This window comes from Ictidomys tridecemlineatus, unplaced genomic scaffold (genome assembly GCF_052094955.1).
Source record: "Ictidomys tridecemlineatus isolate mIctTri1 unplaced genomic scaffold, mIctTri1.hap1 Scaffold_42, whole genome shotgun sequence".
Taxonomy (NCBI): Eukaryota; Metazoa; Chordata; class Mammalia; order Rodentia; family Sciuridae; genus Ictidomys; species Ictidomys tridecemlineatus.
Window position 1 is genome coordinate 2,793,973 of NW_027522720.1, and position 72,089 is coordinate 2,866,061.

At 36.5% G+C, this 72,089-nt stretch overlaps 1 protein-coding gene, 1 long non-coding RNA gene and 1 pseudogene across 4 annotated transcripts; 2 read left to right on the forward strand and 1 right to left on the reverse strand.

Moving 5' to 3' along the window:
* Positions 1-12,423: 12,423 nt before the first annotated feature.
* LOC144373512 (uncharacterized) lies at positions 12,424-16,241 on the forward strand. The gene is made up of 3 exons (XR_013433167.1): positions 12,424-12,543; positions 13,677-13,743; positions 16,082-16,241. It is a non-coding gene; the product is annotated as an uncharacterized LOC144373512 (long non-coding RNA).
* A 5,465-nt stretch (positions 16,242-21,706) lies between these two features.
* On the forward strand, positions 21,707-23,527 carry LOC144373529 (olfactory receptor 2AE1-like; annotated as a pseudogene).
* On the reverse strand, positions 23,499-49,208 carry LOC144373528 (cytochrome P450 3A9-like). Of its 3 annotated transcripts, XM_078036578.1 has the most exons (13): positions 49,054-49,207; positions 46,373-46,466; positions 43,071-43,123; positions 41,389-41,488; positions 37,405-37,518; positions 36,869-36,957; positions 35,358-35,506; positions 30,402-30,529; positions 29,206-29,272; positions 26,706-26,866; positions 26,255-26,481; positions 24,027-24,189; positions 23,499-23,696 (listed from the first exon to the last, which is right to left on the reverse strand). In XM_078036578.1, exons 1-13 carry the CDS (start codon positions 49,122-49,124, stop codon positions 23,607-23,609), a joined length of 1,506 nt encoding a protein of 501 aa, XP_077892704.1. In that variant the 5' UTR covers positions 49,125-49,207; the 3' UTR covers positions 23,499-23,606. The 3 variants fall into 3 exon arrangements, with proteins under 3 accessions (XP_077892704.1, XP_077892705.1, XP_077892706.1); XM_078036579.1 differs by lacking the exon at positions 24,027-24,189 and having other exon boundaries at positions 49,054-49,208; XM_078036580.1 differs by lacking the exons at positions 41,389-41,488; positions 43,071-43,123; positions 46,373-46,466; positions 49,054-49,207 and adding an exon at positions 38,151-38,239.
* Between the last annotated feature and the right edge of the window lie 22,881 nt (positions 49,209-72,089).

Here is a 72,089-nt window from a genome sequence, read left to right on the forward strand (position 1 = left end):
GCTAAAGGCATGCAGTGGAGGAAGAAGAGCATCTTAACAAATGGTGCTTGGAAAACTGGAAATCCATATGCAACAAAATGAAACTGAATCCCCTTCTCTCATGATGCACAAAAGTTAACTCAAAATGTATCAGGAAGTTTGATATCAAATCAGAGACTCTGTGTCTGATAAAAGAAAAAGTTGGCTCCGATCTACATATTGTGGGGTCAGGCTCCAAATTCCTTAATAGGACACCCATAGCAGAAGAGTTAATAAAAGAATCAACAAATGGGACTTACTTAAACTAAAAAGTTTTTTCTCAGCAAAAGAAACAATAAGAGAGGTAAATAGGAAACCTACATCCTGGGAACAAATTTTTACTCCTCACACTTCAGATAGAGCCCTAATATCCAGAGTATACAAAGAACTCAAAAATTAAACAATAATAAAAAAAATTGAACAATAAGATAACAAATAACCCAATCAACAAATGGGCCAAGGACCTGAACAGACACGTCTCAGAAGAGGCCATACAATCTATCAACAAGTACATGAAAACATGCTCACCATCTCTAGCGTCAGAGAAATGCAAATCAAAACCACCCTAAGATACCATCTCACTCCAGTAAGATTGGCAGCCATTATGAAGTCAAACAACAACAAGTGCTGGTGAGGATGTGGGAAAAAGAGTACATTGTACATTGCTGGTGGGACTACAAATTTGTGCGGCCAATTTGGAAAGCAGTATGGAGATTCCTTGGAAAGCTGAGAATGGAACCACCATTTGACCCAGCTATTCCCTTTCTTGGACTGTTCCCTAAAGACCTTAAAAGAGCATACTATAGGGACACTGCTACTACAATGTTCATAGCAGCACAATTCACAATAGCTAGACTGTGGAACCAACCTAGATGCCCTTCAATAGATTAATGGATAAAAATATGTGGCATTTATACACAACGGAGTATTAATCTGCACTAAAAAATGACAAAATCATAAAATTTGCAGGGAAATGGATGGTACTAGAGCAGATTATGCTAAGAGAAGCTAGCCAATCCCTTAAAAATAAATGCCAAATGTCTTTTTTGATATAAGAAGAGCAACCAAGAGCAGAATAGAGAGGAAGAGCATGAGAAGAAGATCACCACTAAACAGACATGAGTGTCGGGAGGGAAAGAGAGAGAGAAGGGAAATTGCATGGTAAAGGAAGGAGACCCTCATTGTTATACAAAATTAGATATCAGAGGAAGTGAGGGGGGAAAGTGGAAAAAACAAGAGAGAGAAATGAATTACAGTAGATGGGGTAGGGAGAGAAGAAGGAAAGGGAGGGGAGGGGAGGGGAGGGAAGGAGAGGGGAGGAGAAATGGTAGAGGATAGTAAAGTCAGCAGAATACAACATACACTAGTATGGCAGTAGGTAAAAAAGTGGATGTGTAACTGATGTGAATCTGCAATATGTATCTAGGGTAAAAATGGGAGTTCATAATCTGCTTGAATGAAATGTATGAAATATGATATGTCAAGAACTTTGTAATGTTTTGAACAACTAATAAAAAAATGAAAAAAAAACAAAGAAAAGAAAAAAATATCACACATACCCTTTTTAGACTGAAAATACTACATTAAGGAAAGGGTCAACATACCAAAGAGACATGCAAATGAAATGCTCTGGCAGAATGCCAGGCTGGACCTTGCAGGAGCACTCAAGTCTGGGAATGTGTATCGAGTATGAACCCAAGAATTGGGGCATGAAGTCTCAACTTATCTTAGCTCATCATTGTGCCTTTGGTGTGACTGGGGTCTCTCTAAATGAAGTTGGGAAGGAGCGAATGTGCTGTTGGAATTTTTGTTGTTATATATCACCTACATGTTACCTCCCTCATTGTTTGGTCCAGTTTCTGAGTCATAGACTTGTCAGGCCCTTATTTATAGAATGACAATCATGGTGTCCTGGCTTTCTCTCTCATTTTATAGATATAGAACCTATCCACATGTGCTATGTGAGAAGCTGGGAATTCCTGTGCCAACACCTCTGCATTTTGTTGGAATGCTTTTGTAAGGTGAGTATGGTTGAGTTTCTTCCTATTCTTTGGCAAAGAAAATGCCAGTTTAATGTCATTGATAAAAATGCACTTCTTTGGTAGAAAGTTCCCGACTCTCATCCTTTTTGAAACAGTATGCAAGCTCCACCCTGAGCATGGCCAGGTTTTCGTTGGGGCTCTGTTGTCAACTCTTCAAGAGCCTCAGTGGAAATACTCAGATCCCTAATTCACCTGCATTTGATGCTCATGATGTTGTTCAGACTTGTACATATCATAAAGAGATGTTTAATTTGCCTTTGCACATTTGAGCAAAAATCTGTGAAAGAGAAGATGTCAAGCACATTCAAACATTCCTATTCATAACTCGATCTCATGAGTAGCTTTATTTAAAAAAGTGATCATGGATACATTTTAAACTACAATTTCTTGAACAATGCAAGTATTCATAGTTTGATAATTTGCACATAGATAATTTCTTAATGTATAAATCTATGGTCATTTCCATGGCACTGCCCAAGTTTTACTACTAAAGGTACATATAGAGGATTTGAGAGACAAAACAAAAGCATTCTGCATTTTTAAATTATCCTTCAAAGATAACACCCTGTCTGTAAGTCTTAGAAGGGAGAAAATACAAAAGAGATAAGACAGCTCTTATCTATGGACTTCACATAATTAACCACAAGGTGAGTATTGTTTTTCCACAAGGTCAAATTTAGTGATGTAAAATAAACAGTAATTGGATGATTTAAAAAATTATTAAAATTTAAGTCAATTGAATGGAGTGTTCCAAAAGAAATGTGAATTTGTGGCTTGCATTTGTGATTAACCTGGTTAGGTATTTACCTCAGGGACTGAATACTAAATAGAAATCCATGAGCTCTAATCCAGATGGTAAGAGGATATGCTGCTTTCTGCTTAGATTATCTTTCCCAAAGTCTGAGGCTTCTTTTTTTTAAAGAGAGAGAGAAAGAAAGAGAGAGAGAGAGAGAGAGAGAGAGAGAGAGAGAGAGAGAGAGAGAGAGAGAATTTTTTAATATTTATTTTTTTATTTTTTATTTTTTGGTGGACACAACATCTTTTTATTTTATTTTTATGTGGTGCTGAGGATCAAACCCAGTGCCCCATGCATGCCAGGTGAGCACATTACTGCTAGAGCCACATACCCAGCCCCTGAGGCTACTTAATTAGATTCTATTTCTACAATTCTGAGACCTAATGACTACCTGAGAATTCCATATAGATGTTAAAGATTGGCATTCTGCCAGAGCATTTGTTCCTCAATTAGAAGCAGGGATCAATATTTTCAAAATAACAATATAAATTTTCTTGTTTCTCCTCCCAGGGTTTTTGGCAAAATGACCCCCAATGTAATGAAAATATGGGAAAATGTGGGGGTGATTATTTTTGAAACTTCCCTTTGGTCGACTTGTTGGATGAGGCACTCCAGGGCAAGAGGACACTGCCAGCCCAGAGCTATTACTGGGAATTAATTATCATGAAGCTTTTAGAGGCTCCTCCTCCTGCCAAGAGTCCCATATTTCACAAGGTGTCAAGGTTCATGGCCAAGAATGTCATACTTCTGACTTTTCTCAGTCTCCGATGACACAAACACTCTTGGACTCACCTTCTCTCCAGTGCCCAGCCTCTACCCCCTTTTCAATTTTTTTTCTTTATTAGGAGCCTTTAACACTGCATAGGAGGCATTAAGTCAGACATTCCTAAAATGTGCACAATGCATGGCTTAATCTCGTTTCAAGATTGTCACTTTAGTAAAAGTGACCTTTATATACATTTGGGGGTTATTATGTACATTTGAAAGAAAAGAAGAGACAGAGATGAACAGATTGGGAAATGATTTGACCTCTGCTTTCTTTTATTTTAACTTTCTCTGCAAGTGTAAAGTCTTGGGGATTTCATTTGTTTTTTCCTGTCAATTAGGAGTTTTCAATAGTAGTGTACACAGGGATTTCTCTGCCTACCTGATTCTACTGACTTTGAAAAATGGACTTCCAGTATATTTTAAACCACTGTGTTCCCATGACCTTGTGTACTTCATAATCTTCTAGGGTGAAGTCAGCTAATTTCAGCAGCCATTTTCTTAATAATGGTTGGTGAAAGCAGCTCCAGAGGTATTATTGTAGTTCTTGTGTGCTATAAACAAGTGAGAGAAGGCTTTGCCTCTTCCTCCCTCTTCATCTTCTCTCATTAAGTCCTCAAAACTGCAGAGCTGACCAAATTATTCTGCCTAACTGGTGTGGCCCATAAAGGCCATGTTGTTGATTGGAAAGAGCACACAGGGCTGAGTCCCCACTGATACTGTCTCTTGCATCTTAAGCACTCGTAAGAACTTAATAATTTAATTTAATAGACAACAATAATTTAATTGTTGTCTATTTTTCTCTAATCTAATATTATTTCACATCAGAAGAAACAATTGAGAGCATGAAGAGAGAACTTTCAGAAGTGGATAAAATCTTTGCCCCCTGGGCTTCATTTATGGTGTTAATATTCACAATATACAAAGAACTCAATGGGCTTAACACCAAAAAAATCAAATAACCAAATCAATAAATGGGCAAAAGAACTGAGCAGACCCTTCTCAAAAAAAGAAATACAAATGATCAATGAATATATGAAAAAATGTTCAACATGTAAAGTAACTAGAGAAGTGCAAAATTATTTTCCATGATTTTATAATTATGTCAAAATAAAACTTATTGTTATAGATAAATAAAAAGAACTAATAAAAAATTTCAAATGACATTTGTCTTTATATCTTAGAAGAGATATTATTTGATTCATTATAAATATTTATTACTATATAATCCCGGGAAAACCAGAGCCTCGGGGACCCGATTCTCCTCTAACTGTGGGTGGAGTTGCGTTTGTGCTTAGATGATCGCCATCATTAACCAATATGAAGACGCATTGGTGAAGTACCTGAGCCAGGAAGTGAAGAAAGGTGACCCTGTCACTGTGAAAGAGTAAGTAGCAAACAGCTCTGGGGTTCTGAGCTGTTTTAAGACCTTCCAGCAGCCTGCCAGGGAACTGAAATTACCACTGTTGAGCTACTCCCTGACCAGACAAAAGCAAGTGTGTGGTGTCACAACCACAATGCGCCAACCAAGAAAGAGAGGCTCCCAGGAGAAGGCAGGATAGCTGGGACATCTGTGTATAGAAAACAGAATTAGTTTATCTGCTTCATCATCAATGTGGATATTCTGTAAGTCAAAACACATGTCTTACAATAAAGAATGTGATCACTCAGAAGTTGAGGGTAGAGCCTAGGGAATGTTGGTTGGGGGGAAGTTTCTGATACCTATTGAGGAGGAATAGAAAGATACAATGCAGGTTATGCAACAACAAATCTCTTCATGGTTGCACTGATATTATCAGCAAAATGCAAAATATGAAATATTCCTACAACTTCTTCTTCCAATCTCAACAGAGATAAGGTCCCGAAAGGATACGGATTACAACTACCATGTCATTTGTTGTATAAAATGGGTAATTTTGACCCATGCACAACCTCTGATACTGTCTTGAGAAATCTGAAAGAATATGTTCACCAAGTTGTAAGCTCATCCAAGTACATTTTGAGGAGATTTTCAATGTTTTAAGTAAGGATATTCTTACTCATTCCCTTTTGCGAGATTCTGCCATTGGGGCCACCTTGGGTCCTGGAGTGCAGGACCTCTCAGGAGCTGTAGAGAAGGGGGGACAATGTTTCTGCCTCTAAGAACAGTGTGTTGCTTTTATGTGATGTGCTAGAGAGGAATCAGCTCTGGGCACAGACTGTGCTTAGGCAGGACCTAGGTCAAGGTCACCTATCTTGGATCCCCTAGCAGGAGTCAATTATAACACCCTGGTCCTGCTGAAGCTCCATACTTAATCATTTTTTATCATCTACACTCCACTCACTGATGTAATTTGTCTGATTATGGGTGTCTGTCTCTCTGTTACTGAACCCTTTGAGCTCACTGAGTGCACCCTAGTGTCCCTAACTCCTTTGGCACAGGGGCAGATGCCTCATGGCATTTGATAGGAGCATGAACTAGTCATTGAATCAACAGTTATATTTGACAGTGTGTGAATGTGCTCATATCACTTCTTCCAGCATGTGTAGAAGGAGAGTAAAGCAATACAGATTAAAAGTTTACATTTCTTTCTCTACTCAGAATATTCGGGAGCTACAGCATGGATGTGATCATTAGCACATCCTTTTGAGTTAATGTCAATTCTCTCAACAATCCATTTGTAAAAAAAAGCCAAGAGCATCTTTGGTTCAGATGTCTTCCATCCATTTTTTCTTATAATTAGTATGTGGACTACCATTTCTTTTTACTTTTAAAATAACAACTTCATTAAGATATTTTTTACATACTATATGATTCCTTAAAATTTAAAATTTCATATTTTTAGCATGTTAAATGATACATGCAGCCCTCACCATTGTCAAAACTCAGAAAACTCATTATCTTTTAACTGTCAGCTTCCAAAATTACTTACCTGAAACAAAATCACTCTATTTTCTGTTTCTGTAGCTTTGCATATAATGTATACATTATAAAAAATGGAGACATGTAATATGTGGTATTTTGTGATTCAAAATGTATCACTTAGTATTTTGTTTTCAAGTGAAATATATATCAATACTTCATGTTTATGGCCAAATAATATTACATTGTATAGACATAGCACAATTTAGTTATCCTTTCATCAGTTGATGGACATATGTATTATTTACACCTTTTGGCGATTGTGAATGATGATGTTATGAACATTAGTATGAAACTTGTTTGTGAACTCTAATTTTCAATTTCATCTGAGTGTATACTCAGGAGTGAAATTGCTGCCTTACAAAGTACTTCTGTCAGTGTTTTTTATAATAGCTGTACCATTTAATAATGTTACCAAAAATGTATGAGTGTTTCAATTACTTCACTTATTTTCTAAAACTTCCTGTTTCCATCTCTTATTTTAGACATTATAGTGGATTTGAGATGGCATCTTTTGTGGTTTTGATATGCATTTTCCTTTTGTTTTCTGATAACAAGCAATGTTAATCACTTTTTTATTTGTTCTTATTAGATATGAATGACGTATTTATAAAAGCATAAAGTATACCTTATTCTAATTAGGATGCCAGGCTTGTGGAGGTATATGATGTGGAGATTTACTATGATGTATTCATCTATACATATAAAAGATAAGTCAGATTCACTATTTTAAAGAATGTCTATCAATATCTTTTGCCCACAATTACCTGAAGCATTTGTTTTTTGTTTTGAGGCTTAAGAATTTTACTGGTGTGAGTCAGTACCATGTACCAGAGGAAAAAAAAATCGTGTGCTTCATTTGTGTACAATGTGTCAAAATGCATTCTACTGTCATGTATGAATAATTGTAACAAATTAAAAATAAAATAAAAAATAATTTTTAAATAATTCAATTGAAAAAAATACTTCTTCATATATTCTTTACACAGTCTCTTACCAGATTATGATTTGTAACATGTTTGTCCTGTTCTATAGATATCTTTTTACTTTTTTTATAGTGTCCTTTGAAGCACAAAGTTTTTAGTTTTTTTGCAGTTTATTCCTGTCATGAATGAATGAGCAGAATTTTTAAATCTTAAATGTATTAATCTCAAAGCTGTAGTGATCTCAAAAGAGAGCAATTTACAGTAGATGCATGAAATTTGATGCCATTTATATAAACGTTAAAAACTCAACAGGTTTTGGAAACTTACATTCAAATGATGTGTGATTTATGTCATTTCCTTTTATTATTTGTCTAAGTATCAAATCTAAGAATCGATTGAGACCATATGGACTTAGACACTTTTTATGGTCTACTACTAAAAATTGTAGTTTAGCTCTGATATTAAGGTTGCCCAACCATTTTAATTTAAGTTTACATTCAGGGACAGGTGAGGACAACATGTTATTCTTTTGCATATGTCTATGTAGTTGTCCCAGCACCATTTTTTGAAGAGTGTCTGCCACATTCAATGGCCATGGCATCTTTCTCAAACTTCCATGAGCCATAGACATGTGGGTTAATTTCTGGACTCTAAATCCTATTCCATTTATATATATGTTTACCCATCTTCCAGGACCACATTTTATTTTTGCTTTGGAGTAGGTTTTGAAATCAAGAAATGTGAGTCCTACAACTTTAATCTCATCTTTCAACATCATTTTAGCTATTCTGTGTCCCTTTGAATTCTATGTGAATTTTAAATAAACTTGCCAATTCCTCAAAGAAGCCAGCTAAGATTCTGTTTCAAATTCATTAGGATCTGCAAATCAATTTCAATACTATTGCCATTTGGACAATATTAAGTTTTCTGATCCAAAAACCTGAGATGTTTTTTTCTAGTCATGTAGATCCTCTTTCTTGTATTTCAAGAGTATTTTGTAGTTATTAGTGTGCTTGTTTTGCACTTTTGTTAAATTGATTCCTAAGTATTTTATTCTTTTTAATGACATTATAAAAATTATTTTTTCAATTCTTAGTTTTTCTTTTGGGTTGTTTGTTACAGTGTATAGAAATACAGTTTATTTTAGTTTACTGATTGTACATCATGAAATGCTGGTGAACTTGTTATTACTTACAGTACTCCCAGAGAAGTGATGAGAGAGGGATTCTTGTCACGTTCTTGATTTGGGGTGAAAATATTAAATTATTAAGCTATAAGTTTTCATAAATATCTTTTATCAGGTTTACAAAATTTTATCTTAGTCCAATGTGCTGAGTGTTTTATCACGAAAGAATGGTTTTGAGGATTATTTTTCCAGGGGAAGGGTTGGATTTGGTTTTTATCAAATGTTTTTTTTCTGCATCAATTGAAATAATCCTCTTATGTTGACTTTTTATTTTATGGATTTGGTGTATTACACAACCTCTTCCTGTGTTGTCTTTGCTTGGTTTTAGTATTAGGGTAATACTGGCCTTTTAGAATATATTTTATTCTAAAATATATTTATTTCATTTTAGAAATGCTCTTTTAATTTTGGAAGTGTTTGTGAATAATTGATATTAGTTCTTTATTTCATAGAATCTACTATGAATAATTTCTACTACTAACACAATCATGTTACATTTTTCAAGTTTATTCAGGTTGTATATTTAATTCTCAATCAATTTCTATAGCTTATGTCTTTAAGGATTTTGTGCATTAAAATATGTGAACAATCAAATTGTAAGAATTCTCTCATAATCCTTCTCCACTGTTAGTAATAATTTCTCCTTTTATTTCTCATGCTATTAATTTTATTCATTTCTTTCTTAATATTTATTTTATTTTTTAATTAACATGTATGTGTTATGGAAATAAATGGGGTTTCATATGATGTCTCAACACATATACACAGCATACACAAATGAAATACAGACTTTCTTTATATACCTTCTGCCATAAACCTTCCCAACCTATAATAATCACTATTATATATTCAGGTCAAATTTTTCACCTTTCACATATGAGAAAGAACATGTGGTACTTGTATTGATGTATCTAGTTTAGTTCATAAGCTGAATGTTCTCTAATTCTATCTACTTTTTGCAACAAAATACAAGATTTTATTCTTCTTTATGAATGAATGATCTATTGGGCACATATGTATATGTGTGTATATATATTTTATTATATTATAAATACATAAATTTATATTATAATATATAATAAATATATATGTATATATATATATTTATATACATATTATATATCACTTTCTTTATCCATTCATTAATGGAGTCCTAGATTTAATTCACATCTCAGATTTTCAGAATAATATAGGAATAAATATGGATGTACAGATGTTCCAATCATATAGATAAAAATAGATTAATATAAAATAGGTTTTATATATCTATTGAGTATTTCATTTATAAATAATACATAATATAACTAATTTTTAAAAACCTAACAATCAAAATCTCCAAGTAATTCAGTTTAAAAATAGGCAAACACTCTAAATAGTTATTTCTCAAAAGAAAAAACACAAATGACATAAAAATACATGAAAAACTATTCAAAATAATTTGGTGTCATAGAAATGCAAATCAAAACTACAATAAGACATCATCTCACCCTGGTTAGAATGACCATTATCAAAAAAAGAAAGAATGAATGAAAAAATAACAAATGCTGGCCAGATTAGGAGAAACAGTTCTCTTATATATTGTAGGTGGAAATGTACACTATTCTGGAAAAAAATGTGAAGATAACCAAAATAAACAAAAATACATATATGCGGGGGACCAGCCCCGGCGGGGTCCAGGGAGTCCTGAAGGAGGAGTGGTGTCGGCGAAATGATGAGACAGGAGTCGTTCCGTTTGAGCAATCTTCAGAGAGAGAGAGAGAGAGAGAGCTAAAGCTGCTTTTTTTGGGTCCCCTTTTTATTACAATTTTTCTCATCATTATAGATTCACAATACGTCATTGATTATATAATTTAAAACTTTTCCAAGACATGACATTTTCTTAACCATGATTGAGAGCACACTGATCTACATTCTTCCAGGATATGACCCCCAGCCATACAATCATCAAAGTACAGAATCATAAATAAAACATGTCACCAATTTACTTCCTTCAGATTTTCCCAAGATTTACTATTTTTACCAAGATATTTTATTTTTTTATTAACTAATGCCAAACTACCTAACCAGACTCTAATTCTCCTAACTAATCATTACCCTAAAGTACACTTGTACTTTATTTTTAATCTAAAATTCCCATCTAAAAAAGTCCCTTTAAATCTTATATTTAAAATATCTTAAAGTTTATGAGTCATCCTTAAAGCATATCAGAAACCTATACAACTAAAGACTTAAGAATTTCTAAACTTAAAAATCTAAATAAAATAATATTTATAACATTATTCTAAAACTGTGTCTTATAAAGCTATTTTAATTGATTCCTAAATTTATTCTCATAAAACTGGTTGAGCTGCTTTCTCAAAGAGTTTCTTTGTTTCTCAGTCAAGGTACACTAGTTCTCAAAGAATTTGTAACTCAGTCAAGGTACACTAGTTCTCAAAGTGTTTGTTTTTCAGTCAATGTGCACTAGTTCTCAAAGAGTTTGTTTTTCAGAGGATGATTGTTGTCTGATATTAGGTTTGTCTACAATGTACTAAGATAGAAGAATAGCCTTCTACTTTGTCCTTGATATGCTGAGGGGTGGGTAGCAGAACAGCTTCCAAGGCATGAACTACCTGTTCTGTTCTAGCCATCTGAAATTTAATTTGTTTGGCATTTAACATACTCATACCTCCTGTGAGAAACATAAGCATGATAATGCAAAGTCCCAATTACATAAAAAAAGGTCTCATGGCTTTGGTTACCCACCAACGAGCATGGCTTTGCCAGCATTCATCCTCACTGTGACCCTGTCAAGGAAGTGGGAGAGCGGCTTTGCCAAAACTTTTTCTCACTGTGACCCTGTCAAGACAGTGAGTGGGGGATCACCTTCACCAGATATACATTCTGATCCAGATGCCCACTTCTAGTACATACTGAGAGGAAATATCATCATATGAAACTGTTATCTCTTTGTATTTCTTGGTCAATCTGGCTAATGGTTTGGCGATTTTTATGATATTTTCAAAGCAGTAAGGTGACTTATAGACACGTTTTGTTTTCATCAATTTTATTTCTTTTCTATTTCATTTGTTTCAACTTGGGTTTTTATGATTTTCTTCCTTATGCTTGCTTTTTGTTTAATTTCCCCCTTTCACCATTTTATGATTTAATTTTATTTTTTAATAAAATTTATACATCTGTAGCTATATGTTTATGAGCACTGCTTTTGCAACTTCTCCTAAGTGTGATATAACATGTCTTCACCTTAATTAACCAAAAAACAACTTCTAGTTGCCTCAAGATACCATCATTGATGCTTGACAGCTGTATCTGGAAGTTTTATGGTTAATTTCCACTTTGGTATGAGTTTCCTGATTTTCCATCTGTTATTGATTTCTGGTTTCATTTCTTGACAGCTGAGGAACATAGGCCACATTGTACCTATCATGCCAACTTTTCCTAGAATGCATAATTAAATATAGCACAGACTATGAACTGGTTTACCCAGAGACCCTATTCCAATAGGGTAAGGGGCCAGGGAATGTAATCCTCTTCCTTTGCTCAGTCCTGTGGCATTTAAGGGGCCACTGATCCCCTGCTATGGTGGCTGCAACCCCATGTATGAAGTGCCCTTGCTCAGCCATGAACCAGACACCAGGTACTGGCCACAGAGGAAATAGCTTCTGGTGGAGAAAACTGATGATTTTTCTCTTCTGTATTTTTTAGAAAATGATCAATGCTCCTGGGATGTTGCCTTTTTATCAAGGTTTCTCTTTATTTTTTCTTTCACTTTTTTTCTAGTGATATTTCCATTCTTTAGACCAGTGTTTCAAGCATAAAGTGTCTACAGGTTTTCAAAAAGTGTTCTGGATTTTTAAAAAAATGCTGTAATAAGGATGAAACAAAAACGCCTAGAAAATAAAGAAAAGGTAAAACCTGGTGGTGGTGACATGACAATGTTCGCTTTCTGATCATTTATTTGCTGTGTACATCTGAATTGTGCATATACAAATGTACATGTAATTTTGTAAGTGGTGCTGGGGATTGAATTCAAGGCCCCATATATGCTAGGCAAATACTGAATCACTGAGCTTCATTCCTTAGTCCCTCTCTGTGCATTTTTTAAAGTTGATGGAATACTTTAAGATTTGCACTGGAGAATTTTTACATTTTGGTTAGAATGAAGAGCAAATTTTAAAAAGGCAAACTGATAATGAGTAAGATTGACAATGTTTGATACAATAATAGACATGATGTTATATCTTGAAAAAATATCATTCAAATAAAAACCTTATCATTTCCCTCCCATTCAGTAAACTGTCAAAATAAAAATCCTATTTCAAAATGATTTTACTGTTAAAAAGTATTCCCCAAATCTTAAACTGGTGAACAATCGTTACAATTCCAAGCCCTTTACATCTTAGTTGGCACATTCTACAAAGGAAGGTCCTATTGGGTACCTGGTGAAGTATGTGTATGTTAAATCTGACTCTTTTCCTGTCCACAATCAGGCTGTGCTCTTCATGACCATCAACGTGATATGCTAACCAGCTTTGCTTTCTGCTTTGCCTGGAGGTCAGCACAAGAATGTCTCCAGGTCAGGGAGGCAGGACAGCCATACCCAAGTGTGACTGAAGATTGAATCATGTACCTAATGGGTGGAGAATTAGATGATACACAAACAAAAGCTACTAATCATCTTTGAAACTACCAAGTGTATTCAGTGTGGCCATTGAATAAGAATGAAGGCAAACTAAAAGAATTTAAGTCCAGGACCACTTTCTGGGCAAGCAGGTGTAACAGGAAAAGGAGACAAACCAAGCATTAGGGAGAGCAAAGACCACAGATATTGGACACCATAGCTGGATTTCTCTCAGAAAAATATCTTGTTTTCCATGGTTTATACATGCATGTTTTGTTCACTGGTGGTTTGTGCAACCCTAGCCAGACTTCTGGACTTAAAGGACCCACATTCTAAGAAGGGAGGTGAAATGCTACATTCCAGATGTACTTCTGACTTTATGACTGATTTTGTCATTTCCATTTTCATTTCTGCTTCCAGAACTGCATTGATTTTCTCCAGTTAATGATTAATTCCCAGAATTCCCAAGACAAGGAGCCCTACCAAGGTAACCAAGAATGTTTCATGGTCCATTGACAGGGAAATTCAAATAAGCAAGTTATCCTGAAAATATACATGTTTTCTAGAGAAAATAAATTTCCACCAAATTGCAGGAAGATACACATTTGGATTTTGCAAATGGTACCCACATGTACTGTCTAGAATCATACAGGTGTAACAAGGCTCAAAAATTGAAGGGAAACTAGGAGAAAGCATTTCAGTCATGAAGTTAGTCTGTTGTCTTTTTACCATTGACATCAGAACAAATGCTGATTCGAAGCTTCATTTAGATGCCCTGAATCAGAACCTCTGCCTGGATATTTGCATTTGTACATACAATCAGGAGGTTCACTGTCCCAGTAGTGGTGAGGGTCAATGGCAGTACTGGGTGAAAATGTGTTCACTAGCTTCACCTGATATTAAGATTAACTTTTTCCCATGTAATTCATAAGAATGTTGTGGGGGAGACCTCTTATACTGTGTAAACTTCCTATTCCTCAGCATACTTTCACCAACTAGTTTTATCATACATGAATGATTTTTGATATAAAGCATTTGAATTATGTTTACAAACTGCTATCTTTATCATTCTATCATCTACCTACATTTATGAGTTGGTATTAGATTGTAAGAGAGTTCCATTTTTATTTATGTCAGTATAATGTTATATACTATGGATTTATTCTCTTGCTATCAATTTTTATTTTTATGGTCAAATTCTCTTGGGCTTAAGTCTTTTAACAACTTCTCCCTTCTCCTTCTGTTCCTTCTCCCTCCCCTCTTCCTCATCTTATATTTTGATTGTTAAAATTGACTATATTTTATAGCAGTTTTAGTTTCATAACAAAACTGAGAAGAAGGTGTAGAGATTGCCCTTATCCATTTTTTTTTCTAAATTCATATGTTTTCCTAATTACAAATATCCTTCACCAAAATGATATATTTTCCATAATCAATGAACCATCACAGATAAGTCACCTTACCCCTAAGTTCATAGGTTAACATAAGGGTTTTGGACACATTAACATAAGGGTTCTTGCACTGGACACATGGCTATGGAGCTTTTGGCATGTAGGTAATGTTACTGAAGAAGTGTACTTTCTATTGTTATTTAGATTTAATTCATTAAAATTTAAATTTAGATAGACACATATGGTTAGTGGCTACCAGATTGTACTGAACAGTTGTAACTTAAGTTTATAATCCAATTTCATTTCACTATCATTGGGTTTATACCAGTAGTGGGGAAAACTCGATTTGAGATTTCCCACAATAGCATCATAGAAAGCTTCTGTAAGCTAGAATTCCATGTAGATGTTTCTCACACTTATTTTGCATTATTTTTTGTTATGAATTACATGGTTGGAATGTATACCATGTTTATTTCAGGTATTCGAGTATCAACAAATTCTAATCATTTCTCTAATCAATGAGATGAATACTTGAATATGACTTTTCAGGAGAAAAGTCAAGAGAAACAACACCTTCTATCACAAAGGCCGTTTGATGATTATGAAGTTCAGCAAATAGAGGGGATGTGTACTAGGAAAGATGACATTCAGCTCAAGATTGATAAGCAATGTTAATTCCACTCACTTAACCTCATCGTCCTATGGCTTCTGCCTAATACCCTGTATCAACATATTCTTTCTTGTGTGATTTTAATACCACTCATTAGACTCTGGTTAATCACTACTCTTCTGAGTTTATTTTCTCTGTATAGTTTCTACACACCCTGAGGTCATCAAATTTTAAGACTGGTGCCCCAGGTCTTCTATTACCTGATGATTCTTAGGCTAATTTGTGCACAGGGTTGACCACATCTCATGAAAGTTCAGATTTAAATTTGGTAGCTCTAGAGCGAAGCTTGAGACTCTGTGTTTCTAATAAGCTCCTTGAAGATGTCCATGCTGCTGGTCCATGGACCACAGTTTGTGCAGAAAAATTTCTCTGTGGCTTAGTATAGTTCTGTCAATCATGGCCTTTATTTTTCCTGCAAAGATGCCAGTATTGCAAATGCTTTCAAAGTTCTTCAACCTACATTCTAGATAGAGTAAGTTTATTTTTTTTCCCCAGGGGAATAGTGCTACCCACTATTTATAGCTAAACAACTTTCATGATATGCAAGGCACAGTTGAAAAACACTGTTTGTTTGACATCCATACTGTCCCTTGAAATCACCCAGTTGTGTTCGTGGTGGGGTGGTGGCAGAATGAGGAACATTATGAATTGCTCTTTCAGTTTTTCCTCATGGGATTTTGGATCATCATTCTGATTTATCTTCATGTAAACTGTAAAGTGTGCATGAACCTGCTTAGACCAAATTGTCTTTCCTCTCCTTTTAGGTCTATCAGATCTGGAGATTGCAGCCCAGTCTATTATCTTTATCTTGGCTGGCTATGAAACCACTAGCACCACTCTTTCATTTATTATGTATCTACTGGCCACCCACCCTGATGTCCAGAAGAAGCTTCAGCAGGAGATTGATGAGACTTTTCCCAATAAGGTGAGTGAATGGCACCTGGAGGGGAGAAGAGAGTTAAAATCTCTGGGCATATCAGTTTGCCATTGGGCAGTTCTAAAATCATGATGGTTATTAAATGCTTTGTAAATGCTATGGTATTTTACCAATATGAGTTATTTGAGGAGCTCTGAAAACATCAGTGTACTGTGTCAACAGAGTTTTAAGTCATTTCCAAATCTTAATTTACAAAAATTTCTTTCTTCCAGGCACTTGTTACATACGATGTACTATTTGAGATGAAGTATCTGGACATGGTGGTGAATGAAACTCTCAGATTATATCCAATTATTGAGATAATTTTGAGAGTCTGTAAAAAAGATGTTGAACTCAATGGGGTGCACATTCCCAAAGGAACTAACGTGGCTATACCAATATATAGTCTTCATCAAAACTCCACGTACTGGCCAGAACCTGAAAAGTTCTACCCTGAAAGGTACAGGGCTCCTGAGAAAGGAAATCAACCCATAATACGCTGTTTCACACATATTCTGAGGTCTTTTAGTGCAGATGGCATACATGTGATTTTAAAGTTTTCTTGTTGTAAGAAAATTTTAAAAAGTTTTTTACAAAGTGGTAATTGTTTTAGAAAACAAACATTAAAAAAAATAAATGACTATAGCCATTTAAGGCCCTAGAACATCAAGATAAGCCCTATCTATCATTAATGTGATAAATGTCAGTAAAAACATTTTTATTTAAATGTGTAGTTTTTAAAGACTGAAATGCTATCACATTTCATTTGATTTTGAACTGTTTTTTATTTTATTTATCAGTAATCTATAAACCTTTCTGCCACTTGACCACTCTCTTATTTTAAGTGCTTATCTTTTTTAATCGTTTTAGGGTTTTTTCCTGTTTACGTTAGCTCCTTGAATTTTCTACCAGCTTTAGGAAGCACTGCTATCTTCCACTTGATTAAACATTGCTTCCTGGTTCCTCCAGCACAATTGTTAAATACAAGTTAAGGCCTGAGAACCCTCCCCCATCCAGATGGTTTAAGCAGCCTCACTGAGCATGGAGAGAGCTCAGATCCTCTGAGTCTTGTCTCTGGAGTGTTCTGGGCCAGCTTCTCATACTCTCCACAGTTGATGACTCTTTCAAAGCCAAGTAACCTGCCCCCAAGACACCTGAGATATTCATCCTTAAATATGTCTTGACCTTGGTCTTCTGAAAATTTGGATCCAAACTCACAGTTTGCACTCTGGAAAGAGTTACTGTTTTCCTGTTGTTGTACTGAGGAGCAAAATAGAGAAAGTTTTCAGGGTAGTGTCTGGGTCGTCAGGTGGCATGGGATCAAGACTTCTCTTGGCCCCTAACTTTACACTTTTTGATTAGAGTGACCTTGTCTTGTTGGTTATGAGTTCCTCAATGCCAGTTTCCTCCAATTTCAGCACTTCCAACTTTTGAACTTTACAGATACAAAATCAGAGATTACACATCTCTTTGATTCACTGAGGCATGATAAGATACTACGTGCTTAAGGTGCATCAGGGACTAGACCAGGATGAGGAAAATTACAAAGATGTGTGGTATGGAGGACTCTTGGCATACACACAAGCATAATCTACAGACAGCAGTTTGGAAAACACATTCAATGCTTCCGCATCTGCTCATCATCTGCTCAAACAATTATCAACCAACCTCATCAGACCCTCCACACACCACACACCCTCCAAGAGATTCCATGTTACTTTGAATCACAATCACCTCTAAATTTGCCAAAATGTTCTCAAATATATAAAAATACACTTAAAAACAATCACAATGTCATTATCACTTTCTCCAAATCAACATTTCTCCTTAAAGTAATAAAATAACCAGGGCTCAATTTAAATAAAACCTGGGTTCAACATTCCAGGAATTATTTGTAACCTGATGAGACAGACTCAGAAGACAATGATAATATTCTATGGGGAGAGAGGAAGAGACAGAAGGAGAAGGAGAAAAAAGACGAATGAGGAGGAGGTAGAGGGAGAGAGGAATTGGGAAAAAGAAGGGAGAGAGGAAGGAAGGGAGACAAGAAGATCCAGAAAAAAAGGAGTATAGAGAAGAGAGGTAATTATAGTAGGAGCATTTTCTCCTCCTTCATCAATAAAAATATGAAATGCAGGAGTGGGGGTTAAGGCAGGAACACACTTTTCTTCATTTATATGCTCATTTTCTAATTTTTTTCAGAGTGTGTGTGGATCACAATCCTGAATATAATTTCATTACTTAAAGACATATTTTCTTTTAAATAGCATTCATCACATCTTAACAAGAGAGAGAGCTCCTCTAGTGTAAGTAGAATGAAAAAGTTCTGTAGGTTTCAATTCTTATAAGCAAAGTCACAGCAGGATTTCAGTGATCATTCCACAAAAGAATCCTGTGTTTTGCTGCTTCTACCTACTCTGATATGACTATTCTATGTATAACCTAAGAGATCATCATCTTTTCTCAAGTAGATTATATGAAATAAGCAACCCTTTCCTCATTAAGGGAGAAAAATCCTTTTTTTGGCATTTTGTGTGAAATATATTGTTTCTACTGATTCATACTTTTTCATTTATATCCAGTTATTTAAATACTGAGATATGATTATAGGTATTATCCACACCTCATGTTTGATAGGAGAATGACAATGAAATAAACACTTAATTTGTGTAATATAAATATACAGATTCTTATCAGCATTAAGAAGAAATGCAAAAGAATGGCAGTGTGTGTTCCTGAGAGTTGTCAACATGGTCATTATTGGTCTTTATCCTTTTTCACTCCACAGTCCATACTGCCTTGGTTCAGAGCTTATCATTGTTCCTGGTCAGGTGGGTGACCCAAACCTTCTTCTCTGAAGTATCTGAGCCCTTATCAGTGTGACCTGACTTGGGCTTTAGTTTCCTATTGTCCTCCATCACAGGACCTGGGAGTTTAAATAGTTACTGAGAAAATGTCCTATGTCACACTTGCTCTTTCTCTCTGTGTTGTGTTGTAGCAACTCAGTTTCCCTTCCTAGTCAGAATTAATCACTCCATGCCACAGAGTGACCTTCTTCTTCACCTGTTGATTCAGCTATAATGAGAATCCTAAAGTAGCTACCTCAACTCTCAGAGATAAACTTTACCCTTGATGCCATGTCCTGTTTGTTCACGGATCTATTGGGCAGATGCCAGGACTGAGTGAGGAAACAGGGGCTGATATCCAAAGTTTAGGTTAACCCTTTTTTGCATAAGAATCTCTATCCAGTGGGTGGTAGTAATGAGTATTTCTTTCTTGTTTCCATAAGAAAATAAAATCACTTTGTGTCTGGGTGGAAGAATCTCTCCCTTTGTGGCTAAGAGTTTTCTAAAGCAGCACAACAGAAATGTTAGTGTTTCATGGACATCAATCTTATAGGGAGAGAACACACTCTCATTTCTATCCACTGAATTCTTGGGGGTCTGATCCTATGAATTCTTGCTTTGGTAGAAGAAGTACCATAAATTAGATGCAGACGTCGAGCATGTATCACATCCTGGAGGACATTGCTCCAGCAATGAGAGGTGTTGTCATCTAGGTGTTACTTGAGGCAGAGTCTTTCAAGGGTATTTTACCATTCTATCAGGTTCTGTGTTTCAGGAAGATGGAGGACCTATGTTAATTATAACAAATCCCATGAACACAGGCCACATTACACACTTGTTTGCTGTGAATGGAGCTCCTTGTTCAGAAGCAATGCTGCATGGATTACCCTTATGGTGAATAAAGCATTCTGTGAGTCCAGAGATGGTAGTTCTGGCAGCAGCATTTCAGGAGAGGAAGCAAAATCCATACCAAGAGTGAGTGTCCAGTCCAGAAAAAAAAAGGAGGAGTGTCCCTTTCATGCTGAATGTGGTCCAATGTCATCAATGTGCTATGCAGTGGCTGGCTGATCACCCCAGGGAATGGTGCGATGTTGGGAACTCACGATTGTCTTTGCTGTTAGCCATGGGTATTCAGCAGTGGCTTCAGACAGATTTGCCTTGGTGAGTGTAAGTTTATCATGATCAATCCAGGGATAAACTTTACCCCAGATGCCATGTCCAGTTTGTTCATGGATATATTGGGCAGATGCCAGGACTGAGTGAGGAAACAGGGGCTGATATCCAAACTACTGGTTAACCCTTTTTGGAATAAGAATCTCTATCCCATGGGTGGTTTTCATAAGAATATTTTTTTCATATATATTATCCAGAGAATCGTGAACTTCCAGGATATTAAAGGGAACACATGTATCAGAGGAATGAATGTCTCCCGTAGGCAACGTAAAGAACTTTGGGTTTTCTTCTGGAGAAAGGGTTAAGGTGTTTGCCTTCATGCTGCATGTATTGTATTTAGTTACACAGGTATCATTTTTGTATTTGAAGGTTAACCTGACTTATGGAGGTGTGCATGTGTACCAAAAAGACAGAAGATGGACTGCAGTGACTTTGTGATGTGTGATGTTTTCTAGGATGAACTACATCTCACCAAATTCCCTCTAATCCATCGTTTCTGTTTAAGGTGGGTCTCAAGAGGAGCTACCTGGGAGATTAGAGGGCAGAAGGGAAGCAGCCATCCTGTAGTACTAATACATTTTTGCTGGTCTGCTGGCTCACACCTCACTGGTAGGGAGCAGTGGCTGGGCCTGCAGTTACTCTATCTTCCCCAGGATTCTCCCTTAAGCTCTTGGAATTCTGGGCTAGGGGTGTGCATTCAGCTTCATTAGAAATCTGACCTAAATTTCCAATGTGCCTGTATGATCATACCATATGGATCTCATCTTTATGTATAGCCACAAGTAACTAATAAAAAAAACATAAATAAATAGCATATCAGAAGAGCAGAGGGAAGGAATCAGAAGAAGGGAGGAGGAGAGGGAAACGGGAAGTATGGAGACTGAATTGAGGACTATTTTATGCTTTTTAATTATGTCAAAAGAATCCCTAATATTTTGTAGAATTCAAAAGAGCCAATACAAAAAGAAGAACCTTAGTGCCTAATTCTATAGACAAACAGACTGACTCTTTTTGTTTTCTCTTGTGGGGTCACAGCTCATGCTTTAGGATTTTGTCTGTCTTTGTCTGCCCTGCTTTGTACTGTCTTCCCTTTCTACTGCTTGTCCTGTAGAGTTTAAATTTCCACATCAGACTTAAACATGACAGCAGTATACCAACTCCTTAACCAGCTTCCACAAAGAAATAAGGCCAAAGTTCTGTAACACAACCATTAACAATTACATGCATAACTAACAACATCTTAGTGGTTCAGCTGCTCTTATTAGAACCTGCCTGGTAAAACAGGAAACATAATCCAACAACCATAAAAACACAGACACACACTCACACAAATCATACACATGATTACACACACATAGGCCTATATTTAGTAAAAAGAGTCATAAATTCTGGCCCTTAATAGAGTCTTGGAATTTCAAATGACCATGATCATGATGACAAATTTTAGGTTTGTCTTGCTTTGAAGAAAAATGAATTTTAATAATTTCAGTTTCTGGATACTTACAAATAGAGAAAAAACTCTTCACAAATATTTTTTTTGGATCAAGAGAGCTTATCACCCTGTACACAGGATCCCATATTTCTGGCATCACACTTTGTCTCCACTCCCTGTTTCCCCAAGGACTTTGAAGGGACCATGTGGCTGTGGAATCAGACGTCTCTGGCAGACTTTATCCTTGAAGGGCTCTTCCATGACTCCCCAACGCACCTTTTCCTTTTCTGCCTGGACCATGGTGGTCTACTTTGTTGCACTGAGTGGCAACACTCTCACCATCCTCCTCATCTGTGTGGATCGTGGGCTTCACACCCCCATGTACTTCCTGCTCAGCCAGCTCTCCTTCATAGACCTGATGCACATCTGCACAACCATCCCCAAGATGGCTACCAACTACCTGTCTGGCAGCAAGTCCATCTTCTTCCTGGGATGTGCCACCCAGCACTTCCTCTATTTGTCTCTGGGTGGTGCTGAGTGTCTTCTGCTAGCTCTCATGTTCTATGACAGGTATGTTGCCATCTGTCATCCTCTGCGTTACACTGTGCTCATGAGCAGAAAGGTGGCACTGATGATGGCCCTCACCTCATGGTTGGGGGCATCTCTGAACTCCCTAATTCACACAGTCATCTGGATGCACTTTCCCTTCTGTGGATCTCGGAAAATGTACCACTTCTCCTGTGAGTATCCAGCTGTTGTGAAGTTGGTATGTGGTGATGTCACCGTCTATGAGACCACAGTGTATATCTGTAGCATCGTGCCTCTCCTCCTCCCCATCATTCTGGTTTCTACATCCTATGGCTTCATCCTGCACAGTGTCACTGAGATGCATTCAGCTGGGAGTAAAAGAAATGCTTTTGCCACTTGTAGCTCCCACTTCATTGTGGTCTTTCTCTGGTTTGGTGCCTGCATCTTCTCGTACATGAGGCCCAGGTCCCAGCGCACTCCACTGCAAGACAAAGTTGGTTCTGTGTTCTATAGCATCATTACTCCCACACTGAATCCTCTGATTTATACTCTCTGGAGTAAGGATGTAGCTAAGGCTCTGAGGAGAGTGTTGAGGAGAGGTATTATCACCCAATGACTACACCTGTATTCGGCCCAAGTATAGAGTGTTATTATGGGTAAACCTCTAAGAATTTTCAAGAATCCAGATCCATGATGTAATTTGACTATCCAAAGAATAAAGTGGCTTATGTATACCTTCACTATTTTAACTGAGTTGCAGGAATTCAAGTAGCATTGTGTATGTGTCTAAATCCTTCAGAGTATTATGAAAAAACCTTTACCAATCCCATTTAAAGTAGACATATGAAGTTAAGTGATACTCTAAAAATATTAAGATAAATATATAAAGACCTTTTCTATCATTATTTTTATTGAAAATACATATGTAAATCATGACAACAAAGACTATTTAGGGAGTATAAAATTAGAATGTGTTGATTAATATTAGAAACCTGTGAAATAAAGCGTGTTTTGAAAGAAAGAGTTGGTGATAAAATATTTCTACTCAGATATTTTGAGTTACTGAATCAGTGTTTAAGAATTTATAAGGGCAGATATGAAAAGGTGAGGGTGCAGAGGTGGGTGGATAGAATTCCTCCAAAACCAGAGAGGCTGAGTTTTCATATCTGTCACACAGATGGTCACCTCCTTTCCATCAAACAACACATAATTCTTTGCACAGACAATGAACAAGCCCAGCAAAGGTCCAGCCTCCTAGTAACTCAAGAGCATCATCCACCCATAAATCTATTTTCAAGACCAATTTTTATTTATAGAGAAAATCAATATGTCTTTTCTTCTGAGAATCATCTTCTTTGAAGAACAGAGCAGAGATTTTCAGGGAGATTTAGACTCTACTTTCCAGGCTCATCTCTTGACACAACCTTTAGAACAATGGGTTTTTCTGGTTGAAGAAATGATTTCTTGCTTAATTTCAGAGGAATCTGCAAACATTAAGCAAGTATATTTAGATGTAGTAAATGAAACTCGAACAACAGAAAGAATCGGAAAAAGTACATTTCAGACAATAAAGCTATACAAACAAGTAAAAAAATACTTTCAGCCTCTTGTGTCTGGGATTCCTTAGCTACCTGATCTTTAATCTCTTGTTTTTTATAAAGCCACAGATATAGAGCTCTAAAACTGAAGAAGCCTAACATTGCACAAGTGTCTCAAAAGAGAGTCTTTGAGTGAGCAGATACTTTTCTTTAAATAGGTTCCTCAACTAAATGTAACTACCCACAAGACCTTACTTTTTCATAAAGTGTCCTGACCTGTGTTTCCTTGCAAGGATGGAAGAAGAAGTTCTGCAGTAATCTGATGAGAGCAAGTTTTATGCTCATGAGAGCAAACCTCATGCCAATGCAGTTTCTGGGTCCATTTCCAAAGGGCATGTATATGTAAGGATTGATGTTCTCCTTGTTCTTCTTACTGAACCTAATTTCACAATAGTAGATGAAACCAAGTTATTGAGACATAAATCTATGAAACCTACATAATTGGGGTTGTCTCCTAAACATTCATAAGAAGCAAAACACAGGATTCTTTTGTGGAATGGTCACTGAAATCCTTCTGTGACTTTGCTTATAAGAATTGAAACCTACAGAACTTTTTCATTCTACTTACACTAGAGGAGCTCTCTCTCTTGTTAAGATGTGATGAATGCTATTTAAAAGAAAATATGTCTTTAAGTACTAAAATTAGATTCAGGATTGTGATCCATACACACTCTGAAAAAAATTAGAAAATGAGCATATAAATGAAGCAAAGTGTGTTCCTACCATAACTTCCACTCCTGCATTTCATATTTTTATTGATGAAGGAAGAGAAAATTCTCCCACCATGATTACCTCTTTTCTCTATACTCCTTTTTTTTCTGGATCTTATTGTCTCCCTTCCTTCCTCTCTCCCTCCTTTTTCCCAATTCCTCTCTTCCTCTACCTCCTCCTCATTCATCTATTTTCTCCTTCTCCTTCTGTTTCTGCCTCTCTCCCCCTAGAATATTATCATTGTCTTCTGAGTCTGTCTCATAAGTTTAGAAATAATATCTGGAATGTTGAACCCAGTTTGTATTCAAATTGAGCCCTAGTTTTTTTATTACTTTAAGGATAAAGTGTTGATTTGGAGAAAGTGATAATGACATTGTGATTGTTTTTAAATGTATTCTTATATATTTGAGAACATTTTGGCAAATTTAGAGGTGATTGTGATTCAAAGTAACATGGAATCTTTTGGAGGGTGTGTGGTGTGTGGAGGGTCTGATGAGGTTGGTTGATAATTGTTTGAACAGATGATGAGCAGATGCGGAAGCATTGAAAGTGTTTTCCAAACTGCTGTCTGTAGATTATGCTTGTGTGTATGTCAAGAGTCCTCCATACCACACATCTTTGTAATTTTTCTCATCCTGGTCTAGTCCCTGATTCACCTTAAGCACGTAGTATCTTATCATGCCTCAGTGAATCAAAGAGATGTGTAATCTCTGATTTTGTATCTGTGAAGTTCAAAAGTTGGAAGTGCTGAAATTGGAGGAAACTGGCATTGAGGAACTCATAACCAACAAGACAAGGTCACTCTAAACAAGAAATGTAACATTAGGGGCCAAGAGAAGTCTTGATCCCATGCCACTGGACCCCCCAGACACTACCCTGAAAACTTTCTTTATTTTGCTCCTCAGTACAACAACAGGAAAACAGTAACTCTTTCCAGAGTGCAAACTGTGAGGTTGGATCAAAATTTTCAGAAGACCAAGGTCAAGGATCAAAATTTTCAGAAGACCAAGGTCAAGACATATTTAAGGATGAATATCTCAGGTGTCTTGGGGGCAGGTTACTTGGCTTTAAAAAAGTCATCAAATGTGGAGAGTATGAGAAGCTGGCCCAGAGCACTCCAGAGACAAAACTCTGAGGATCTGAGCTCTCTTTATCTTCAGTGAGGCTGCTTAAACTATCTGGGTGGGGGGTGGTTCTCAGGCCTTAACTTGTATTTAACAATTGTGCTGGAGGAACCAGAAAGCAATGTTTAATCAAGTGGAAGATAGAAGGGCTTCCTAAAGCTGGTAGAAAATTCAAGGAGCTATAGTGAACAGGACAAAAATCCTAAAACAATTAAAAAAGATAAGCACCTAAAATAAGAGACTGGTCAAGTGGCAGAAAGGTTTATAGATTACTGTTAAATAAAATAAAAAACAGTTTAACATCAAATGAAATGTGATAGCATTTCAGTCCTTTAAAACTACACATTTATATAAAAATATCCATACTGAATTAATCACATTAATAATAGATAGGGCTTATCTTGATGTTCTAGGGCCTTAAATGGCTATAGTCATTTATTTTTTCTAATGTTTGTTTTCTAAAACAATTACCACTTTGTAAAAGACTTCTTAAAATGTTCTTAAAACAAGAAAATTTTAAAATCATATGTATGCCATCTGCACTAAAAGTCCTCAGAACATGTGTGAAACAGCCTCTTAAGGGTGGATTTTTTTTCAGGAGCCCTGTACCTTTCAGGGTAGAACTTTTCAGGTTCTGGCCAGTACGTGGGGTTTTGATGAAGACTATATATTGGTATAGCCACGTTAGTTCCTTTGGGAATGTGCACCCCATTGAGTTCAACATCTTTTTTACAGACTCTAAAAGTTCTCTCAATAATTGGATATAATCTGAGAGTTTCATTCACCACCATGTCCAGATACTTCATCTCAAATAGTACATCATATGTAACAGGTGCCTGGAAGAAAGAAATTTTTGTAAATTAAGATTTGGAAATGACTTAAAACTCTGTTGACACAGTACACTGATGTTTTCAGAGCTCCTCAAATAACTCATATTGGTAAAATACCATAGCATTTACAAAGCATTTAATAACCATCATGATTTTAGAACTGCCCAATGGCAAACTGAGATGCCCAGAGATTTTAACTCTCTTCTCCCCTCCAGGTGCCATTCACTCACCTTATTGGGAAAAGTCTCATCAATCTCCTGCTGAAGCTTCTTCTGGACATCAGGGTGGGTGGCCAGTAGATACATAATAAATGAAAGAGTGGTGCTAGTGGTATCATAGCCAGCCAAGATAAAGATAATTGATTGGGCTGCAATCTCCAGATCAGATAGACCTAAAAGGAGAGAAAAGACAATTTGGTCTAAGCAGGTTCATGCACACTTTACAGTTTACATGAAGATAAATCAGAATGATGATCCAAAATCCAATGAGGAAAAACTGGAAGAGCAATTCATAATATTTCTCATTCTGCCACCACCCCACCACGAACACAACTGGGTGATTTCAAGGGACAGTATGGATGTCAAACAAACAGTATTTTTCAACTGTGCCTTGCATATCATGAAAGTTGTTTAGCTATAAATAGTGGGTAGCACTCTTCCCCTGGGAAAAAAATAAACTTACTCTAACTAGAATGTAGGTTGAAGAACCTTGAAAGCATTTGCAATACTGGTATCTTTGCAGGAAAAATAAAGGCCATGATTGACAGAAATATACTAAGCCACAGAGAAATTTTTCTACATAAACTGTGGTCCATGGACCAGCAGCATGGACAGCTTTAAGGAGCTTATTAGAAACACAGAGTTTCAAGCTTTGCTCTAGAGCTACCAAATTTAAATCTGAACTTTCATGAGATGTGGTCAACTCTGTTCACAAATTAGCCTAAGAATCATCAGGTAATAGAAGACCTAGGGCACCAGTCTTAAAATTGGATGATCTCAGGGTGTGCAGAATCTATACAGAGAAAAAAAATCTCTGAAGAGTAGTGATTAACCAGAGTCTAATGAGTGGTATTAAAATCACACAAGAAAGAATGTGTTGATACAGGGTATTAGGCAGAAGCCATAGGACGATGGTGTTCAGTGAGTGGAATTAACATTGCTTATCAATCTTGGGCTGAATGTCATCTTTCCTAGTACACATCCCCTCTATTTGCTGAACTTCATAATCATCAAATGGCCTTTGTGATAAAAGGTGTTGTTTCTCTTGACTTTTCTCCTGAAAAGTCACATTCAAGTATTCATCTCATTGATTAGAGAAATGATTATAATTTGTTGATACTCGAATACCTGAAAGAAACATGGTATACTTTCCAACCATGTAATTCATAACAAAAAAAATGCAAAATAAGTGTGAGAAACATCTACATGGAATTCTAGCTTCCAGAAGGTTTCTATGATGCTATTGTGGAAAAACTCAAATTGAGTTTTCCCCACTACTGGTATAAACCCAATGATTCTGAGATGAAATTGGATTGTAAACTTAAGTTACAACTGTTCAGTACAATCTGGTAGCCACTAACCATATGTGTCTATCTAAATTTAAATTTTAATGAATTAAATCTAAATAACAATAGAAAGTACACTTCTTCAGTAACATTACCTACATGCCAAAAGCTCCATATCCACGTGTCCAGTGCCAGAACCCTTATGTTAATGTGTCCAGAACTCTTATGTTAACCTATGAACTTAGGGGTAAGGTGACTTATCTGTGATGGTTCATTGATTATGGCAAATATATCATTTTGGTGAGGGATGTTTGTAATGGGGGAAACATATGAATTTAGAGAAAAAAAATGGATAAGGGCAATCTCTACGCCTTCTTCTCAGTTTTGTTATGAAACTAAAACTGCTATAAAATATAGTCAATTTTAACAATCAAAATATAAGATGAGGAAAAGGGGAGGGTTGAGGAACAGAAGGAGAAGGGAGAAGTCGTTAAAAGACTTAAGCCCAAGAGAATTTGACCATCAAAATAAAAAATGATAGCAAGAGAATAAATTCAAAGTATATAACATCATACTGACATAAATAAAAATGGAACTCTCTTACAATCTAATACCAACTCATAAATGTACGGTAGGTGATAGAATGATAAAGACAGCAGTTTGTAAACATCATAATTCAAATGCTTTATATCAAAAATCATCAATGTATGATAAAACTAGTTGGTGAAAGTATGCTGAGGAATAGGATGTTTACGCAGTTTAAGAGGTTTTCCTTACAACATTCTTATGAATTACATGGGAAAAAGTTAATCTCAATATCAGATTAAGCTAGTGAACACATTTTCACCCAGTACTGCCATTGACCCTCACCACTACTGGGACAGTGAACCTCCTGATCGGATGTGCAAATGCAAATATCCAGGCAGAGTTTCTGATTCAGTGCATATGAATGAGACTGGGAATCAGCATTTGTTCTGATGTTGATGGTAATAAGAAAACAGACTACTTCATGACTGAAATGCTTTCTCCTAGTTTCCCTTCAATTTTTGAGCCTTGTTACACCTGTATGATTCTAGACAGTACTTGTGGGCACCATTTGCAATGTCCAAATGTGTATCTTCCTGCAGTTTGGTGGAAATCTATTTTCTCTAGAAAACATGTATATTTTCAGGATAACTTGCTTATTTGAATTTCCCTGCAATTCACCATGAAACATTCTTGGTTACCTTGGTAGGGCTCCTTGTCTTGAGAATTCTGGGAATCAATCATTAACTGGAGAAAATCAATGCGGTGCTGGAAGCAGAAATGGAAATGGAAATGACAAAATCAGTCATAAAGTAAGAAGTAAATCTGGAATGTAGCATTTCACCTCCCTTCTTAGAATATGGCTCTTTTAAGTCCAGAAGTCTGGCTAGGGTTGCACAAACCACAAGTGAACAAAACATGCATGTATAAATCATGGAAAACAGGATATTTTCCTGAGAGAAATCCAGCTATGGTGTCCAATATCTGTGGTCTTTGCTCTCCCTAATTCTGGGTTTGTTTTCTTTTCCTGTCACACCGGCTTGCCCAGAATGTGGTCCTGGACTTAAATTCTTTTAGTTTGCCTTCATTCTTATTCAATGGCCACACTGAATACACTTGGTAGTTTCAAAGATGATTAGTAGCATTTGTTTGTGTATCATCAAATTCTCCATCCATTAGGTACATGATTCAATCTTCAGTCACACTTGGGGATGGCTGTCCTGCCTCCCTGACCTGGAGACATTTTTGTGCTGATCTCCAGGCAAAGCAGAAAGCAAAGCTGGTTAGCATATCACGTTGATGGTCATGAAGAGCACAGCCTGATTGTGGACGGGAAAAGACTCAGATTCTACACACACATACTTCACAAGGTGCCCAATAGGACCTTCCTTTGAAGAATGTGCCAACTAAGATGTAAAGAGCTTGGAATTGTAATGATTGTTCACCAGTCTAAGATTTGGGGAATACTTTTTAACAGTAAAATCATTTTGAAATAGGATTTTTATTTTGACAGTTTACTGAATGAAAGGGAAATGATAAGGTTTTTATTTGAATGATATTTCTTTCAAGACATAACATCATGTCTATTATTGTATCAAACATTGTCAATCTTTCTCATTATCAATCATTTTAAATTTGATTTTTATTCTAACCAAAATGTAAAAATTCTCCAGTGCCAATCTTAAAGTATTCCATCAACTTTAAAAAATGCACAGAGAGGGACTGGGGAATGAAGCCCAGTGATTCAGTATTTGCCTAGCATATATGAGGCCTTGGATTCAATCCCCAGCACAATTTACAAAATTACATGTACATTTGTATATGCACAATTCAGATGTACATAGCAAATAAATGATCAGAAAGCGAACATTGTCATGTCACCACCACCAGGTTTTACCTTTTCTTTATTTTCTAGGCGTTTTTGTTTCATCCTCATTACAGCATTTTTAAAAAAATCCATAACACTATTTGAAAACCTGTAGACACTTAATGCTTGAAACACTGGTCTAAGGAATGGAAATATCACTAGAAAGAAAAAATAAAGAGAAACCTTGATGAAAAGGCAACATCCCAGGAGCATTGATCATTTTCTAAAAAATACAGAAGAGAAAAATCATCAGTTTTCTCTTCCAGAAGCCATTGCCTCTGTGGCCTGTACCTGGTGTCTGGTTCATGGCTGAGCAAGGGCACTTCATACATAAGGTTGCAGCCACCATAGCAGGGGATCAGTGGCCCCATCAATGCCACAGGACTGAGAAAAGGAAGAAGATTACATTTCCTTGCCCCTTACCCTTTTGTGTATTGGAATAGGGTTTCTGGGTAAACCAGTTCATAGTCTATGCTATGTTTAATTATGCATTCAAGGAAAAGTAGGCAGGATAGGTACAATTTGGCCTATGTTCCTCAGCTGTCAAGAAATGAAACCAGAAATAAATAACAGATGGAAAATCAGGAAACTCAGACAAAAATTGCAAATTAACAATAAAACTTCCAGATACAACTGATAAGCATGAAAGATGGTATCCAAAAGCAACTAAAAGTTGTTTCTAGGTGAATTAAGGTGAAGACATGTTATGTCACACTTAGGAGAAGTAGCAAAAGTAGCGCTCATAAACATATAGCTACAGATGTATAGTTTTTATAAAAGATAGTTCTCAAGTCAGTAGTCTAAGTTAAATCATAAAATGGTGAAAAGGGAAAATTTAACAAAAGGCAAGCATAAGAAAAAAAATCATAAAAACCCAAGTTGAAACAAATGAAATAGAAAAGAATTATAATTGACAAAAACAAAAGGTGTCTATAAATCACCTTACCCCTTTGAAAATATCATAAAAATCACCTAACCATTAGCCAGATTGACCAAGAAATACAAAGGGATAATAGTTTCATATGATGATATTTCCTCTCAATATGAACTAGAAGTGTGCATCTAGATCAGAAGGTATATTTACTTTTATTTATTTTGAGGTCCTTCACACTCTTTTTCAGAAGGTGTACATTTCTACCTACAATATGTAAGAGAACTTTTTCTCTACATCTAACCAGCATTTGTTATTTTTTCATTCATTCTTTCTTTTGTTGATAATGGTCATTCTAACCAGGGTGAGATGATGTCTTATTGTAATTTTGATTTGCATTTCCTTGACACCAAGTGATATTGAATAGTTTTTTCATGTATTTTTAAGTCATTTGTATTTTTTTTTTTTGAGAAATAACTATTTGGAGCATTTTTCTATTTTTAAACTGCATTACTTGGGGGTTTAGTCATTAAGTTTTTAAAATTTGTTATATTATAAAAATATATATCATTTATAAATGTAATACTCTATAGATATATAAAACATATTTTATATTAATCTATTTTTAATCTAAATGATTGGAATATCTGTAAATCCAGATTTATTTCTATATTATTTTGAATACCTGAGATATGCATTAAATCTAGGTATTTATGTATTTATAATATATATTATAATAAAAAAACACATACATACATATATACCCACACATACATATATGCCCAATGGAACATTTATCCATAAAGAAGAATAAAATCCTGTATTTTGTAGCTAAAGGTGGATGGAATTAGAGGACGTTCAGCTTACAAACTAAACTAGACACATCAGTACAAGTACAACATGTTCTTTTTCATATGTGGAATGTAAATATTTGACCTGAATGTATAATAGTGATTATTAAAGGTTGGAAAGAACTATGGCAGAATGTGGATAAAGAAAGGCTCCATTTCATTTGTGTATGCTGTGTATATGTATTGAGACATCACATGGAACCCCATTTATTTGCATAACTCATACATGTTAATGAAAAAATAAAATAAATATTAAAAAAGAAAAGAATAGCAAGAGAAATGAAAGGAGAATTTATTACGAACATTGGAGAAAAATTATGAAAGAATTCTAACAATTTGATTGTTCACATATATTTGTGCAGAAAATCCTAAAAGACTCAAATTACAGAAATTGATTGAGAAGTAAATATACAGCCTGAATAAACTTGTAAAATGTAATATTATTGCATTAGTAATAGAAATTTATTTACAAATACATGCCCAGATCTGGATTGTTTTAATAGTAGATTCTACAAAATAAAGAACTAATACCAATTATTCACAAACACTTCCAAAATTAAAACAGCATTTCTGAATATAATCTAAAAGGCCAATATTACCCTAATACTCACACCAAGCAAAGACAACACAGGATATAGTTGTGTAATACACCAAATCCATGAAATAAAAAATCAACACAGAGGATTGTTTCAATTGATGCAGAAAAAACATTTGATAAAAATCAAAACCAACCTTCCCCCCAGAAAAATAATCCTCAAAATCATTCTTTTGTAATGAACCCTCAGCAAATTAGGACTAGAATGAAATTTTGTAAACCTGATAAAGGATATCTATGAAAACTTGTAGCTTAACAATTTAATAGTTTCACCCTAAATCAAGAACATGACAAGCATTTCTCTCTCACCACTTCTCTTGGAGAACTGTAAGTAATAACAAGTTCACCAGCATTTCACGATACAAGATCAGTACACAAAAATAAACTGCATTTCTCAACACTGTGATAAGCAATCCAAAAGAAAAACTAAAAAATTAAAAATAATTCTATATCCAATGACATTAAAAAGAATAAAATACATAGGAATCAATTTAACAAAGGTGCAAGACAAGCACAATAATAACTACAAAATATTGTTGAAATAAAAGAAAGAGGATCTACATGACTAGGAAAAACATCTCAGGTTTGTGGATGAGAAAACTTAATATTGTCCAAATGGCAATAGTATTGAAATTGATTTGCAGATCCTAATAAACTTTGTAACAGAATCTTAGCTGGCTTCTTTGAGGAATTGGCAAGTTGATTTAAAATTCACATAGAATTCAAAGGGACACAGAATAGCTAAAATGATGTTGAAAAATGAGATTAAAGTTGTAGGACTCACATTTCTTGATTTCAAAACCTACTCCAAAGCAAAAATAAAATGTGGTCCTAGAAGACGGGTAAACATATAGATGAAAGGAACAGGATTTAGAGTCCAGAAATTAACCCACATGTCTATGGCCCATGGAATTTTGAGAAAGGTGCCCTGGCCATTGAATGTGGCAGACACTCTTCAAAAAATGGTGCTGGAACAACTACATAGCCACATTCAAAAGAATAACATGTTGTCCTCACCTGGCCCTGAATGTAAAACTTAAATTAAAATGGTTGGGCAACCTTAATATCAGAGTTAAACTACAATTTTTAGTAGTAAACAATAAAAAGTATGTAAGTCCATATGGTTTCAATCAATTATTATATTTGATACTTGAAGCACAAAAAATAAAAGCAAATAACATAAATCATATATCATTTAAATGTTAAGTTTCCAAGACCTGTTGAGTTTCTAACATTTATATAAATGGCATCAAATTGCATGCATCTACTGTTAATTGCTTTTCTTTTGTGAACACTACAGCTTTGAGATTAATACATTTGAAGATTTTGAAATCCAGCTCATTCATTTTAATGGTTGGAATATGAAATACCTCCCATGATAGGAATAAACTTCAAAAAACTAAAAACTTTGTGCTTCAATGGACACTATCAAGAAAGTAAAAAGATATCTATAGAATAGGAAAAACTTGTTACAAATCATAATCTGATAAGAAACTGTGTAAGCAATACATGAAGAAGTATTTTTTCAATTAAATTATTTAGAAATTATTTTTCCTTTTATTTTTAATTTGTGCCAATTAGTTATACATGACAGTAGAATGCATTTTGACACATTATACACAAATGGAGCACAAGATTTCCTTTCTCTGCTTGTACATGGTACAGACTCACACCAGTAAAATTCTTAAGCCTCAAAACAAAAAGACAAATACTTCAGGTAATTGTGGGCAAAAGATATGGATAGACATTCTTCAAAATAATGAATCTGAATTATCTTTTCTATGTACATAGATGAACACCTCATAGTGAATCTCCACATCATGTACCTCCACAAGCCTGGCATCCTAATTAGAATAAGGTATACTTTAAGTTTTTATAAATATATCATGCATATCTAAAAAGAACAAATAAAAAAGTGATTAACATTGCTTGTTATCAGTAACCAAAAGGAAAATGCAAATCAAAACCACATAAGTTGCCATCTCACATCCACTACAATGTCTAAAATAAGAGATAGAAATAGGAAGAGTTAGAAAATAAGTGAAGTAATTGGAACCCTCATACACTTTTGGTAAGAATATTAAATGGTACAGCTATCATGGAAAACACTGACAGAAGTACTTTGTAAGGCAGCAATTTCACTCCTGAGTATACACTCAGATGAAATTGAAAAGTAGAGTTCACAAACAAGTTTCACACTAATGTTCATAATGGCACCATTCATAATAGCCAAAAAGTCGAAATAACATAAATGTCTACCAACTGATGAAAGGATAACTAATTTGTAGTATATCTATACAATGAAATATTATTTGGCCATAAACATGAAGTACTGATATATATTTCACTTGGAAACAAAATGCTAAATGATATCACTTTGCATCACAAAAGACCACATATTTCATGTCACCATTTTTATAATGTCTACATCATATGTGAAGCTAAAGAAATAGAAAATATAGTAGTGTTTGTTTAGGGTAAATAATTTTGAAAGCTGACAGTTAAAAGATAATGAGTTTTCTGAGTTTTGACAATGGTGAGGGCTGCACATATCATTTATCATGCTAAAAATTATTGAACTTTACATTTTAAGGAATCATATAGTATGTAAATAATATCTTAATGAAGTTTTTGTTTTAAAAGAAAAAAAGCAACGGTGATATACATACTAATTATAAGAAAAACTGGATGGAAGACATCTAAACGAAGGGCCTTCTTGGCTTTTTTCACAAATGGATCTTGTGGATTGTTGAGGGAATTGACATTAACTCCAAAACATGTGCTAATGATCACGTCCATGTTGTAGCTCCCCAAAATTCTGAGTAGAGAAAGAAATGTAAAATTTTAATCTGCACTGCTTTACTCTCCTACTACACATGCTGGAAGAAGTGATATGAGCACATTCACACACTGTCAGAAATATCTGTTGATCAAATTACTAGTCCATGCTCCTATCAAATGCCATGAGGCAGCTGCCCCTGTGCCAGGGGAGTTAGGGACACTAAGGTAGTGAGCTCAAGGAGTTCAGAGGCAGAGAGACAGACACCCATAATCAGATAAATTACCTCAGTGAGTGGAGCGCAGATGATAAAAGATGATTAAGTATGGAGCTTCAGCAAGACCAAGGTGTTATAATTGACTCCTGGTAGGGGATCCAAGATAGGTGACCTTGACCTAGGTCCTGCCTAAGCACAGTCTGTGCCCAGAGCTGATTCCTCTCTAGCACATCACATAAAAGCAACACCCTGTTCTGAGAGGCAGAAACATTGTCCCCCCTTCTCTGCACCCACTACTACAGCTCCTAAGAGGTCCTGCACTCCAGGACCCAAAGTGGCCCCAAGGGCAGAATCTCGAAAAAGGAAATGAGAAAGAATATCCTCAGTTAAACCATTGAAATTTTTCTCGAAATGTACTGGGATGAGCTCACAACTTGGGGAACATATTCTCTCAGATTTCCCAAGACAGTATCAGTGGTTGTTCATGGGTCAAAATAACCCATTTTATACAACAAATGATATGGTAGTTGTAATCCATATCCTTTCAGGACCTTACCTCTGTTGAGACTGGAGGAAGAAGTGGTGAGAATATTTCATATTTTGTACTTTGCTGATATTCTCAGTGCAACCATAAAGAGATTTTTTGTTCCATATCTTTGCATTGTATCTTTTTTTTTTAAATTTTTTAAATAACTTTTTTAGTTGTAGAGGATAGCATGCCTTTATTGTATCAGTTTATTTTTATGTGGTGCTGAGGATCAAACTCAGTGCCTTACACACGCTAGGCAAGTGTTCTGCCACTGAGCTACAACCCTAGCCCTGTGTTATATATTCTATCCCTGCTTAATAGGTACCAGAGACTTCCCCCAATCCAACATTCCCTAGACTCTACCCTCAACTTCTTAGTGATCATGTTCTTCATTGTAAAACATGTATTTTGACTTACATAATATCCACATTGACGATAAAGCAAATAAACTAATTCTGTTTTTGTACACAGATGTCCCAGCACCCTGCCTCATCCTAGGAGCCTCTCCTCCTTGGGTGTCCCATTGTGGTTGTGACACCACACACTTACTTTTGTCTGGTCAAGGGAGTAGCTCAACAGTGGTAATTTCAGTTCCCTGGCAGGGTGCTGGAAGGTCTTAAAAGAGCTCAGAACCGCAGAGCTGCCTGCTACTTACTCTTTCACAGTGACAGGCTCCCCTTTCTTCACTTCCTGGCTCAGGTACTTCACCAATGCATCTCCATATTTGTTAATGATGGGGAGCATCTAAGCACAAAACACAACTCCACCCACAGTTAGAGGAGAATCGAGTCCCCGAGGCTCTGGTTTTCCCAGGATTATAAAGTATGAGATATTAATAATGAATCAAACAATATCTCTTCTAGGACATAAAGACAAAAGATGATTTAAAATTTTTAATTAGTTCTTTTTATTTATACATAACAATGTTTCCTTTTGAAATAATTATAAAAGCATGGAAAAATAATTTGACCTAACTCAGTCCCAATAATTCCTCTTTCTGTCCTCTCTTCCTTGCCTCGGTTCCCTTCCTTCTACTCTATTGATCTTTCTGATATTTACTTTTAGTTTTTTTTTTTAATTAGGAATTTCAAACTTAGTGGAATATTCTTTGGAAAACTATGATGTTCTCACGTATGTCCCATCCCCAAATCCTTATTTAAGTTTCTAACTAAAGTCCTCTTAGTTTATTACCTCCTTGAGTTTCCCACTGGAGAACACTGGCGACAGCAAGACTCGAAGTCTCTTCCACTCTTCATCCCTTGCTGCAAAGAGCGCTTTTTGCAAAAATCCCAACGGCAAAACTACCTGAAGTTCACAAAGAAAAAGACATTTTGTATGAGGTATGTTTTGGAAGTCTCCACATTGTAGAGAACTTGTTAAACAGGCATCAGTTTTTTTAATCAGTTTTTTACTGAGTGTCTACTAGGGGGCAGGCACTGTGCTAGATGCTCCATAAACTTTTATCCCAAATTCCTCTTCTCTTGTGAGGGTAGAGGGGGTACCCAGCCACCAGATTCATGTTCAGTATTTATATTACAGCTGCTGTGTAAATACAAAGGCCCCTCATGGTAGGTAAACTGTTCTCCCAGGGGACAGAGAGCATTATGACCTAGGGTATCCTATACAGGCAGCACAGGAAAAAACTGATTGATGACAGTCATCGAGATAACCTTGGAAAACTAGGTTGCCCAGACCAGTTATACTTTTCCATATATGTACAGCATGAATATCTTGCAAGGGATGCCAGGATATAGCCACTTAAATATAGTAGCTAATAATTTAAAAGATTAGGAACTTCTTCTCAATTCTTCAAAAATAATGCAATTATATGGAAGCACTTTTTTTTGAATCATCCCCCACTACACACACATGGAGGGACAGAAAGAAAAGGAAAGATAACTATGTTTCCCAGCTTTAGACTGGCCTGTCAATCCAACCTGCTCGAAACTGTCATTCAGCTTCCAACACTGTGTTTTGTTTATAAAGGTATACATCCAGTGCTCATTCATGATGAAAGCTCAAAACACTAGGAAGAAAAAAAAAAACTTCTTCAATCTGAAAGAGACTCTATATACTAAAAAACCCAACACCAACAACAAAGACCTTCAGCTAACATAACATTTACTGGTGAAATGGTGAATCTATTCTCCTAAGATCAGTAACAATTTAAAGTTTTCTACTTTTATCATTCTTATCCAATATTACCATACTGTAAATCCTTACTGGAGCAATGGGCAATGTTTTTAAAAAGGCATGTAAATTGGAAATGAAAGAACCTGAAGTGACCATGTCTTCAGGGGACAAAATTATCAATGTGGAAAATCTCAAAGAATATTTTAAAACTTCTAGAACTAATAAATAGGTTCACCAAGGTTGTAAGATACAGTATTAACATGCAAAAACAAGTTACATTTCTATATAAAAACAAGGGAAATGTGAAAAAGAAACATTAAAAACACAATACTATTCACTGTCACTCCAAAGAAAATGAAACACATTAGGAACAGAAATAAATGCAAGTACAGGAATGCTATGCTGGAAACTAAAAAATGTTGATCAAAGATATTAAAGAAAATCTCAAGAAATGGAGAAGCATAACATGAATTAAAAGATTCAACCCAGAAAAGATACAGATTTTATCCAAATCAATCAATAGATTTGATTGAATTCTTATCAAAATCTCACCAAGTGGGTTTTTGCAGACAAGCTTATTCTGAATTTTTATGAAAAATTAAAGGACCAACATAAATAAAGTGGGAGAGCTGGAGATGTGGCTCAAGCGGTAGCGCACTCGCCTGGAATGCCTGCGGCCAAGGTTCAATCCTCAGCACCACATACAAACAAAGATGTTGTGTCTGCCGAAAACTAAAAAAAATAAATATTTAAAAAATCTCAATTTCTCTCTCTCAAAGAATAACTAACTAACTAACTAAATAAATAAATAAATAAAGTGGGAGTGAAATAGACAAACTGAGTCAGTCTTAGCAGGTTAACAAACATAAAAGAAAATTAGGAGTTAAACAGTATGATAGTCTCTAATGCTAACTTAACAAACCAGGAGACAGGAGTTTTAGAAGTCAGCTCAGCATTCTGAGGTTATGAAGTCATCAGAAAAACAAATAAGCCAGAGGCAAAGACCATTTAATTACAATAAAACCCACTGAGAGAGGCCACTAGTCTGCCCTGTTCTGATAATAATACTAGGGACTCCCCCAGATGAGGTGTCACATGTTTTTGAACTAAGGGGCAAATGCATGCATAGAAAAGTTAAGATGGTAACTTTTTGGTTTATATATGTATATATTTGTAGATGAACACAATATCTTTATTTTATTTATTTATTTATTTTTATTTGGTGGAGGGGACTGAACCCAGCACTTTACTCTTGTTAGGCAAGCACTCTACCACTGAGCCACACAACCCTGGCCCCAAAATGATAATATATTTTTTCCTTTGCTTTATTAACATAGTCACCATCCCCCAAGGTAGGTACTTAAAATGGTAATGAGACTCATTGCAAGAAAAAACACAATGGAGAGAAGAACACAGGCACAACTAAAATAAAACAGAGTGAGAAATAGACATACCCTCTCAGCTCAAATGGATGCTTGACAATGGTGAAAACAGAATGATCAGAGGGAGGACAGTCTTTCTAAAGATGGTACTGAAACAACTGGAAAGCCACAGGCCAACAACAAGACAACAACAACAAATGAACCCTCACCGTGTTTTACCATGAGCATGACATAGATCATAGGTTTTTATGTAAATTGTAAAGTCTATAACTTTTAGGAGAGAAACAAGAACAACACAGAAGTTAGAGGCAAAGCTTTTCATGTATTAGCGTCCCCCATAAAAGACAATACTTGCTCTTATGGAGACCCTGTTAAGAGGAAAAGACAAGTGACCCATCAGGACTTGAAAAGACTAGCAAGAGGGAGCCTTGGGGATCACTATATCCCAAGAAAGCTGATGATTATATGGATTTATCCACAGCAGCAATTTTGCCCAAATGTACATAGGCACACATGTACACGGGCACATAAAACTGGTAAAATCTAAATAAGTTCTGTGGATTGTATCAGTGTCAATTTCTGGTTACTCTAGTAAGAGGAATAGACTACATTCAGAGATAAGTAATATGCTATTCAAAGCATTTCAATTGGGAAAAACATAAGAAAAGTTATATGAAACTTCCCTGAACAGTTTTGGAGCTAATTTCTGTGAAGGTGTGATTACTCCAAGACACAAATTTAATCAATAAATATTTGTATTTTTTAAAATGACCTAAACATACACTTCACAGAAAATAATATACACTCAATGAACAAGTATATGAAAAACTATTCATCAGCTCTAGCAATCATAGAAATGCAAATAAAAACCACTATCATGTCACTCCAGTCAGAATGGCAATTATTATGAAAATAAACAACAATAAATTTTGGTGAGCATGGGGAGAATACGGCATACTCATACATTGTTGGTGGGATTGCAAATTGATGCAGCCAATATTGAGATTCCTTGGAAATCTTGAAATGGAACCATTATTTGACCCATCTATCCCTCCCCTTGGTCTATAGCCAAAGGACTTAAAATCAGCATACTACAGGGACACAGCCACATCAGTGTTTTATAGCAGCACAACTCACAATAGCAAAACTATGGAACCAATCTAGATGCTCTTCAGTGGATGAATGGATAAAAAGGGAGGGGGGAATATATACCCAATGAAATTTTACTCCACATTAAAATAGAATGCAATCATGCCGTTTGTAGGTAAATCGAGGGCATTGGAGAAGATAATACTAAGTGAAGTTAGCCAATCCCAGAAAAAACAAATGCCGAATGTTTTCTCTGATATAAGAAAGCTGATTCATAGTGGGTTAGGGAGGGGTTGAATGCAAGGAATGGATGAACTCTAGATAGATGAGAGGGGTTGGAGGGAAAGGGAAGGGGCGGGGGTTAGCAAAAATGATGGAGTATGATACACATCATTATCCAAAGTACATGTGTGAAGACATGAATTGGTGTCAACATACTTTATATACAACCATAGATATGAAAAATTGTGTTATATATGTGTGATAAGAATTGTAATGCATTCTGCTGTCATTTATTTTTAAAAAATCAATTAAAAAAAGAAAAAAGAAATTTAAAAAAATGAATACTTACCGGCCGATTTGTAAAAACAGAATAACATTCTTTCACCAGCACTGTTTTGATCATCTCTGGATCCGTAATAACCAACACAGGCTGTTGACCATCATACAATCTGTGTTGGGAAAGAAGAGCTCATTAAACCTACTAAGCCATATTCTTCAGTTAGAGTAACACCCAGGAATCCAAACTGATATTCCATAATCCATATGCCTGACTGTAGAATGCACAGTGACACTAGATACAAGTTCAAGTTAGGTGATGACACACAACAAGATTCTGACCATATAAAATGAAGCAGGGAAGAGATATTTAAAGATGAAAAAAATTCTTTATAAGAAGAGCCTGGTTGGAGATGTCTAAATGGTGTGTACATATTTTCTACCTCATTCTCCAATAATTTTTGTATTTAAAAATATTTCACAATCAGTGCAGTTTTATTCAGCACTTCTCTAATTGCTAGATATGTGAAACGTTTTTCATATATTCATTAATCACTTGTATTTATTCTTTTGAGAAGGGTCTGCTCAGTTATTTTGCCCATTTATTGATTGGGTTATTTGATTTTTTGGTGTTTAGCTTATTGGGTTGTTTGTATAGTGTGAATATTAACACCATAAATGAAATGCATGAGGCAAAGATTTTATCCACTTCTGAAGGTTCTCTTTTTATGCTTTAATTGTTTCTTCTGATTTGAAAGTATATTAAATTAGAGAAAAATAGACAAGTAAATTATTAAGTTCTTACAAGTGCTTAAGATACAAGAGATGGCTGGAGTTGTATCAGTGGGGACTCAGTTCTGTGTGCTCTTTCCAATCAACAACATGGCCTTTATGAGCCATGCCAGTTAGGTAGGATGATGTGGCCAGCTCTGCTGTTTTGAGGACTTGATGAGAGAAGATAAAGAGGGAGGAAGAGGCAAAGCCTTCTTCCACTTGCTTATAGAACACAAGAAGTACAATAATACCTCTGGAGCTGCTTTCATCAAGCATTATTAAGAAAATGGCTACTGAAATTAGCTGATTTCACCCTAGCAGATTATGAAGTACATAAGCCCATGGAAACACAATGGTTTAAAATGTACTGGCCATCCATTCTTCAAAGTCAGTAGAATGAGGTAGGCAGAGAAATCCCTGTGTATACTTCTAGTGAAAACTCCTAATTGTCAGGGAAAAACAAATGAAATCCCCAAGACTTCACACTTGCAGAGAAAGTTAAAATAAAAGAAAGCAGAGGTCAAATCATTTTCCAATCTGTTAACCTCTCTCTCAGCCTTTTTTTGAAAAGTACATAATAACCCCAAAATTTATATAAAGGTCACTTTTGTTCAATGTAGCAATCTTGAAAGGAGATTAAGCCATGCATGATGAACATTTTAGGAAGGTCTGACTTAATGCCTCCTATGTGGTATTAAGGGCTTCTAATGAAAAATTGGAAAAGAGGGTAGAGGCTGGGCACTGGAGAGAAGGTGAGGCCAAGAATTTTTGGGTCATCAGAGACTGAGAAAAGTCAAAAATATGACATTCTTGGCCATGAACCTTGACATCTGGTGAAATATGGGACTCTTGGCAGGAGGAGGAGCCTCTAAAAGCTTTATGTAATTAGTTCCCAGTAATAGCTCTGGGCTGGCATTGTTCTCTTGCCCTGGAGTGCCTCATCCAACAAGTCTACCCAAAAGAAGTTTCCAAAATACTCACCCCCACATTTTCCCATACTTTTCATGACATTGGACATCATACTGCCAAAAACCCTGGGTGGAGAAACAAGAGAATTTATATTGTTATTTTGAAAATATTGAACCCTGCTTCTAATTCAGGAACCAATAATTAGAATCCCTTGAAATCAGACTGGAATATGGTCCATCACTGGCAAAGAAGAAAAAATAAATGGGATATTAGTGTTGAGAGCCACAGTTTAGTAGGAATGATGCCTGGCATTTTGCTAGAGGGAATGGTTAAAAGATGACCCTGCTCTGTGATTAGGGTGGCTCTGGAATTAGGGTGGATCCCGCTGCCTCTGGCACTCGCTACTTTGGAGTTCCCGTTGAGTTCTCTTGGGGTTCAGAGAGAGTTGGCTGCGTGGAGCCCTGTGGAGGGAGTGTGTTCCTGGGAAGTGTGTGTAGAGTGCCGGTGAGAGTTCGGGAATAAAGAGTTGCTGTTTGAACCTACAAGGCTTTGTGGAAGCTTGGTTAATTTGTGCCCAGCCAGACTGCAGCATATTAGAAAAGGGAATTTAGAGTCCATCTTGAATTTTCTTGAAGTATTGTACATATTGAATAAATTATTCTCTCTTTTTTTTTTTTTTAGACAAGGTATTGCCATGTTTTCTATAATGACCTTGAATTTGTGATTTTCCTGCCTCAGCCTCCAGAGTGGTTGGGACTACAGGTGTGTGCCACAGTTTCACTAGTTGTCCTTGAGTATGAATATGAAGCAAGTCTAGTTTTCTGTATTATTTTCTCATGTGCATGGACTGTTTTGAAATCCTGCCAACTTTGAATCATTCCCTCCACCTGGATGTGAAAAAATCAAAGCTGAGAGAAAGTGAGTGAGTTTCCCAGGGACATTCTCAAGGCCACTTCACTCATTTTTCCTCAGATCTTTTTTCATTTCTCTCATGAATCTCCCTAGAATACTGGGGAAATGAGGAAGTTCAAGCATCAGTCACCTCTCAGTTGACCATGTTGATGTGAGTAGTTTAGCTGGCTATTTCACTACTGTGACCCTGACAAGAATTATGTGGAAAACTAAGATTTACTGGGCTCACATTTTCAGAGGTATCAGTTCATACATCACTTCCTCTGTTGCTGTGGTCTGTGATGAGGCAGGATAACATGGCAGAAGAGTGTGAAGGAATAAAGCAGCTCAGGACGTGGCTGGCATCAGGAAGCAGACAGAAACTCTACTAACCAGGGACAAAATGTATGCCCTGAAGCCAGGCCCCCAGTTACCCACCTCTTCCAGCAACCCACTACCTGCTTATAGTTGCTCCCAGTTAATTCTTTCTGAGGAAATAGTGCAGAGTAGATTAAGGCTTTCAAAATTTAATCACTTTATTTTTGAACTTTCTTACATTGCCTCACACAGGAGCTTCTGAGGGATACCACAATCATAACAGTGATTCTCATGCATGTTGTGGAGTGAGAAAGAATAAGTAAGGATTGTCAAAATGGAGTCACCTTCCACTTTTCCAGCTCAAAGTGGAAAAGATGGAGAGATTCCACTCCTACCCATGGGAGTCAACAAATTAAGTACTGAAGCAAGATTTAAAGTTAGGTAGTTAGTGTAGTTAGGTAAATTGGCTCTAATATCCAGTGAAATCTAAGATGGAGGCCATGCTGGGAATTACTCAGGGAAAAACAAGGACAACTCATGGAATGTTAATGAAGTCCCCAAAAAGGCCCTAGGCCGAAGTCCACCTGGAAGAAGTATTAATGAATAGCCCCCAACAGATTTAGAAATAGCCCATCCCTTAGAAGTTATAATCCCATCCCAAAAGGTGATAATTAGGCTTACCTGTGTCCCATCCCTCGGGCCTTCCAACCTACATTCCATCAGCAAAACTATAAAAAGGGGAAACAACCACACTTCCACAGATTCCACCTCTTGGGTTCCCTTCTTCCTCCGAGAGAAGTCTTTTCTGCTGTCCTTTAATAAACTTCTAATTTCTACTCTGACCTTGCCTCGGTGTGCTTCTTTGGTGTTATTCTTCAACATTGGGGAAGCAAGGACTCGTCACCGGTCAACAGCGGTAACAGTACTTGCTCTAAGTTTTTTCTTCTAACACTTAAAAAGAAATCTTCCTATTGCTATGTTTCAGGGATGATGTTTTTATGATGCACAGGGAGACCCCCAATTATGTGGATCTTACAGCCTGTCTAGTATACTGTTGATCTGGAAAGCATGAATAGGAAATAATGCCTTTTCAGCAGGAATAGCAGAATGGAATTCTCAGGGGGTCAGGGGGTCTATAATTCTCAGGGGGATCTATAATTCTGCTCAGAATTATAGAATTAGAGTATGATAAATAAGCCTCAGTGTCAGGAAGAGATAATCTGAGCAGAGTGTAGCCTATTTTTTCTGGCCTCTGGTTTTGACCTCATGAACTTCTGTCAGTAGTCAGGCCCTGAGTCAGATATCTAAATGGGTTAATGACAAAGGCTTGATGAAAATTCACATTTCTTGTGAAACATGTTACATTCCATTCAGTTAACTTAAATTTTAATTTTTTTAAATCATGTGATTACTGCTCATTTTATATGTGATACTGCCTTTGTTAAAAACCAATACACATCTTGTGTTTAATTATGTGAAATCCATAGACAAGGGCTACCTTATCCCATTCATACTTATTCGTTGCTAAGACTCACTGCTAGGGTGCTATCTTTGAATGATAAGAAGAAATGCAGAATGCTGTTGTTTCATCTGGTAAATCCTCCAAATATGTCACAGGAAGTAAAACTTGGGTGAAGCCATGGAAATAACCACAGGGTATTTGCACATTCAAAAATTAAGTATGTGCAAATTATTGACTTATGAATGCTTGGGGTACTTCAGAAACTGTAGTTTCAAAGACACTCATGACGATTTTTTATTTACAAAGGGACTCATGAGATCTTGCGAAGAATAGGAGTGTTTGAAGGTGTTTACCATGCTCGCTTTCACAGACTTTTTGCTCAAATACTAAGCACAATATAATCGTCCTGGAAATGTGCACCCAGCAAGTTAAACATCTTTTTTATGACGAATTCAAAGTCTGAACAACATCATGAAGATCAAATGCAGATGTACCAGAGATCCGAGCTGTTCCACTGAGGCTCTTGAAGAGTTGACATCAGAGCTCCAGGGAAAACCTGGCCATGCTCCAGGAAGAACCTGAACATGGTTTCTCAAAGGATAAAAACTACTAAATTTCTCCTGAAGATGGACATTTTTACTGATGACACTAAACTGGCATTTGTACTCAGGTGAAAAAATAGAGGGAGCTCAAGCACACTCACCTTGCGGTAGTACAGAAGAGTTCCAAATAAAGGCAGAGGTGTTGGCCCAGGTATTCCCAGCCTCCTAAATAGCCCATGAGAATAGGTTCCATATCTATAAAGTGAAATAGAAAGCCAGGTCATCCTCATTGTCATTCTATAGATAAGGGCCTGACCAGTCTCTGACTCAGAAACTGGACCAGGCAGTGAGATAGGTAACATGTAGGTGATACATAACAACAAAAACTCCAACTGACACATTCTGTTTTCCAACACCACTTAGAGATAACTTCCTGCCACAAGAGACACAATGATTAGGTAAAAGAACTTGAGTCTTCATGGCCCCAATAATTGGGTTTGTTCTTAATAAACATTCCCAGGCTTGAATGTGCCTGAGAAGTTCAGGCTGGCATTCTGCAAGGGCATCGCAGTTGCTATGTGTATTTGGTATGGTAACTTTTCCTTAATGTAGAGATTCCTAGCAAAAAAAGGGCCAATGCTTTGACATGACTTTCATTATGAGATTTTGGGTAACCAAATCCATTCAAGCACAGAGTGTCCATTGAGAACCTATGGTAACATTGTTTCTTGCAATTTGGAAATAAACCTTTCATACTTTTCCTTCTTTCTATGCCATGTCTCTGGTTCAGCATTCAGCCCTTCTTTAAATTTGACTTCACATGGATATTTGGAAGCAGTCATAGTATTCTTATTTCTGTTGAATGACAAATGTGACATTAAGAAAACTGGGACTTCCATTTGTGTCATACCAATGTGAGCCATGTTGAGTGTCACCCAAGTCCATTTTCAGACAATCTAAGTGACTTGAGCAAGAAGGAAGGCTGAGTTCCCTTATACTCTTATGGTTCTGTGAGAAATAAATGACTGAGGAATCATCTTTAGGCCATTCCTCCTCTCATTGAGTGCGATCTTCCAACTGCTGATGCTCAGATGGCAGCACAGAGGCAGGCATGTTTTCATGTTACCAAGGCAATCAATCACAAAATAGTTTTGTTTATTGCCTCTATGCATCAACTCTCCTTGTATTAAAACCCACAAAGGCTGGTGCTTCCTTGGGCTGGCCAACCTGCAACACAGATGTGTCATGTTCACAGCCCTGTGCCTGAGGGTTCTGGATCCTAAAATCTTCACCCCATCAGAATTGATAATAGATGAAAGGAAAAATGGTGAACGAGAGATTCCTGGCAGCTACTTCAATCATGAAACAACCAGTTTTGCAAAGATTGTCCCGTAGTAGCACAGAAGAGAAAAGTCTGGCATGTTTAAATAGCTCAACATGCCCAGCAATTCCTTTTAGCTACATGGAAGGTGACCTTCCAAATTTCAGTTACAGTCATGGTGACAGAGAAGACAATATGCAATATAAAATAAGAACCCATAATGTGTTCCAGACAGTTAAATAAGAACTTGCTTCTTCTTTGTAGGAGAATGTTTAAGACAGTATAGTTTTCACATACTCTGTACAAATCCTGTCATTACATACAGTAAAATTAAACTACATTGATTCACTAGAAAAGTTCTACAGAGAGAGGATTATGTTGCCACAATACCCCTGACTTAGTACCTTTTCTTTCAGAGAATAAAAGCCAGGTCTATATTTTTATTTTTCATGCTATTTTTGATTCCTTATTTTTAAGAGTGAAATTGAGACAAATGTCAGATGTGACCTGTGTGGAGTCTCTCCTACCTACAATCAAAATAACCTCTTTCCCTCTGTTTCATGATGTCAGGATCCCATTAGTAAAAGCAATTTCCCTACTAAATGATATTCATTCATGCGTTTATGTTGGAGTGTAAAGGAAAAAAGTAAAGCCAAATTGGCTTTTTGATGTTGTTCAGGCTGCTAGAAGATTTCATATTGAGGGGAAATAAGTCTCTTTATGAGGCTAATATCTCAAAGAGAGGAAAAATAATACAAAAGGAAAGAATAAAACTTCTTAAAATTTCTGTCAGGTATTCTCTGCTCTAGACACTTATCATTTAGAAGGAAACAGTTCTGTGAATTTCAGGGTGAAATAATTGAGTTTTACAATGGAAGGAAGTGTCAGGAGAAAAAGAGGGAATTGTGCAGTCAACCTTCCAGGGAGTCTGTGGGGAAATTGGTGTGTTGTATAGATGGTGCTGGGGGCAAGAGGGGGCAGGAGTCACCACATGCACAGGGGATAGTCCTCTTGCATGTCTTCTGCAATAGGCAGAAATCCAAGAAGATAAAGAGACCAAATCCAAGTAAACTGGGTGTCCCCAGAATTCCCTAAGCTTCAAAGGGACTGAGGTTCCCACTGCATGTGATAATAGTTATTAATTATCTGTATATGCTGAATTCTGGTTTATTCCTCTAGGTGCAAACACAGAGCCAATTAGATAACCCCCCAAAACAAATCTCAACACCAATTGCTCTATCCAAAGAAACTCACCATTTTTCTTCAGCAGTTCTGTCTTCTGAATTTTTTTTCTACTATGTGGGCTTTCTTTGCCAAAATGTGTCAAGTTGTAATTCAGTGAGGCCAATTTATGTGCTAGGAAAGGAGATGGGGCCAGGCATGCTCAATAGGAACTTTTTAAGGATTTATAGAAATTTCAATTCCATCATCTCTTATGATTTTTTCAAATAGACAAAGAGGAACATGATTAGGTCCCCACCTCCAGGGTTACAGAGGAGGGGAGGCTGGACAGCTACTTACAGATATAGGAGCACCAGACAGATAGCCAGGAGGACCCAGGTCTCTATGGAAGAATTGGGAATTAGGTCCATCACTACTTTTATTCAGTAGTTCTGTCTTCTGAATTGTTTTTTTCTGCTATGTGGGCTTTTTTTGCCAAAATGTGTCAAGCTGTAATTCAGTGAGGCCAATTTATGTGCTAGGAAAGGAGGTGGGGCCAGTCATGCAGCCAGTAGAAAGGCCACCTATGCATCTTCTGGAATTAGAGGGGTCAGGTGTCCTCTTTGCAGTTGGCAAAGAATCATGCACTCTCCTTCTTTGATCTTTTAAACAACTGACTTAAACCAACTTCCTTTGGTAATTTCATTAACTTTGAGGCCAGCACCTGTCCAATGGGTAACTAAAAGAAGAATAAATCTTGGTATTCTGCCTTCATTAGGTATCCTTTACTAACCTAATATTTGTGACTACACAGCTTTGCACAAAACATGTTAATCATTTAAGGAGTGTTTATCTAAAAATTAGCAAAATAAGAATGTTTAGTCCCAAATATACCTAATCTGATACCACCTTGGAGATTGAGGCAAGATTGAAGGAACATTTTATTGTCAGCTTTGGGGGTTTTGTTTTGTGTCATTTGTATATTTGGTGCTGAGGATGCAACCCAGGGCCTTGTACATGCAAGACAAGCACTCTACCAACTGAGCTTTAGCCCCAGTCCTGATCCTCAACTTTTACAGTAGCTTTTCTTCAGAGCCCCAGAGTGGTGCCTAGAATTTCTCATTCATTTTTCAATTCCTTCCAGAAATGGCAGAGCCTTGTAGACAAATCACTATGAGGAGAGTGTTCCCTGAACAAAAGAAATCATATCATGACATCTACATTTCCTTTCTAGTATCCAAGGTCTGGTAGATGAACATCCTGAGCAGTAAGTAAAAATTTACCCCTTTCAAGTGATTAGGACTTCTCAGGAGCTACCTCACAGTGCTAGAACTGAGATAGTGATCCATGAGACTAAAGTTTGGGCAGGATTGCTTAACAATGCATACTTCTTCCCCACTGCTCTAATTCTTGTATCAAAGCCTTCAGGTCAAGTCCACACCTTGAAGACATGCCTAAAATTATATCTTCCTGGGGTGGATACACAGATTAAAGTTCTTTACTTGCTTTTTACAATTACCCTTTGTGTTTGATTTTGGGGGTGAGTGGCCAGACCTAGATTTTGTATCTGGCCTGGGACTTCTGTCATATGCTTAGTTCATTTTTGGTGGAAAAATTAATATATCACTGTGTAATCAATAATGTCAATGTTATGTAATATTTGATATTTGAACTCAAGCAAAGCCATTAGCATTTAATTTTCTTAATTGTTCATGGCACCATAGCTGCTGACATGAGAATACACGAGACCTTCATCAAAACAAGCTACATCCATAAATCTTTGGCTATACAGGTTACTGCACCTAGAATGTTTTTGTGCCTCACAAAAGACTTCAACTTATCCTTCAAAAACCAGCTCCCACAGCACCTATTTTGGTATAGTCTTTCCTAATTTATCTTGAGCAGTAGGACAACTTATTCCTTGCTGTGATCTCCACGACTCTGGAAGCTGACGAAGGAGGATTGCAAGTTTAAAACCAGTCTCATAAATTGATTGAGGCCCTATGACACTTAGATAGATTCTCTCTCAAAATAAAATATAAAAAGGGAAGGATAATAGAATGAATCAGACAGTATTACTTTATGTGCATATATGATTACACAATCCAAGTAAATCTACATCATGTAAAACCAAGAGATTCATTCTACTATACTTCCTACTCATAAACCCCCTTCATTCCCTTCACATACTTCTACTTAATCTTGTCTACACTCCACTTTATTGTGAATTAGCATCAAGATATCAGAGAAAACATTTGAAATTTGGTTTGGGGGGATTGTCTTATTTTGCTTAACATAATATTCTCCAGCTCCATCCATTTACCAGTAAATGCCATTTTATTCTTCTTTAAGGCTGAGTCATGTTTCATTGTGTGTGTGTGTGTGTGTGTGTGTGTGTGTGTGTGTGTATATATATATATATATATATACATATATACATATCACATTTTCTTTATATATTCATCTTTTGAAGGACACCTACATTTGTTTTATAGGTTAAGTATAAAGATCTGCTCACGTATTTGGTTATAGAGACTCAGCCCCAGATACCATGCTGACTTGAGTAGGGTACACATGAACAGGCAATTGTAGGATGCCAAATAATAATCATAGAGGTATGAGAAAAAACATTCTTATCAATTTTAAAGGTGGAGCTTCTTTCTTGGGATGGAACAGTCCATTCTCTTGTGCATCGTCAGCCCACATAATATCTCTTTTGATAAGCCTGTTATTACTTTCACTGGCAAATAAATTGCACATGGTTTTGGCTTTTGTTTTACATTCAAAATTCACAGGTCATAATCTTAAGTATGCAAAAAGAAAAAATAAAGAATAGGATGAAAGAAAAAAAAGAAATATGATTTTTTAAACTCAGCTCTCAAATGCTCTTTCTTTTAAGTGACGACTATTTTCATCTTGCCAACTTTGGAAGGCCGACAGTATCTAAGCTTTGTGGCACAGAGAGGGAATGGCCAAGTATTTTGGGCTTTGTGTTTGGAGTGGTGTGAAGACTATCAGGTTCAGGAACACATCCTCTTGGACTGAAAGAGGAATGTTCTTCACCCCATAGTCACTGCAGGTTGAATGAGATGTATGCCCACTCTATGTTCAGGACCTGTGTCAAGCATTACACATGAACTATCCAGAAACTTGGCTTTCATGAATTTTAACCGTTGTTGGTGGAATGAAACACTAAACAACAAAGAACAAAAAAAAAACCCCACAAATTCAGATTTTGAATTATAAATTTGAATGAGTTCTGTGAAGTAAAAGAATACTTTACTGAAACTTGTAGCAGGATTTAACTCACTCATTCTTTCCTTTTTAAACTCACTCCTTTTTCAAATAAATATAAAAACAACAGAATCAAAGGAACTAAAGAGAAGGGAAGTGTGAGACGTTGGGTGTGCCTAGACTTCTTTCCTCATGTAGGTGATGGATATTGCCTAGAATTGACTTAAGATTTCCGTGGGTCTTGTTATCTGAATCACAGGACTTGCTCAGGACTGCCTGCCTCTTTCAGGATTTATATAAAACACACCACTTCCTCATTATTCTACTTATTTTGTATATTAAAGTCCACAAGTTCCTGCAGTCCAGTCAGGAACCAAGAGATCCTATGATCATGATTCACAAAGGTGGAATAGGCAGGATCTCAAAGAAGATACACCTGCCATGGAAGGTCTGAGCTCTAAAGTCCAGAGAGGTTTCTCAACTGGGAGTGCAGAGAGAGAGGTACACCACACCCCTACACACCCCTTACCTCAAAAAAAACTAGCTAGTGTTTATTTTTTTACTCTTTAAAGTTTTCTTTGGGATTTTTTCGATATATATGACAGAAGATTGTATTTTGACATTATACATTTGTGAAATATATCTTATTCAAATTAGAATACCATTTTTGTGGTTTACATGATGTGGAATTTTACTGGTCATGTATTCATATATGAGCATAGGAAAGTGACGTCCAATTTTTCTACTTTCTATTCTAATATTTTGTTGTTGTTGTTTTTATTGTTGTTGTTGTTGTTGTTGTAAGGACTTTTCCTTCTTTAACTGGCACAACCCATCCAACAATTCTATGAGTTATGTATGGCTATAATTATCATTTTATGAAAGAGCAACTTAGCCCCAGAAATTTTTACTCACTATATACAGTTACATAGCTAATTGCTATCATCAAAAAGTAGGGCTCTGGAGCAAAATCTTGTGATTCCATTTTCCGTTGAAAGTTCAAGAGACGTTCTAGAAACCCTGGTTGATGTTTCAACCTCACATAGGTAACATATTTGTTTCCACATCCCCCAGAACACTCCCAACACGGTTACAAAATGCTGCAGAACTGCTTGTAAACACAAATCCACAGACGACCTTTTGTTTACTTATTACTAAATGTGAATTCACTGAATTCTATGAGTCAGCAGACAGTCAGAGGTAAAAGGAGTTTAGCCATTTTGCCATCAGAATCATTCCAATAGTCAGGAAAACAAGAAGGAAAAGAGGTCAAAACCAATAAATCAAAGAGAACTGAGAGAATTAATCAGTGAGGACAAAAATGTGCATCATGGGGTTATGTTGAAAAAGCCTGAAAAGCCTGCACACTGTCCCCTCTATGTGGGCCAGTGACCTTCTAACTTGCCTGGTGGGACTGCAGGCTGGCCTTATCCAGGGAATGACCTGCTCACTACCATGCAGATACCTGTAAAATGGATCTTTTAACATTTCTTACTGATTTTGTTACCGAGTCCTTTTTATTTTTTATTTTGAAAGAGAGTTTTGCTAAGTTGCTTAGGACTGCACTATGATACAGATTAAAACTGATAATCCACTGGCTTATGTAAGCTCTTCTTTTCAACAATTTTGCCAAGAGTTTTGGATTGATCATAAAGCAGTTATTCCATAAGGAATATTCCATATTCCCTCAAGGTCCATCCATTGTAGAATGAGCTCATTTATCTATTAAAACACAATTACAAAAACTGAAAGGGGGATATAGGACTATGACTCCCCAACATAACCTCAATAATGCTCTATTTGTTTTAAATTTTCTAAATTATGACTCAGAAGGTCACACTGCACTGAGTGACACATGTCTTCCATAGCAACAGGCCCTTTAGGACTTACAGACTGATCAATGTAAAGGACAAGACACAGTGATTATGTGGGGCAGAGGTCATGCTTGTATTTTTCCAGAAGGTGCTTTTTGTCCTTTTGGATAGCTGAACACACCATCAGGCATGGAGGACTTTGAACCTAGATTCAAATGACTGAAGATCGACCCAGAGAAGCCTTCACTCAAAAGTTAGAAAATATCATATTTTGTCCCTGTACAACTAAAAACAATTTTTTAAAAACTCAAAAGAAGAGAATAGGGACCCTGAGAAACCGAACAAGGAAGCTAATTTCATGGAAGGACCTGAAGAAATTGACAATATGGGCTACAGGAATGATTTGACAGCAAGGGAAAACTAAAACTCCAATGGTGATGCTTGCTGCAGTAACACCTCTATTTAGCTGTTGAGTAAAAGGGAATCAGAGAGAAACTTATTGTACATATTTTCCAGATCCACCTCTAGTACACCCAGGTGTGTGGACTGGAGAATCCATCCCAGTATCTACTAATCACTCACATATGATGGGAGGACTTACAAACACTCATATTACTCTCAAAGATGTGACTGGATTTAATTATTCTGGCTATGTTGTGTTGGTTCCATGATAAACATGCTGGCTGTCTAAAGTGTTATTTGAGGGAAAGACAGCAATTAGGAGACTTATACCAACTAATTGTACTGTTAAAGGAGATTTAAAACCTTATATTAGATGAGTTATGGGACTTTCCTATAACAAACCAGTCATCTCAGCAGAACGTCCATGAATAATACTTCATTGTCCTAACCATTCTGCAATAGAAATAGGCACTTTTCCTAAGTAGATAGATTGTATAAATACTTTTACACTACAACATAAAGTGCCTAAAAATAGTAGGTATATTTTGTACTGGTCTCCTAAAATTGACAAAAGGCAGTTATGCAAGAGGACTGCCAAATTCCTGGAGGATTTGTTAGCAACATCTTGACTTTCAGCAAAGGTGGCATTCAGAAAGATGTTTGGTACTTAATTGCTGCCTCAGAATTCTTACATTTTACTGACAAGTCTTTACCAGACTTTGTAGGCAAGAATTGTAAGGAAAGTTTTTGCTATGGCTTATGAGCCTGTGTTCAATTACCTTATGTCTTAATTACTGGAATGTATAAATTAAATGAAAGATTATAGATATCTTGTAACATGTAGTAAATGTAATTTAACTAACTGTATCACCAGATATAATAGAGGAAAAGGAATACTCCATCAGCCCTCTTTTGTCTTATTACCAGCTAATATTTCAGAGCCATGGTACATTGAAGCTGATTTTCAAATCTTACAACAAATATATGCCTATCTAGTGAGATCTAAATGTGCTCATAATAGTGGGTGTTGTTGCCTTGGTTTTTTTTTTATTGCTTCAATGGTCACAGCTTCAGTGGCCATATCTCAAAATATTCAACATGCAAATTTTCTTAATAATTTGGCTCAGAATACTTCCAAGGCTCTTCATAATCAAATAAATATTGATGAAAGAATTGAGACTAAGCTAAATGCTTAAGAGGCTACTGTCATTAATATTAGTAATGAACTTTCAGCTTTGAAATTCTAGGAAAGACTTAAATGTCTTGCTAGCCAAATACAATGCTTCCCAATGGATTGGAAGAAGGTTAAAAACCATTTGTTTTGGTATTTGGCAAAATAATAATAACAGCTTGATTTTTTTGGAGCTACATCATTGTATTCAAGATGTAAAAAAAAAAGTAAAATTGATTTTTTGGATTCTACTTTTTAGCTGATCAAATAACCCTGGAAACATTCTTAAACATTCTGCATGTTATATTCTTGTGTTGTTCTCTTTGCTACTAATTCTCTATTGTAATAGTAGAATGGTAAGCCTTCAAAATAAAGATTCATGGATTCAAAAAAGTGACCCATCGCCTTCTTTTTGAAAGAAAAATGTGGGAATATTAGGGGGGCTGTTGGGCTCAATGACTGGCATTTTCCTTCTTGTGATTGGAAGAGGTTCTGTCGGTTACTTTTGTAGGGACCTAGATATTGCCTGAATCTTTGACGTAGCCGAATGTGTCTTCATGCATGGGTGTTTCTTCCCACAGCCCCAGGGGTTGAATTTCTCACCTGTAACCCTGGCCCTCTTGACCTTTTTTGGATGAAACTTTTTAAAGAATGAGGGTCTCCCTCCCAATAAAAGCTCACTTCTGAACAGGTTAGCTCTCTCTCTTGCCAGCCTCTGGTGACTTTCCTCACTCTCCCATTTGGGGAGCTTGAGGCCGAGAGCAGAGGAGCCATCCTGAAGCTTGATTTAAAGGTAAAGTGTGTGTGTCTGTGTTTTATTTGGTATCCCAGGAAATTCCCACGAGTGACCTTAAGTTTAGCTGCCTGCACTGGTTGTGGGCGGCAGTATAAGACCAAGATTCTGTAACATAATCCAGAACACACACATGCATACTCATTTACACACACACACACACACGCACGCACACACACACACACACACACACACACACATACATATTAGATGCTCAGCTCCTGTTCTTAAACTCTGACTCATAAAATGAGCAGCAAACCATATAAATCACACACATGCTCACACACATAACAACCCCATATATACAGACTCGCACGCACGCACACACACACACACACAAACACACATAATATGTATACATATACACACATACATACACATTTTTTCATGAGAGGAGACATAAATTTTGGTCCTTAATTTTAAAGTATAGAAATTTTGGAATTTCAGAGTGATCATGATCATGAAGAAAGATTTTAGATTTCTCTTGTTTTGAAAAAAGTATATTTCAATAATTTTAGCTGCTAGATCATTAGAGAAAGAAAAATTTTCTACAATTTGTTTTCTTGGATCAAAAGTTCCTTATCACTATGAACGCATTATCCCGTATTTCTGGCATCACATTTGGTTTCCACTCCTTATTTCCCCAGGGACTTAGAATAAATAAAATATCATCCTGGTTTCTACATCCTATGGCTTCATTCTACACAGTGTAAGACAAATTCCTTTGTCACTTGCAGCTCCCACCTCACTGCAGTCTCTCTCTGGTTTGGTGCATGCATCTTCTCATACATGAAGTCCAGGTCCCAGTGCACTCTACTGCAAGACAAAGTTGGTTTATTACTCCCACTCTGAATCCTCTGTTTTATTTATTTTTATTTTAACTTGTTATATATGACAGAAGAATGAGTTACAATTCATAGTACACATATAAAGCACATTTTTTCATATCTCTGTTTTTATAGAAAGTATATTTACATCTTTAAGGTCTTCATGTATGTATTTAAGGTAATGATATCCATCCTCATTCCACCATCTTTTTATTCCTCCATGCCCCCTCCTTAGTACTTGCACCCCTTTATTCTATCTAGAGTTTGTAAAAATCCTCCCATGCTCCTCCAAAACCCCATTATGAATGATCCTCTTTATATCAGAAAAAACATTTGACATTTGTTTTTCTGGGATTGTCTAACTTTACTGAGCATTATCTTCTCAAACTCTATACATTTACCTGAAAATATCATGATTGTATTCTCTTTTATTGCTGACTAATATTCCATTGTGTATATATATCATTTTTTGTTAATTCATTCATCTACTAAAAGGCGTCTGTGTTGGTTCCGAAGATTGGCTATTGTGAGTTGTGCTGCTATACACTTTGATGTGGCTGTTTCCCTGAAGTATCCTGTTTTTAAGTACTTTGGGTATAGACCAAGGAGTGGGATAGCTGGGTCAAATGGTGATTCTATACCCAGATTTCCAAGGAATCTCCATACTATTGTTTATATTGGCTGCACCAATTTACAGTCCTATAAGCAATGTATGAGTGTACCTTTTTCCCCAAATCCTAACCAACACTTATTGTTGTTTGTATTTTAAATAGCTGAATTCTAAATGGAGTGAGATGAAATCTTAGAGTAGTTTTAATTTGTATTTCTCTAATTGCTATGCATATTGAACATTTTTATATATTTGTTAGTTGATTATAAATCATCTTCTGAAAGGTGTCTCCTCAGTTCCTTGGCCCACTTATTTGTTGAGATATTAGTATTTTTGGTGTTTAGCTTTTTGCCTTCTTTATATACCCTAAAAATTAGTGCTCTATCTGATGTGTGAGATGTAAAATGTTGCTACCCAGATGTAGGTTCTCTATTCATCTCACTGATTGTTTCTCTAACTGAGAAGAAACTTTAGTTTGAATCCACCCAATTATTGATTCTTCATTTTAATTCTTGTGCTATAAAAGTGTTATTAAGGAAGTTGGGGCCTAATCTGACATGATGGAGATTTTGGCCTACTTTTCCTTATAATAGGAATGGTGACTCTGATTTAATTCCTCGGTTCTTGATTTACTTTGAGTTGAGTTTTGTGCATGATGAGAAATAGCGTTTTAATTTCATTTTGTTGCATACGGATTGCCAGTTTCTCTAGCACCATGTGTTGAAAAGGTCTCTTTTTTTCTCCAATATTTGTTTTTGGTGCCTTTGTCTATTGTAAGATGACAGCAATTATGTGGGTTAGTCTCTGTGTCCTCCATTCTGTATTATTGGTCTACCAGTCTATCTTGGTGCCAATACCATGCTGTTTTTGTTACTATTGCCCTATAGTACAGTTTAAGTTCTGGTACAGTGATGCCACCTTCTATATTTTCTTGCTAAAAAGGGAAGATCAGAGGGAAGATCTTATTCTAAGATATCTAAAAGCAAAAAAGAAAAAAAAATAAAAGAGAGATTAGAAAAGGGAATTTAGAGTCAATCTTGTATTTTCTTGAAGTATTGTACATATTGCAGTCATTATCCTCTTTTTCTTTGAGATAAGATTTTGCCATGTTCTCTATGTTGGGTATAGACCCAGGAGTGGGATATCTGGGACAAATGGCAGATATATCTTTTTAAATGTCATCAGAATTACTCCTGGATTTGTAATACTCCTGCCTCAGCCTCCAGAGTGGTTGGGACTACAGGTGTGTGCCACAGTTTCACTAGTTGTTCTTGAGTAGAAATATGAAGCAAGTCTAGTTTTCTGTATCATTTTCTCATGTGCATGAACTGTTTTTTAAATCCTGCAAACTTTGAATCATTCCCTCCACCTGGATGTGAAAAAATCAAAGTTGAAAAAAAGTGAGTGAGTTTCCCAGGGACATTCTCAAGAACACTTCAATCATTTTTTCCCCAGATCTTTTTCATTTCTTTCATTAATCCTTCTAGAATCATGGGGAAATTAGGAAATTAAAGGCACAAATCACCTCTTTAGTTAACCATGTTGATGTGATTAGTTTAGTTGGCTTTTTCACTACTGTGACCCTGACAAGAACCACTGGACTCACAGTTTCAGAGGTCTCAATTCATACATGGCTTACTCTGTTTCTGTGGTCTGCAGTGAGGCAGAATAACATGGCAGAAGAGTGTAAAGGAATAAAGAAGTTTAGGGGATGGCAGTAGGAAGCAGACAGAAACTCCACTAACCAGGGACAAAATGTATGCCCTGAAGCCAGGCTCTCAGAGACCCACCTCTTCCACCAATATCCTACCTGCCTACAGTTGCACCCAGTTAATCCTTACTGAAGAAATAATGTACTGAGTAGATTAAGGCTTTCACAGTCAATCACTTTATTTCTGAACTTTCTTTCATTGCCTCACATATGAGTTTCCGAGGGACTCCAAAATCATAACAGTGATTCTCATGTATGTTGTGGGTGAGAAATAATAAGTGAGGATTGACAAAATGGCGTCACCTTCCAGTTTTCCAGCTCAATGTGGAAAAGATGGGGAGATGCCACTCTACCCATGCGAGTCAGCAAATTAAGTACTGTAAGTTTTTGCTTCTAACACTTAAAAATAAATCTTCCTGTTGCTTTGTTTCATGGGTGATATTTTTATGTTTCACAGGGAGACCCCCAATTATGTGGATCTTACAGCCTGCCTAGTATAGTGTTGAACTGAAAAATGTGAATAGAAAAATAATTCCTTTTCAGCAGGAATAGTAGTATGGAATTCTCAGATGGTCAGAATTTTAGAATTAGAATATGATAAACAAGCCTCAGTGTTTGGGAGAGATAATCTGAGAAGAGTTTAGCCTTTTTTTCTGGATGCTGGTTTTGAGCTCATGAATTTGTGTCTAGTAATCAGGACCTGAGTCAAATACCTAACCATGTTAGTCCAAAATGCAAGCCACAAATTCACATTTCTTTTGGAAAATTCCATTCAGTTGACTTAAATTTCAATAGTTTTTAAATCACCCAATTTCTGCTCATTTGACATCACTAAATGTGCTTTTGACGAAAAAACAATACTCATATTGTGTTTAATTATGTGAAACACATAGATAAGAATGTTTGATCTCATTCATAATTTTTTCCTTCTAAGATTTACAGACAGGGTATTATCTTTGGAGGATAATAAAAATGCAGAATGCTTTTGTTTCATCTCTCAAATCCTCTAAATGTACCTTCTGTAGTAAAACTTGAGTAGTGCCATAGAAATAACCACAAATTTAGACATTAAGAAATTATGTATGGGCAAATTATCAAACTATGAATAGTTGCATTGCTCAAGAAATTGTAGTTTTAAATCTATACATGAACATTTTTAAAATAGCTACTCATGAGATCTAGTTATGAATAGGAGTGTTTGAATGTGCTTGATTTTTTCTCTTTCACAGATTTTTGATCAAATATTAAATACAATATAAATATCCTGGAATTGTGCAAAGGCAAATTAAACATCTCCTTTATGATATGTACAAGTCTGAACAATATCATGAGCATCCAATGCAGATGAACTAGATATTTGAGCTGTTCCACTGAGGCTCTTGAAAAGTTGACAGCAGAGCCCCAGGGAAAACCTGGCCATGCTCAGGGTGGAGCTTGCACACTGTTTCAAATAGGATGAGAGCTGGGAACTTCCTCCAAAAGAAGTGCAGTTTTACCAATGACATTAAACTGGTATTTTCTTTTTGCCAAAGACAAAAGGGAACTCTACAATACTTACCTTGCAGTAGTGCAGAAACATTCCAAAGAAAGACAAAGATGTTGTCTCAGAATTTCCCAGCTTCTCAAACAGCACATGTAAATAGGTTCCACATGTATAAAGTGAGAGACAAAGCCAGGTCACTATGATTGTCATTCTATAGATAAGAGCCTGACCAGTCTCTTACTCAGAAACTAAACCAAGCAATGAGGGAGGTAACATATAGGTGATATATAACAACTCCAACTCACAGAGAGAGAAAGTGAGCACATTCGCTCCTTACCAACTCCATTTAGAGAGCTCCCCTTAGCCCAAAGTCATAATGATGAGATAAGAGAAGTTGAGATTTTATGCCCAAATTCTTAGGTTTATACTCAATACACATTCCCAGACTTGAGTGCTTCTGCAAGGTCCAGCCTGGCATTCTGACAGGGCATTTCATTTGCATGTCTCTTTTGTATGTTGGCCCTTCCTTAATGTAGTATTTCCCAGTCTAAAAAGGGGGTGATATTTTTAAGTTACTTTGATGAAGGGATTTTGCTTAACACAGTCTATTCAATCACAGAGGGCCCATTGAGAGCCTCTGGTGACATTTTTTTCTTACAACTTGGTCATAAAACTTTGAGGTTTTTCCTTTTTTCTCTGCAATGCTCCTAGTTCAGCATCCAGCCCTTCTTTAAAATTGACTTCATATGAATCCTTGGAAGCAGTAATAATATCTTTCTGTTGAATGGCAAATGTAGCATTTTGAAACAATGAGACTTCCCTCTACCTCACACAAATGTGAGCCATGTTGAGTGTCACCCAAGTCTGTTGTCAGACAATCTGGTTGCCTTCAGCCAGAGGGAAGACTGAGTTCCCTATGTCCTCTGAGTGGTACAGTGAGGAATGAATGACTGAGGAATCATCTCCAGGCCATTCTCCCTCTCATTGAGTCTGTTCCTCCAACTGTGATGCTCAGATGGCAGCGCAGAGGCAGGCATGCTCATGTTCATCAAGGTGGCCAGTCACAGCACATTTTGTTTATTGCCCCCATGCATCAACTCCCTTTGTATGAAAACCCACAAAGGCTGGTGCTTCTTTGGCCTGGCTGGTCAGCAACTCAGATGTGTCATACTTACAATCCCATGACAGAGTGTTCTATGTCATACAATCCCTGCCCCACTATCCCAAAAGATAAGAGAAACACGGAATAAAAGAAATGGTGTACAAGAGAGTCCTAGCAGCTATTTTAACCATGAAAAAGCTAGTTCTGCAAAAGTGGCTCCATAGTGGCAGAGGAGAAAACTGTGGCATGGATAAATTGCCCAGTATGCTCTATAATTCCTCTCATCTACATGGAGGGGGACTCTCCAAAGTTCAGAACTGTCCTGTTAACTGAGAAGAAAATATGCAATATAAAATAAGAACCCATAATGTGTTTCAGACAGTTGAAGTAAGAACTTGCTGCTGCTTTTTAGAGGAGAATGTTTAAGGCAGTGTAGGTTTCATATATTCTGTACAAATCCTGCCATTAAATACTGTGATAGTAAAAGCAAATGTGACTCCATTTTGTTTTGTGCCTCCATTCTATAAAAAGACCATGCCAAGTAGAAGGGTCATGACTGGGTCAAGATGTTCTTTTCCTTTTGCTATCAAAATTATTAAGGACATAGAACTACCTAGTGGGGCATGGTTACTATAACTAGGGTAACAGGGCTCTTTTTCTGTAACTGGGGTAACTGAGCCAACTGTGATTGGTTAGGCTTCCTACTGCTTGACTGCACTCTTCTGCTTCTGTAACCTGGCTTGCTTGCATTGGCTGCACCCCAAACATCCCTTTTGTGGTTTTCAGGGTTATAAGAAGCACCCTTGCAATTGTTCAGGGCTGATCAGGGAAACAGATTTATATTCTGTTCTGTGGCCACTAGTGTGCTTCAATAAAGGCTTGATTTGATTATACAGAGTGGTCTGGAAGTCAGTTTATGAAACCCTGGGATTAAGCTTTAACTATAACAGCTGGGGGCTATAGCATCTTAGGATGCTCCTCGTGCTGGCCTGTCAAATATGAGTAGACTCCTCTGGGGAAAAGGCCAGATTGGATGCAGTTGCTTACACCTTTCCTGGGACAGGATGAGATGTTGTCACTGTCTCCCTGGACCTCCCAGTGGGCTCTTACCTTTGCCTGTGGCAGGATGAGTCATGACTCTGCCCCATTGGAGGACTTCCTGTGTGACCTCATCTATCTGTATCTGGGGGCATGAGGAGACATTGTCTGTGTCTCACTGGAGGCCTCACTGTGGGGTCTCATATGTTCCTGGGGGCAGAATGAGACGTGGTCTCTGCCCCATTAGAGGTCTCCCTATGTGACCTTACCGATTGTTGCTTGTCCTGCATCTGTTCTGCTGTTTGTTGTTTCTCCAGCTTCTGCCTTCCTATTTGTCATTTGTCCAGTGTCTGTTTGCCAGCCACCTGTCTTGTATTTATCTGTCCCTGTGTTGTGCATGGGTCCTTTTTTTGTTCTCACAACTGCTCTTCTCTCATCAGGACTCCTTCTCTTCACCATCATCATGGGACAAGGAAGCTCTATAGAGATCTCTACCTGGACCCCTTTAACTTATTTTCTTAACAATTTTCAGAACTTTTGTTTGTTGGTTTGTTTCTGTTTGTTGCCTTTGTGTTCTGTGTTAATTTCTGCCTCAATTGTTTCTAAAGAGAAAAAAATGGACAACCAATAAAAAAATGAAACATAAATTACATCTACACATATATTACAGTAGATGGGGTAGAGAGAGAAGATGGGAGGGGAAGGGAAGGGGGATAGTAGAGGTTATGAAGGGTAGCAGAATACAACCATTACTAATAGGGCATTATGTAAAAATGTGGATGTGTAACCGATGTGATTCTGCAATCAGTATTTGGGGTAAAAATAGGAGTGCATAACCCTCTTGAATCTAATGTATGAAATATAATATGTCAAGAGCTTTGTAATGTTTTAAACATCTAATAAAAAGAACTAAATTATTTGTGTCAGACAGGGAATGTGGCTTAAGTGGTAACGCGCTAACCTGGGATAAGCGGGGTGCTGGGTTTAAACCTCAGCACCACATAAAAATAAAATAACAATATTGTCTCCACCAAATCTTCAAAATAAATATTTAAAAATTCTCTCTCTCTCTCTCTCTCTCTCTCTCTCTCTCTCTCTCTCTCTCTTCCTCTCTCTCTTAAAAAATTTGTGCTATCATAAAAACAAGGTTACTATAAATTAAAAGTCTCAACAGGTATATACATATAAGGAGTCAAGAGGTTTCAACTACATTTCAATTAAAAACCATAAATAACAAATATTTCATCTTATTAAAATAGAATAATTTACCTAAATTCAGGAATGTATAAAGATTATTTCAAGGTATAAACAGAAAGAAGGATCAATGGATTAAAATTATTAAAATGTTCTAATATAAAAATATATTTAGTAAAAATCTAATAGGTTTTTAAAAATAAGGTAATGTTTCATATGTATATTATATTCTGCTAGCTAACATTCATACAGAGTCAGAAAACAATATATGTAAACTTTATAAAATAATATTTTAAGAGAGAGACAAAAATCAGCTTTACAACCATTTCAAAAATTGTTCCAGGTAAAAAGTCTTTATGTAGTAAAGTATAATTTCAATACATATAAGTAAACAACAAAAGGGTCTAATTAAGTAATATAAAGGTCTAAAAATAAAAGATAAATATTAAAAGATTTATATGTTAATAAGTTGGTGATATATGTAACACAAATATTTAAAACTATTCAACGTCTTTCTCTACATAAAAATACTAATGTACTGATATATTTATATGCTAAAATGACAAAACCTTTTAAAAATATTTTTTACATTGTGTCTGTAAATTTTATCCCCTACAACAAATAATCTTGGTTAAACAGCAACGTTTATTTTAAAGTATTGTTCTACATTACACAGTCTAGATTTTTCTTTAAAAGATAACCTTGGTTAATATAAAAACATCGATAAAAGTGTGGTACATTACTCTTCTTTACAGATTGAATGTGTTCATATCCTTCAGGTATGCAAGTCTTTAAGGTAAAAGGTTAAAGGAACATTTTGTCAAGTTGGTATTCTCCAAACTAAAATTGTCTGTAATGGTAATTTAAACTTATAAGGATAATAGATTTTATTGGGGTTTTATTTATATTATTTGATGTTTTGTAACCAAACCTTCTGTTACCTTTTACACTGGGATATAAAAATTTAAAGGCATTTTAAGAGATAATGATAGTCTAATCTGTTTAAATGTTAATATTATAAAAGATTTTTGCCACATTTCCACATAAAAGAAAGAGTGCTCAGCCTTTTCTAAATTAATGTTTCAGATGTATGTCATATTGTGCTAGCTAACATTCATACAGAGTCAGAAAGCAATATATGTAAACTTTATAAAATAATATCTAAAAAAAGAGACAAAAATCAGCTTTAGAACTAAAACACTTTACCTAAGATTTGTGAAGAGCCCTGCCTTACTTAAGATAAGGCTCTGCCTCCCACCTTACAGCATGTCAAAATAACTTCAAAGTAGACCAGATTTCAGTTAATTTAGAGTTATATTCAAAGATTGATTTTATTAAAAATATTACTATGATCTCAAATAAAAATATATAACTCAGCCAAGGTTCAAAATTATATACAAGCTAGATATGTTTTTACTATTGTCAATTTCACTTTCTATTTTCATTATAACTAAAAAAAGTGACCATGACACTCAGAACAACCAAGAGACCTTTATTGTGGCAGTGTCTGATTAATAGGGAAAAAAAGAGAAAGAGAGAGAGAGAAAGGAAAGTTTGAGAGAGAGATAAAGAGAGAGAGAGAGAGAGAGAGAGAGAGAGAGAGAGAACAAAGGGTAAGAGAGAGGGAAAGAAAGAGAAAGAGAATGAGAGGGAGAATGAAAGAGAGTAAAAGTGAGATAAGAAAGAGAGAACAACATAGGGGTACCTGGCAAGAGAGAGATTTTATAGCCAAAATCTAATCGGCTCTCTGGATCTACAAGCTGCCTTGTTGGCATACAGTGATTGTATCACTGTATTTTCTAGGGGTGTCATCTTCTGCCTTCAGGCAGACCAGGCAGGGGTCAGATGTGAGTTTCCATTATCCCAGATGGGTGAAAGTCGAGTGTTCAACCTTAAGTGGGGTTGAGTGTTCAGACTTGAGGCAAACAAGCAAAGCTAAAATTTGTTCAGCCTGCTCCGCAACTAACAATAACTGATGCCTGTTAATGTGTTATAGAAGTAAAACTTCATGAACACACAACCTAAGCTAATTTGAGATGTTAATCCATCATCTGTAGACAGATAATAATTTAAAGGGATTAAAATAACTGAAAAGGGACTAAAGTTATGGTTCAGCAGTAGAGTGTTTGCCTTGCATGAGTGAGTCACTAGGTTCAATCCTCAACATTAAATAAGTAAATAAATAAAATAAAGATATTGTGTTATGTAAAAAGTAACTCTAAAGTTATAAACATTAAAGGTAAAACAGTATTCTCAGTATAAGACTGATAAAACTGACTTGCTGGATTTTAAAGGTCAAACTTAAAAATTAAGGTTAAAATAAAGGGGACAAGAAAACCAATATTTGGCTCTTGCCCTCTGAGTCAGCCTGAACCCAGGACAGAGGGAAGAGCTTTGCAACTCTGGGCCTCATAACCTCCTGATAAGGGAGATTAATGAGACCACTGAAGAAAAGAGAGCCAATGAGTGTACATGCTGCAAAAAAGGAGGATCATTAAAAAGGGAGACATGCCTGATGCTTCCAAGGGAAGCCACATGGTCAGCAAGACCTTGACCCATCCTAATGCAGATGGCACTAGCAGAGCTGAAATGCTGCTCACAAGTTCCCCAAGAGTGTCCTCCAAGGAAACTCACCTGACTCTTACCAATAGATAGGAAAAAGCTCAGTTTGACCAGCTTGGTCTTAAACACCTAGAAAAAACAGTTAAAAACCAAAGAACAGCCATTCCTGGGCATTTAAAATAAACAACGTTATTTTAATGTAACATAAAATGTACACTTGTGTTAACACCCCTCAAAATAAGTAAGACTGGAGGCAACAAAATAAAAATTCTTAGGCAAGAATGCCTGATAATAAAAATTGCCAGAGTCAGAAGTTAAAGTCAGTTTAAGGCCTACATATTTTCCTAACCTCATACACAAGTAGACTTAATCAGTGTTTGCTAGTATAATTATCTTCCCCTAAGTAACAAAGAAATCTCTACTGAATGTAGAGGTCGTGCCAATAAAGATATTTTACAAAAATAAGATGACATCATCTAACTTAAATAAATGTTGTGTCTAAATTTCTGATAATTCTGACAATGTTAAAGATTTATGTCCAGAAAAAAAAAGAACCTTATTAGGCTTTGTTAGGCCTTGTTATGGGAACAATTTCTCAGGTCTTCTGCCTTCTGGTAAACAATTATTAATTTCTATCATTTTCATAATATTCATGAAAAGATTTCAGATGCTACAACTGCTATTTTGCATTAATCTTATTTACAGTACTCATGTCTTTTGTTTCTCTCATAGAAGTGCACACCCCCAGGTGAATTTAAAATCTGTTCTTCCTGAACCAGATTTTTACCATGTATTCCTTGACCCTCTCAGTTTCTACAAAGGGACTCCAAACTGCTTTCCCATTGAACATTGCTCTCTCTCAGCTCAAAGCAGTAAGAACAGTCATCGCCCTTTTACTTTACAGCAGTAGTAGGTCCCTAGTATTAGAAAAAAAATTATGGTCAGTATAGATATTCGCCAATATGTCTAGCTCAGGAAGCTGTACCTGGGGAACTACCCCCATGATCACCCTGTGTGATCTCCCAGAAAGAGACACTTGCTTCCACAACCCAAATTATAAGGGGGACAACTCCCCGTTCGCGAAAAATTATGCTTCCCAGTCCCACTACAAACTCCTTGCCTAAAACTCAAAACTGTCAATAACTCTGATTTATGTAACCTACTATTTTGATGGAGAAAAACGAAAAGAACCTGGGCTTATTAAAAGGCCAGGGCCCACTGATTTATCAACATAGACAGGCTGCCCCCATTTTAGTTCTCCTCCTGGCTGGTATGGGAATAGCTGGTTCAGTATGCTGCTTTGGGAACTGCAGCTCTTATCACAGGCTCTAAAAATTTTAAGTCCCTCAACCATAGAATAGATATAGATTTAGGAGAACTAAAAATGTCAGTCTCCAAACTAAAATTTTTACTAGACTCTCTGACAGAAATAGTATTACAAACAGATGAGGTCTAGATCATCTCTTTCTAAAACAAGTAGGATTTTATATGGCCCTAGGAAAAATGTGTTGTTTTATGCAAACCATTCTGGGAAAATAGAAAGAAAAAGTTTGGTGCTAGTGAGAAAGAAACACAAAACATAAGAAGCTTCAGGCAATTAGTTCCAAAACCATTTCTCATGGTATCTTTGGCTGACTACCATCATCTCAGCCATAGTTGGACCCATAGTCCTTCTCCTGATTGGGACTACTATAGGGCTCTGCCTATTACACAAGAGTGTAGGTGAGGTCCGATTTGTGGTTCTGCAAGCCTAGCATGGTCCCTTAGACACAGAAGGATGAAAAAGAAACTGAGGCCTAATGATGTGCAAGTTTTACATCAAACCTACTAAAGCCAGTGGGAATGTGATAGTAAAAGCAAATGTGACTCCATTTTGGTTTGTGACTCAATTCTGTAAAACAACCATGCTAAGTAGAAGGGTCATTACTGGGTCAATATGTCTTTTCCTTTTGCTATCAAAACCTTTAAGAACATGGAACTACCTGGTGGGGCATTGTTTCTGTAACTAGGGTAACTGGGCTCTGTTTATGTAAATGGGGTGACTGAACTCACTGTTATTGGTTAGGCTTCCTGTCACTTGACTGCACTCTCCTGCTTCTGTAACCTGGCTTGCGTGCATTGCCTAGACCCCCAAACATCCCTTTTGTTGTTTTCAGGCTTATAAGGAGCACTCTTTAAATTGTTCAGGGCTGATGGGGGGAATAGCTTTAAGTTCTGGTCAGTGGCCACTAGTGCACTTCAATAAAGGCTGGGTTCAATTATATGTGACTGGTATGAAAGTTAGTTTATAAAACCATTGAACAAAGCTTTAAATATAACAGTAAAATAAAACTAAATTACATCACTTCTAGATGGTATAGATTTACTCTTTCAACCTGGAGTGTAGAGGAAAATTCTTTAAAAAGCCCAATTGAGTTTGGGTTGTTTGTCAGGTTGCTAGAAGATTTTATATTGAGGGTAAATAAGTCTCTTTACTGATGCTAATCTCCCAGAGAGAGGAAAGATAATAAAAAAGAAAAGAATAAAACTTCTTAAAATTTCTGTCAGGTATTTTTGCTCTAGATGCTCATCATTTAGACATTTCTAAATGTGAATTTGAGGGTGGGAGAATTGAGATTTTGGAGGGAAGAATGTGCTAGGAGAGGTTCACAGAAAAGAGAGAATTGTTCAGTCAGCCTCCCTGGGAATCTGAGGGGCTATGGTGCATTGTACAAATGGTTCTACAGCCAGGAGGGCACAGGAATCACCATATGAACAGGTACAGTCCTCCAGAATATTTTTAGCAGAAAACCCAGAAGATGAAGAGACAAAAACCAAAGAACCTGGTTTTCCCCAGAATTCCCAAAGCTTGAAAGGGTGAGGTTTCCACTGCATGTGAAAAGAACTTATGCATTATCTGTATCTTTTGAATTCTGATTCATCACTCTGCGTGTAAACTCAGAGCCAATAAGATAATCCCTGGGAATACACCTCTCCATGAATCCCCAAACCCATAGTAAAATAGATTTCAGGACAGGGAGAAGCTCAATCAGTCTGCCTAAGATCAATAGAAATTTCTTAAGTGTTCATGGCAATTTCAATTCCATCATCTATTTTGATCTTCCCAATAGTTCAGGTAAACAGTAACCTGATTAGGCCTCCAACTCCAGGCTTCTGGAGGACAAAATGCTGGACAGTGACTCACAGATAGAAAGTATAAGGCTGATAGCCAGGAGGACCCAGGTCTCTATGAAAGAATTCATGGTCAGGTTCTTCACCACTTTTCTTCATCAGTTTTGAAATCTGTATTTTTCTTACAATTATATGGGCTGCCTTTGAAGAACTATGCCTGCAGAGGGTCCCTTCTGTGACAAGCTACGATTCACTGAGGCCAGTTTTTGTGCTGGGTAAAGGAGGTGGGGCCAGGGATGAATCCAGTGGAAAGGCCACTTTTGCATCTCCTGGAATTGGAGGGGTCAAGTGTCCTCTTTGCAGTTGGCAAAGAATCATGCACTCTTCTACTTTGACCTTTGTTTGAAAACAGGGACTTAAAGATACTGCCTTGGGTAAAGACATTGATTCTGGGGCCTGCAGCTGTACAATGAATAACTAAGAGCAGGATAAAACTTGGCATTCTTCTTTCATTCAGTATCCTTAATTAACTTAATATTTGTGACTGCTCAGCTCTGCACATAGACATGTTAATAATTTAAGGAGTGCTCATATAAAAACTAGCAATAGATTACAAATTTATCTAATCTATCTTATACCCCTTGAAGATTGAGTCCAGATTGAAGGGACATTCAACTATCAGCTTTTTAAAAAATATTATTTTTAGTTGTAGATGAACAAAACACCTTTGTTTAATTTATTTATTTCTCTGCAGTGCTGAGGGTCAAATCCAGTGCCTCACACATGACAGTCAAGTGATCTACCACTGAGCCACAACTTCAACCCCTCAAGTGTCAGCTTTTACAGTATCTTGTTTCCGAACCCCAGGGTGGTTCCCAGAAGTTCAGTCATTTTTTATTACCTTCCAGGAAAGGCAGAGCCTTATAGACAAATAAACACAGGAGTTTATTACCTCATCAGGAGCAATCATCTCATGGGACCTACACTGACCCTTTTAAAATTCCAGGTCTGGTAGATAAACATCCTGAATAATATATAAAATTTATTCCTTTCAAGTGATAAGGACTTCTCAGGAGCCACCTAACAGTGCTAGAAGTGAGATAGTGATCCTTCAGACCTCAGTTTTGACAAGACTGCTTAACAATGCTTACCTCTTCCCCACTGTCCAAATTCTGCTTCTATTTAAACCTTCAGGTCATGCCAGCACCAAGAAGACATGACTAAAAACATGAATCTCCTTGTCTTTCTGGTGTGGCTGCACTGACTAAAGTTCTTTTCTTGATTTTTACAATTAATTTTTGGATTTAGAGGGGTGGGTGAGTGGCCAGACCTGTATTTTGTACCTGGAATGGGACTCCATAATTTTTTCAATTCTTATTTTGTATAAAATTAATAATTGACTGTGTAATCAATAATGCCAATGGTTATGTGATATTATGAGAAATCCAAGTGAAGCCACTGGGATTAATCTCCTTATATGTTCCTGGAACCTAGCTGCTTTTCTTTTTGCTATTGTTGTTGTTGTTGTTATAAGTGGACACAATATCATTATTTTATGTTCCTGTGATGCTAAGGATCAAACCCAGTGTCTCACACATGGTAGATGAGCATTCTACCTCTGAGCACAGCCCCAGTCCCATAGCTGCTGTATGTACAAATCATGAGACCTTTGTAAACACAAGCTCCATCCATATATCTTTGCCCACACAGGTTCCTCTTCCTAGAATATTTTTGTGCCTCATAAAAGACTCCTGCTGAGCCTCCAAAAGCCAGCTCTTATAGCACCTATTTTGGTAGAGTCTTTCCTTACTAATCTCAAAGAGAAGGACAACTTATTCCTTGTCTGTTCTCCTCAGGACTCTATAGGCTGAGGCAGGAAGATCATGAGTTCAAAACCAGCTTCAGAAATGCAGTGAACCCCTAAGCATCATATATATATATATATATTTTTTTCTACTATCATTCATATATATATATATATATATATATGAATGATAGTAGAAAGAACTGGTCATTACCCTATGTGCATATATGGTTACATGACTAGTGTATGTCTGCATCATGTACAACCAGAAGAATAAGAAGTTATACTCCATTTTTGTATAATGTCTCAAAATGCATTCTACTGACATGTATAACTAATTAGAAAAAATAGTGAAGTGTTGGGGATATGGCTCATTGATTAAGCACCCCTGGATTCAATCCCCAGTACCAAAATAAATAAACAAATAAATAAAAATAAATGAATAATGGCTGCACCTCAGTGGAGAATCACCTCTGGGTTCAATTCCCAGTTAAAAAAAATTCTCTCAATCTAAGAAATGAACAAACCACCAACATTACC

Bases quoted from the DNA above. Each gene is read 5' to 3' on its own strand.
- LOC144373528 (XM_078036578.1), bottom strand. From the start codon at position 49,124: ATGGACCTAATTCCCAATTCTTCCATAGAGACCTGGGTCCTCCTGGCT. The intron at 41,489-43,070 runs GTGAGTATTTTG...TTCCCAACACAG, and splicing joins AAGTATGGGAAAATGTGGGG to ATTGTATGATGGTCAACAGC. The intron at 36,958-37,404 runs GTAATAAACTAA...TTTTGTGCTTAG, and splicing joins CCAGTGGGAAACTCAAGGAG to ATGCTCCCCATCATTAACAA.